This window comes from Dermacentor variabilis, chromosome 3 (assembly GCF_050947875.1).
Source record: "Dermacentor variabilis isolate Ectoservices chromosome 3, ASM5094787v1, whole genome shotgun sequence".
Lineage (NCBI taxonomy): Eukaryota > Metazoa > Arthropoda > Arachnida > Ixodida > Ixodidae > Dermacentor > Dermacentor variabilis.
In genome coordinates this window covers 61489330-61561034 of record NC_134570.1, presented here as the reverse complement: position 1 = coordinate 61561034, position 71705 = coordinate 61489330, and the positions used below count along the sequence as shown (strand labels likewise).

The window sequence follows — 71705 nt, the reverse complement described above, 5'->3', positions numbered from 1 at the left end:
TAATGGAAGACATGGGATCGTTCCCCACCTGCGGCCACTTGTCTTTTCATCCATTTTCATTTCCATTATATTTATCATTGCTTTAATTCAATTAGTAAGTACAAGTAATTCCCCCTACGTGGTCCTTGGTGTGTATTTTTTTTTGTTGGCTTCTTGTGATATGATCGATAAAAATCGGGCACCTCGGTTCCTTTTCTTCTTATATATATATATATATATATATATATATATATATATATATATATATATATATATATATATATATATATATATATGTTTTAGTTTTTTACCAAAACAGGAGAGGAGAGTGCTTCGCAGGAATATGAGGTTTGAAGTGATTAAGAATGGTAGAAGAATGAATACAGCTGAAGTCAACGTTTCTGCAAAGAAACTTATTCTGAGAAGTTCCCTTGTTGATACGTTGACTTCAGCGACATTCTTTGTTCTACTACTGCCCATGCATTTGTTTGGTTTATGACTCCTCTCCCCCCTCCCCGCTAAGGCGACTGAGCCACCCTTGTTATCGAAGCTCTTTGTTTCTCTCTGTCTCTCTCCCCCCTCTCTCTCATAGCTATTGAGCGCTACATGCGTGCCTTTACGGGAGCTTGTTAAATAGCGGACATCCGCCAGGAGGCTTACTCTTATGCTCCTATTCGGCCGGCCGGTCAGCCGAGCAGCCCCGGCGCCAAAGAAGCCACGTTGGCCTGGCCATTCTTCCCGAGGACGAACTAAACCGCCGGCGCTGCCTTCGTCTTTACGACCTCGCTTGCGTCGCGGCTCAACACCGGGGTCGATGTTGGCTACAAACGAGGGCGTCGTTTTTTACGCCGCCCTTCCTTTGACTCGCTGCGCTTTTGCACCGTTAAATCGGTGCAGCGCGACGAGCGTACAAGGAAGGAGCAATCCTAAAAGAAATCTGAGCACACCGCCAGCTGTTGCCCAGTGGCCACGGCGTTGCGTTGCTGGTCCCGAGGTCGCGGGCTCGATCCCGGCTTCGCCGGCTGCACGCAGGTGAGGGCGGAATTCGGAACCGTTAGTGCACCATGCATTGAGTGCGCATTAAATATACCAAGGTGCTCGATATTAATGCCGAGTGCCCCGCTACGGCGTGCCTCATGATAAGACCGTGCTTATGGCACGTAACACCCGAAAAATATTAAATAAATGCAAACCCAATAAGCGCTTGGAGATGGCATACCAACAGCGTGCTGGTCCCGTATGTAGAAGGAGCATGTAAACAGGCGCTAGCAAAATGGACCCAAAGAGTGCACTCAGGATCGTGGACACTCAGGCTCGAAAAAACCGTTGCGCGGAACAAGAGCGTCGTCGCTGCACCGCGAAACGTGGTGCAGACCGCGAATGTTTGTGTATGCATACAATTTTAACAATTAACTGAAGTAGGCACCGCCTTTTAATTCAATTAAAGTTTAACGCTTCTGCCACGATGCGGTGTGCCATGTGAGGCAACGATAATGCTCCACCCTCTCAGCGATTACGAAACAACGGCGCACAGCAACACCTCGAGCAAACACGTATCCCTGTGTGTTCTGTGGACTACGCGGACGAACAGCAGTGGTGCACGCAAGGCAACGTTTAACATCAGCTAACCGCTCTCGTATCGGACTAAACGCTGAAGAAATTACACATTTGCCGCCGACATCACCGCTAAGGTTATCGTCAATGAAAAGAAACAGCATACAAAGCTTCGCTTATATCGATTCCCACAGTGCGTAGGATCCGCATTATTTGCCAGCCTGTCTGAGGCACCTCATTCCTGGTTAGAACCTTTATTATACTTGTGTTGCTCCAAGTGTTAGCCCTCTTGTTGAATTCAATATTCAGTTCAATTTTTTTTTATGACATACTGAATCGGGGCAGCTACCATGCGCGACGGCTTCGCATTTGCCCGAACGTGGAAGACAAAAGCAGAAAAATAAGTCACGTTTACCACTGAGTGGTGCATACGGTCTTGCTTTGCTGTCTTTAAGATGTTTACGTTTGCTTTTCCCTAGCTTAAACAAACGCGAATGAAAATGTGCCACTTTATTTCAGGAACGCTGTTGCTTGTGCGCGCTACGTCCCCGTCGCTTTCTTTTCCTCGCTCAAGTCAGTTGTCCCCGAGCGCAGTAAAAACCATCTCGTACCGAAATTTTCCCATACCAGTCGAGAATAGAGTGGCACGTATGACGCGTTTATGTGCGGACATGTTATGCACAAAGACGTAGGCGGCAGCCTTTCATATCAAATGTAGGCAACTCCGACTGTGTTATGCTAAGTGTACTACATTCCACTTAAGAGGAAACCCCACACTGCACTTTAAAATATCATCGGCTGCGTTCAGGGTCTATAAAAGCACGAGCCTCGCTACGCTTGAGAACGTCCCTCCACTGGCAAGCGCTCACAAAATGGTACGCAGCGATGAGCCGGCACTCTTGACACCGGGAGCCTGTCTTACGTGCTCGTCGGCCTGAGCCTGAAACTCGCGGCTACAATTTACCGCCGCATCAGGCTACAGTTTTATCGTTTTATAACCTGTAGACAGTCATGTCTAGGCGCTACTAATAAGGCCTGTGCGGTGGGGGCATTGCATAAGAAGTAGGATTTGCGTGTACTATGGCCGGTAGACATTACGGCGACACATGTTCACTGTGCGTAAAGCGCTGTCAGACGCTCGGCGAGATTCGATGAAGGGATTTTCGCAATACGGCGGGGGTCACGTGGTGCCAGTCTACTATAAGGACGACCATGCTAACGACGGTCGAAGTGAGCTGTAACGACGGCATCCTACACTTACAGTTGTGCTTTCAGTTGCGCAGGAAGAACTGATGCCCAGTTTGCGAGGTTTTCCATCCATGAAGGCCCTTTGGCATTAGCCTCCCCCCCCATTCTTCATTAATAAATGTCCGCCGTCGCAATGGGCTGGCATCTGGCCTTGCAAGTTCTTTAGCAGAATATCTTTTTTTTTTGTGTATGAATAGAGAGATAACTACATGTTAACCTAAGGTTCTGCTATAGTTTTCTCTCTTACGTAAGTGCGCCCAAATGCAGCATTCCGTAAATATAAGGGTCAGCTTAACTGCGGTTGTCCCCTGTGGCTGTTTCACTGGGGCAATAAAACCTCTACGCAAAGCTTCGCCGGCGGGCGCCTTGGCCAGTATGAATATATGAAACGGCGTTCGTGGCGACAGTAATTCAATATGCGTCATCTGTTGGAACTCATGTGCCTAAGGGCACCATGATAATTTTTGATGTCGAGTATTCTTTCACCAACGATGCACAGTTTTCACGGAGACAGGGGAATGCGGCTTCGCGTCGGGGGGTGTACTTTTAACGCCTTCGCGGGAGCCTCGTTAACGGAGTCTACGCCCACGCGCGTGGCTTTAAGCTTGTCCTCCTCGCCCTTGCGTTTAACCTTTCGTTAGCTCTCTCTCTCTCTTCTTTCTGCCCTCGGCTCGGCAATGTTTTCGGAGAGGGTTCACAGTTTACGAGTGTGAGATAGAGACCAGGCCCCATGGGCGCCTGCGTATATACAAGCGTGCTCGGCGGGAAGCAGCACTAGTACAAGGGTAGTCACGTTCACTATTGGGACAAACACCTCATGAGCATTCGAGCGCTCATAACTGGTTAAGTCTGCCCGGCATGAGTATTTTCCAACAGATGCCCGCTTTGCAAATCACCCCGTCAACTTTACAAGCCACGCTTTCTTATCCTGTAATGTAGACCAGTACTCATCTTATCGTGAAACATTATCAGCGCCGACGTACACGAGACGCACGAACGGAACATGGCAGGTGTATTGGCGTCTCATCTTCCCTATAGCTCTGTTGGCGTGTTTGACAATGGAAGTTTCTCAATTCTACTTTCAGTGACAGTAAAAGTAATAAATATCTGAACGGGAGAATAGAGCGTTTCTATAAAGAATGGAAGACCATGTACACGCAATGCTCTCGAAGGAAGGTGATTGAGTATGAACCACGTGCGCGACCCAAGCTTCAGTGCAATGTGCACAACATTGCGGAGGAAGTCGACCACCTTTTCAAGGCCTCGAATAATTACGTCTCCAAAGGTGCGAATTGGGGAACGCTAATCGACTCCTCTAATTCGAGTTTATCGGCAAGCTTGAAATTGGTACGTGTGGGATGGTCACGTCACCGAGGCTATCGGCTGGAAAACAAACCTGTCAACCAAATCGGTATGGTCGCGACGATGGTGGTCTCGAGAAGCAGCTCGACCGCGATTTGTGTGACTGTCCTCTACATAATGTATAGATGCAAATAAAACTGCTGGTGACTGCGCTGGCTCGCGTTGATCACAGAGTACTGCCAAAACAAACCGTATTCAAATGCCGACCTCATAAGCCATCGTAGCAAAGGACGACAGGAAACTTCCTAAATTTTCACGGACAACAAACCTGTAAAGGCGGCTAACGCGTTATGAGGGCTGCCGTCTTGTATAGTGAGATCGTGACTGAGTGTGATTATGTGCTCGCTTCCTATTTCTCTCTCTAGTTCCTTCTTATCCTTCTAGTTCCCTTTCCCCAACCCATCCACATATATAGTACACTATCCGTGCTTTTACCTCGCCATCGAGTTAGTTAGCCATGCCTTCCGTTGCAACTCTCCTACCTCTTTCATCTCTCGCATCTTATTTTTTCTTCGACGAACTTGTAGATGGTCCAAATCTTTTTCTTCAACGGAGGGTTCAAGAAAAAGATTTAGTCCAGCTATAGACCATCCTATGCTAGAGACATGCACCATCGACTGAGACAATCACGGCTGTTTTACTCTTCCAATAACCATCTCCACCTCCTCCACATCATAAACATCATCATCCCGCGACCTACAGGACGGAATCTACACTTCTAAATTTATTTATTTTTTGGAATTGCCTAGCATAGGACATGTCAACCCCATACAACGCTTTCCCTTTCTCTTTCAATCTCTCTTTCTATACAGTGGACTGCATTTTTAACTCTTGCGACACTAAAAGGCAATTTATCGTGTACCCATAGCTTTTTTAAACTCAAATTTCACTACGATATGGTGTGCCTTAGGTACGCCTTCAATAATATCCCTGGCTTGTGTCAGCGTACCAGTAGCGACAGCCGGTTGCGCGATCCATAGATGGTTAGTAACACACAAAGGGCGTTCCGCCCATTGTATGTTACTAATTCTTCCAAGCAGCTTTCATTAACTCGCCGTCGCACCGAGGGCGACTTCTCCTGCTTGGCTTACCTGACCGTTGTTTAACTGCTGTGCACGGAGCTGTTGAGATGAACCAGAAAAGGCCTGGACTAACGCAGACAGTGGTGCAAAGTGTTTTCTTGAATGGCGCTGACAAAAAAAAACGCAATTAGACATCCTATCTTCTACTCTAGGCTTTTTAGATTTCCCTGACAGAAACGTACCTCCACGCGACGTCTAACAGGTGTCGGTCTTGGACATCAGCTTTCATACGTAGCAGAGACATTCATGGCTTACTGGGCGGTGTAAATAGGGCGCCTTTCAGGCGTAATGACTGGAGAAATTTCATTTTTTTTTCTGGCTAAATTAAAAGCAAACACGCCGAAATACATGGTGGTGAGCAACCAGACTGCGGTCGTAGCCACCACGCGGTGAACCGCCGCGCCAGGTCTCCCATAGGGGCCTGTGTGAAAACAGAGTATAGCCGCCTCCACCAGTGAAAACGCGCGGCGCTGTTGACGCCTCCTCATTCCAGCTAGCTAGCCTGGAAAGGCTGTGGACCTATTTGATTATCCAAGCCTGACAGTCCCGGACTGCTCGAGGTGGTGCCTTCAGCCAATGAGTGTTGTATGTGCAGCGTCTCGGGCAGTCGTGCACAGTCTGGGACGACAAATGGAAGCGCCCCAGTGAAGTCCAAGATGGCCGAGGCCCCGATTTGGAGGCCAAGGCATATAATATGGCTTTGTGGGACACAGCTGGCAGGGCACAATTAATATTCCCAGATAAGATAATTTTCAAGGGGATGATAGTGATCTAAAGGAAGGAAATGACACTTAAATCTGCAACCCCTCAGGAAGCACGGCGAAGCAATAATCTTTCGATTGCCGCCTTCCTCCTCACTGTCACGCCTGCTGAATATTTTGTCCTTTTTTGCCCATCTGTGATTGGTGCACTGCTGGCGCGTGATGTTCAGAAGGGCTAGCGTTGGTATTTGTTTTATTGTTGTTTTATGTGTTTTATTGGTATTTGTTGATTACGAGCAGTTTACTGCTCGTAATCATGAACCGACCAGCCCAAATGCGTACTCTTCACAATTGTGTTTAACACTTCCTTTTGATGCCGTAAGGCAAACTAACGCAGTAAAAGAAATGTGTAATTACATCTTCCCCCTGCGTGCTGGTCCTTGCGAGAGTATGTCGCTTGCAGCGTTTGATCCGCGTCTGCTTGCCGTCCTGTCGATACATGCTTCCAAGGTGCGTTGGTGCCAGACATCTTTTGTTGCTGTCAGAGCAGGCTACATAACAAAAAAAATGGTGGCGAGGGCTAAAGTCGCGACACCGTTCGTACGCGGCGAGAGACTATGACAGGAAGCGGCGCTGCTACCTTGGTCGTGGTGTAACTCTTGTGGGTGATATAGAAGCTTTAGGTTCGGCTCCCACGGACAAATTCTTTTCGTCTACTTTCATTTACCTTTTTTTCCCTGTTTTCAATGGTTCCTTTCAACCTAAGCGTCGTCGTCACAGAGCTATTGGTGGTGTATGACAGCGACCCAAGGCCATCGTCACTTGCGTGACAAGGAAAAGATAAAATAAAGAGAAAAGAGATAACGAATGATTGTGTATTTCCTTGTATTTCGCGTAAATGGCATATAAACAATTAGATGTTTAGTTACGTACGAACAAAACTCTATAACAACATAATTTGTGGCACAATAGCAGCTTCACTGGTCAACCACATTCACTAGGTGTAATTGCTGCTAAATTTTTTATTGTTTTGCCTGCGCTTTGTGCAGGTTCGTGAAGACGAGTTTAGTGTTGGACAGTAAGCTACGAGTCGTGTGCTGCACTTGGCTCACTGGGCTGTAGCCAGTCAGAGCAGACGGCGCGTCGTCTTCTGCATAAGCAGGCGCAAATCACCTGACTTCGCACCTTGCCTTACTTCGCTGTTACAGGCTGCGGATACGCTACTGCCTGAAACTAAAAACCAATATACGAGCTCCCTTTCAGCAACAAATCTGGACAAACTGCAGCTAAATATACATCGCGAATGTGCAGCACACGAAGACAACTTCTCTATGTATATAATACAGCTCGCAGTCTCAAAAACAGCCTGCACTATCTGTGAGTCTGCCCCACCTGCATCCTCTGGGATTGTACGCTACACAAACACGCGCCAGCACTTTGCTGCCTGCTTTGTGTCTTTGGGGGAACCATCACTGTCGTTGCCATATCGGCTCCGACAGTCGCATAAAAAATGGGGCCACGTGATTGCAACGCCAGCCTGTCTGTTTGTCGTCTGTCGCCTCCACTAATCGAAAACGCTGAGCAAAAAGTGTTGTTTTGATGCTACGCTGCAGCCATAAAGAATGGCTTCGAGTAGGTGGGCGCTGCTATACTTTGTGTCGAGTGCCTATACTACCCACACTTGATGTAGCCAGTTTAAATAATAAAAAATTATCTACTAATTGCAGTCGGTGACAGTCTAAGAATTACAACGGTGTCTACCTCGAACGCAAATTGCATTGATGCACCAGCCAATTAGATGCGCTTATTTTCCTGACGTCAAGCGGTTTTGCTTGTGTAAAACAACTATTTTCTCTGTACAAATCGGTCTTCTTTTCACTGGTTTTATTCAGTATGAAACCTGAACGTCTTGGGGAAACTTTACGCGTGATCTTGACATCCCCGCTCAGCCATAGCTAACTTTCTAGCTTGAAACAAGTAGTTTTTATCTTCCCAAGTTCCTAGCATATACATTAGCAGGGCAAAGTCATCAAGCTGGGAGTGGGCTCAAGCAGGCTCGGCTCTCTTTCAGAGGTGAAAGGCAGGCGCATTGCGTTCTTTGTGGAAGTGTAATTATATGGTTGTCACCGACGATAGTCTAGGAAATTCGCATGAAATAGTTACTGCTATATGGGAGTCCAGTCTCTGAGAAAATATTTTTGTACAAATAAACTTATCGTTTATGGCTCATTCCATCGGCAGAATTGAAGCGGAGAAAGGGAGGAGCAGAGCAGTAGTGCAGCGAGAGCGTGACTGACTTGCGCGCCCTTTGAAACGTTCCATGTGCTCCGAGAGCAAGCGAGAGGGCGAAGGTGTATCACGTGGCCAGATTGTTCACCTTCCCGTCGTGATTGTCACGTGAGCATCACTTCTCAGTCGCGATGAATTGCTGCCGCAAACTTAACTAAGACGGCTGAAACATAATCAAAACAAAAGGATGTGACGCGTTTGGGTCCCATGACTTCCTCCACGCACTCCGCTTTTCGCGTGGGAGCAGCTCGAACCATAGAGAGTGGCTCGATGGAACTCCTCTCGACTGCGTTTGGCATCGCTAAACTGCTCCTGTTTTGCCATTGGATCACAGCTCTCCTGCTCCCTGTTCGCTCATTGCAACGCAGCTATTCTTGACAGAGCACTTTGGGGACGCTTTTCAGTGCTCCTGTTCGCCTAATGGAATGTGCCATTAGTGCTTGCGGATGCAGGTCTTTGTCACGTTGTTACGGAGTGCTTAAATAGTCTAGAGTGTTGGAGCAGGTAAATTTTTGGAATCGAATAGAAATATTTGAGAAAAACAACCCTAATATCTTGCATCGAATACCGAATATTTATCATTCCTGGAGAAAGTGACATATAAAGGCCCTGTGAAGTTTCTTTGGCAACAAAATGCTTATGTTACCTTATGCATCTTATCCGTTAACAACTGTAGGTCAGGTCATCTGAGGAGCTTGTAAATAACAAAGAAATGGCGATCCTGTACAAGGCACCATGACGCGCGCTTAGTAATACAAAAGAACAGCACGCCATCAAATGCACGTAGCAGAGCACAGTGCGTGCTGGAAGCGCTAAACGACATACTGTATCACGGCACACTGGGGGCGCTCTAACGTAAAACTATTCCAAACTTTTCTATTCCAATCCTGCAATCAGGCCTCCGTGATTGGCGAAAAACTTTTGGACCACGCCCACTTCACCTGTCTGTCACGCGACGTCACGAAAACTGCGATAGCTCTCCATCTGATATGACGTGCACACACGTACTGATTATGCATTATTTGACCGAACAAAAGAGAAATTGTTATTTCTGGTTCGACGCCTTTTCGCAATTAGCCCTAGGCTATCGGTCAAATATTTTCGGGCTGCACCCACTTCACCTGCCTTTCGCGCGACGTTACAAAACCGCAAAAGCTCACCGCGTCAAAGTGACGTGTACGCGTTAAAGATGCATTAATATGCCGAACAAAACTGAATGTTCTGAATAGCCACAGGCTGCCCCGTTGCGAAAGGAATAAAAGATGGCTGCCGCCGATCCCTCAGGCACTGACTACTCGCACCTGCTGGAGAGCATGGTTTTATCTGCGTATAATAAAACTTTTTTGCGTGGCCGTGTAACGTTTTTGAGCACTTAAGGCACGTTTACGACCTTGTTCTGCCAACTCTTCTTTGCTGAGGATCTGTTTTAGCGTCATTCTTAAGCTTCCGTTGCATGCCGCGGCGATTTTCGAACAGCCACCGACGCCGGCATCGGTTATCCGGTTATCTTCATCGGGTTATCGATTTTCAGTGCAATGAGTCGGCCCCATCGCATCCCTCTTCATGGTCGCCTCTTGTCAACCAATTATATAAGATGTTTGGATCGGACTGCTGGTACGATCTGTTGGGAACTCGGCGCTGACGCCCGTGGTTGTACCTGGGTCGCAAGCCCCAAGGGTAGCGTTGGCCTGGCGGCCTGGGGTACAACTGGAAGCATCCGAAGGTCCCGGCAAAGCATGAGTCGACAGGTAACAACAAAACAACTTGTTTATTTTAACATCGCAAAGAGTTGGCGGTCAGGTTGACCGAAGTAGAGAGACGGGAGAGCACTTCACTCAACAGAAGAAATCGGAGCCCTCCCTTTTGCGTCCGGGGGCAGCTGTTTTTATACTCTCGCAGTTGAGGGCAAGAAGGAACCCCTCAAAAGACGAGCACGTGAATGTACAATGGGCTAATGGTGACGCACACTGTCGTAGCGATGCCGTAGCACCATGACGAGCACGATCTCGTAGCACCCTGTCGAGCACGATCTCGTAGCACCCTGTTGTAGCGCTGCCGGTCGGGCACAATGACTGTAATGAGAGGATGGTCCCTGCTTTGGCATCGCCTGTTTCGGGCACAATGACTGGAATGAGAGGATGGTCCCTGCTTTGGCATCGCCTGTTTCGGGCACAATGACTGGAATGAGAGGATGGTCCCTGCTTTGGCATCGCCTGTTTCGGGCACAATGACTGGAATGAGAGGATGATCTTTTGCGGTCGCATCGCCGCAGTCGCGCCTGCAAACACCTGCCGATGAGTGTTGCGGCGACGACGATCGGGCCAAAATGTCTGCCGCCCCGCCGCAGTCGCGCCGGCAAAACCACGTGTCGCAGGCGAAACGCAACAGACCGCCCCGCCGGGGGAAGGAGATCCCGATGGACAGGGGACTGCATCCGCTGTCCGGAGGGATGTCGCTCGATGATGCTCATAACCGAAGTCGGGCGTCCCTCGACGTTTCTTGAGCGCAGCGCACAGAGAAGGCCTCGTTCTCTTGTTCAGGTTCGCACGGGACACTGCAAAGTGACTTCGGGAGAGTTCACATTTTTGTTCTCGTTCCCGGTAAGCGTTAGAACTACGCTGAAACTCAACCGCTCAGTCAGCAAGCACGGCACAACCCTCACTAAGCCCTGCCAGGCTCTTTCCCCTTTTTATACCACTGCCTAGTTCCTTACAGTAGTCTAGCATCACTCAGAACGCGTCCACAAATTGAAAACTTGCACTAGAAAGCATATCATCACTTTGAAACACTAAACAAAAGCAATATGTTAAAAAAATCCTGCCTCAGGAAAAAAAAACATCAGTAACAAACAATTTTGAGGCTGATTCCTACGTTAGGGGCTTCGACTTAAGCCATCGGCGTTACCGTTGAGACTCCCCTTTTTGTAACGCACCTCAAAGGAATATTGTTGTAAAGCGAGGCTCCAGCGCAGGAGGCGGCCATTTTTGGGAGAGATGGTCTGCAGCCATTGGAGAGGGCAGTGATCCGTCTCAATGATAAACCTCGAGCCGGCTAGATAGCATGACAATTTCTGAACGGCCCACACGAGACACGCACACTCTTTCTCGGTGGCGCTATACGCCTGCTCACGACTGGTCAGCTTACGACTAGCATACAGGACGGGGTGTTCTACTTCTCCATTTTCCCGTTGGCACAGTACAACGCCCATGCCTCGCTCACTAGCATCGCACTGAACAATGAACCCTTTTGTATAGTCTGGCGATCGTAGCACAGGCTGGCTTGTTAGGGCACTCTTTAGGGCGCTAAAAGCTCTTTCCTTTGTCTCGTCCCAGACGACTGTTTGAGGCTCTGTCTTTCTTAGAGCATCCGTCAGGGGAGCCGCGATATCAGAGTACCTAGGGATGTACCTCTGATAGTAGCCGGCGACACCTAAGAACGACCGAATATCGGTCTTCGTGCGCGGTTGCGGAAAGTCTCGCACAGCGGCCACTTTTATTTCAGAGGGGCGGCGACGACCCTGACCAATCACGTGACCGAGGTAGACAACCTCGGCCTGTGCTAACTGGCACTTAGGAGCCTTGACTGTCAAGCCTGCTTCGCGCAGGCGGGTTAGCACTGCCCGCAAGTGTGTCATATGCTCAGACCAGGATGCGGAGAATATCGCTACGTCGTCTAGATACGGTAAAGCGAATTCTTGCTGTCCCCGCAACACTTTATCCATGAGACTTGAAAAACAGTATGGCGCGTTCTTCAAACCAAAACTCAACACTTTAGGACGGAATGTTCCCATTGGTGAAATGAACGCCGCATACCTACTAGCCTCTTCTGTAAGTGGAACCTGCCAATAACCCCTGACAAGATCTAGGGTGGAAATAAACTGAGCGCTACTAACTTTCTCAAGGCGCTCCTCGATGTTAGGGATCGGATAAATTTGATCCTTAGTGATGGAATTAAGCCTGCGGTAGTCGACGCAAGGACGAGGTTCCTTGCCCGGTACCTCAACTAAAATCAAAGGGGAGGTATAATCACTCTCACCTGCCTCAATAACACCGAGCTGTAGCATTTTCTTTACCTCAGCCTCCATAATATCGCTCTGGCGGGGTGACACCCGATACGCCTTGGATCGTACTGGCTCTGGGGAGGTAAGTTCTATATCATGAGTAAGTACAGAAGTCCTACCAGGCCTCTCAGAGAACAGACCTTGAAACTCTTGTAATAGCCGGTGTAGTTCGGTTTTCTGCTCGGGCGACAGCGGTGCTTTACTGATAAGGTCACTAATGACTTGACCGGTGTCTTCCCTGTTCGTCACTGAGCCTAGTCCCGGAAGCTCGACCGGAAGCTCTTCAGGAACGTTTACCATCATGCACACCACTGCTTCCCTTTGTCTATAAGGTTTGAGCAGATTACAGTGGTAAACTTGCTGTGCTTTCCGCTTTCCTGGCAGACTTACCACGTAGTTAACGTCCGACAGTTTCTGAACAATTCGCGCTGGGCCCTCCCACTGCACGTCTAGTTTGTTGTTTAGCGATGTGCGCAATATCATGACCTCATCGCCAACCTCAAAACGACGGGCCCTGGCTGTCCGATCATAATAAACCTTGGCCCTCTGCTGGGCCTTTGTCATTGCTTCACCTGACAACTCCTGTGCCCTTCTTAAGCGTTCGAGGAGCTTAAGCACGTACTCCACCACGACTGGGTCGTCGCCCCTACCTTCCCACGATTCTCGAAGCATGCGAAGCGGAGATCGAAGCGAGCGACCGTACACCAGTTCAGCTGGCGAAAACCCCGTAGCCGCATGCGGCGCGGTCCTTAAAGCAAACATCACCCCAGGCAGACACAGCTCCCAGTCAGTTCGATGTTCAAAACACAACGCTCTCAACACGCGCTTCATGACGGAGTGGAGCTTCTCAACGGAATTCGACTGTGGGTGGTACACTGAGCTGTGTAGCAGCTTTACCCCACACCTTTCGAGAAAAGTTGTCGTCAAAGCGCTAGTAAACACTGTGCCCTGATCTGATTGGATTTCCGCAGGGAAACCAACTCGCGCAAATATGGACAGTAGTGCATTAACTATCTCAACTGAGCTGAGTTCTTTAAGCGGCACTGCTTCAGGGAACTTTGTCGCTGGGCAGATCACAGTCAAAATGTGTCTGTACCCCGTGGCTGTTACCGGCAGAGGTCCCACTGTATCAATAACGAGCCGTCTAAAAGGCTCCGTAATGATAGGTACCAATTTCAACGGCGCCCTCGATTTGTCCCCTGGTTTGCCCACCCGCTGACAAGTGTCACATGTCCTCACGAAATGGTCTGCGTCCCGAAAACACCCTGGCCAATAGTACTCTTGCAAGAGACGGTCCTTAGTTTTCTTAACTCCTAGGTGTCCGGACCACGAACCCCCGTGTGACAAGCGCAACAGATCCTGACGATAGCATTGAGGCACGACCAGCTGATCGAACTCCACTCCTCTTCGGTCTAGATACTTCCGGTACAGGACTCCACCTCTTTCCACAAAACGCGCAGTTTTCCTGGCGATACCTTCTTTGACATTGCAGCGCACGTTTTCCAGGCTGCCATCCTTTTTTTGCTCGGCTATCAAAGCCGACCGGCTGACTTTTAGCAACCTATCAAGTCCGTCTGACGTAGGCGCGATGAGCAAATCAGTAGATAGCTCTTCTAACTTTCCCGAATCGGGATTTTCCTCTCCAGTATCTGGCGCCTTCAACGCTACAGACTCAATTTTATTCAGTTCGGGCGTGCTCTGAATATCAGCTTGCTGCGCCTCTGACCCTTTTTCGTTGTTTGATAACGTCGGCCCCGCAACTACCGCCTTTGCAGCGAGCTCCCGAACCTTCGATCTGGTTAAGGCCTGAACACTAGCTTCACCAAACAAAAGCCCCTTCTCGCGCAGGAGGTGATCGGACCTGTTTGAAAATAGGTACGGGTACTGGGGGGGCAGCATAGATGACACTGCCGCCTCCGTCTCAAGCGCTCCAAAAGGTCCTTCAATAAGCACTTTTGCTACCGGCAGACACACGCTATGAGCTTCCACGGCTTGCTTGATCCATGCGCACTCGCCCGTGAACATATGGGGTTCTACGTAAGACGGGTGAACTACATCCATCGTTGCTGCGGAATCGCGAAGCACTCGGCACTCTTTCCCGTTCACGAGGAGGTCTCGCATGTAAGGCTCGAGAAGCTTCATGTTCTCGTCAGTGCTGCCTATTGAAAAAAAAACAACTTTTGGTGTTGTTTCCGGACACTGCGCCGAAAAGTGACCCGGCTTCTGGCACGTATAACAAACGCGCGCTTGCCTCATCTCGAACCGCTTTCTGCGTTCGGCTTCGGCTGCCGCCGTCTCCTTAGGTTCGGTCGCACTGCTTCCACTCGCATCCGCACTACGCGTGTTCCCCTTTGCTCTCATGGGTGTGAACTTCGGCCTCTCAAACTTCGAGCCAAATTCACCCTTTTGACCGTCCTTAGCTCCGCGAGCCCGACGCGTCACAAACTCCTCGGCTAGCTCAGCGGCTTTAGCCACCGTACAAACGTCTGGCCTATCCAAGACCCAGTATCGCACGTTCTCCGGTAACCGACTATAAAACTGTTCTAGCCCGAAACACTGCAGAACTTTATCGTGGTCACCAAACGCTTTCTCTTCTTTGAGCCACTCCTGCATGTTCGACATAAGCCTATACGCAAACTCTGTATATGACTCACTTTTGCCTTTCTCATTTTCCCGAAACTTCCGACGGAACGCCTCCGCAGACAGCCGGTACTTTTTTAGCAGACTCGATTTTACTTTGTCGAAATCCTCTGCTTCCTCTCTATCCAAGCGAGCGACTACGTCGGCCGCCTCGCCGGGTAACAAAGTGAGCAAGCGCTGTGGCCACGTTTCCCGAGAGAACCCCTGCTTCTCGCACGTTCGCTCAAAGTTAACCAGGAACAAACCAATGTCCTCTCCAAGCTTAAACGGCCGCATCAGGTCAGTCATTTTGAACAATACTCGTTCTCCTGCACCGTGTGCCTGACTTCCATTACGAGCGCGTTCCATCTCTATCTCGAGACGCTTCATTTCCAAAGCGTGTTGACGGTCACGCTCTTCTTTTTTCTCTTGTTGCTCTCGCTCTTTCTGTTCTTTACGTTCGCGCTCTTCTTTTTCTTTTTGCTCTTTAAGTTCGCGCTCCTGTCTTTTTGCAGTCTCTCTCTCTTCAATGGTCTCAAGGCATTCCGACAGCTCGTCATCCTCAGCCTCTAACTCAAGAATAGCCTTTATCAGTTCTGGTTTTCTTAGTTTGTCTGAGACATCCAGACCCAACTCTCTTGCAAGCTCCAACAATTTCGGTTTGCGCAACGACTTCAAATCCATGGCTGCTCTGAATGCTGCTTTCTCTACTGCTTACTATTGTCTTGCCGCAAACTAACCCGGCAGCAACGACAACCACAATTACCAGCTCTGTTTCTGACACTAACAAAAGCCTGGCAAAGCTCAGAAGAAGAAAGTCCCGCACTCACCAAACCTCGCAGCCAAGAGTCCAGCGCAGTCGTTCCGCTGCAGGCAACCAGTCATCACACAGGGCTCGTTGCACTGCTCCCGGATCGTCGTTGAGCTGCTCAGCATACAGTCAACTGCATCTCTTCGCTGCTGGCCTCCGTTGTCGCGATCTCACCGCTGGCAGACAGTTGTTTGAAGTCGGAGGTGATCTCACCGCTGCCAACCAGATGTTTTGATCGCACCGCTGGTACGATCTGTTGGGAACTCGGCGCTGACGCCCGTGGTTGTACCTGGGTCGCAAGCCCCAAGGGTAGCGTTGGCCTGGCGGCCTGGGGTACAACTGGAAGCATCCGAAGGTCCCGGCAAAGCATGAGTCGACAGGTAACAACAAAACAACTTGTTTATTTTAACATCGCAAAGAGTTGGCGGTCAGGTTGACCGAAGTAGAGAGACGGGAGAGCACTTCACTCAACAGAAGAAATCGGAGCCCTCCCTTTTGCGTCCGGGGGCAGCTGTTTTTATACTCTCGCAGTTGAGGGCAAGAAGGAACCCCTCAAAAGACGAGCACGTGAATGTACAATGGGCTAATGGTGACGCACACTGTCGTAGCGATGCCGTAGCACCATGACGAGCACGATCTCGTAGCACCCTGTCGAGCACGATCTCGTAGCACCCTGTTGTAGCGCTGCCGGTCGGGCACAATGACTGTAATGAGAGGATGGTCCCTGCTTTGGCATCGCCTGTTTCGGGCACAATGACTGGAATGAGAGGATGGTCCCTGCTTTGGCATCGCCTGTTTCGGGCACAATGACTGGAATGAGAGGATGATCTTTTGCGGTCGCATCGCCGCAGTCGCGCCTGGAAACACCTGCCGATGAGTGTTGCGGCGACGACGATCGGGCCAAAATGTCTGCCGCCCCGCCGCAGTCGCGCCGGCAAAACCACGTGTCGCAGGCGAAACGCAACAAAGACAAGCCGCTCAGTGAAGGCAATGTTATTCGTTTTTCAAGCAAACCAAAGTGACCTCCTATGAACGAGGAGAACGTTTGCTTGGTCTGTTGAGACAACCCTGCTAGTGACCGCCCAATGCTTGCGTCGGCGGTTACGCAAATTTGACGTCAGGAGATTGGAATGAAAACATATTGGAATAGTTTTACGTTATAGCACCCTGGGTTAAAGCAATCCAAACAAGGTGATATTGGGTAACGAGTGAACTGCTTTTTCCAAATTCAGTAAGCAAATTCGTAGGCTGCTTAAGGTAGGAGATGCTTTACTTACTAACAGCAAACGATTGTGCAGAAGCAATCTGCTTTAAGCCTTCAAGAATTCAATTTCTGTTTATTATTCTTTAAATACAATGAATGGGTGAGAGACAATATACAGACGAGCGTCCCAAAGTCAAGGACTGCAATGGGACCCTTGCTTGATAATAATAATAGAGAGACGCTTGAAAAATGAGCAAGCTAGGTAAAAGAAACAAGCACCATCGCAAAAAATACAACATATCAAAAGTAAATAAACGAAAACAATTGTCAGTATGCAAGCCTACCCTCCCCCCCCCCCCTCATGTAATGCCGATATGGGCGCTGTGGGTACTAAGTAAAATAAAATAAAATAAATAAAACTGTCAATGCATACAAATGTCAAATGCAGTGTAATGAGCGATGTAAACTTATAGTTATACATGTAAAAAAAATTAAGGGCTTGACTAAATGCATGAAAGGATGAAGATTTAATGGTGTTGGGTAAACCATTCAACAGTTCTATAGCAGCGAATGATGTCATTTTTCCATAGTTAGAGTGAACCATAGGCAGTAGAAAATTGGAGGTACGTGCAAACCTGGTATTATTATTGTTGAGGTACCTGGAATCGGTTAATTCGTATGAGAGCTGTTTAGTAAGTCATTCATAAAGCATCATTATTAGATGATAGTTGAACAAGTCCGTTAGAAAAAGGATGATAACTTCACGAAGTAATAGATTAGCACTCGGGAAAATCCCGCTGTTGGTGATAATGCATGTCGCTTGGTTTTGTAAGTGCTGAATAGACGAGATATGACAGTAATATGCATTTTCCTAGGAAACAGTGCCGTAATTAGAGGGACAATCAATGAAACGAAAATATAATGCTTATAACGCGTCTTTGGAGAAATATGCTCTTGATTTGATTAATGATCGATCTAATACTGAAGGTACACTTTTGCTTAATGAAGGCAATGTGTTGAGAAAACTTGAGCTTAGAATCTCATTTGATGCCCAAAAATGACACACAGTCGGAGACGGGAATGTGGTGGCCTTCTAGAGTTATCTCAGGCACGCCGGGCAGTATTCTTTGGCTAGATCAGGAAATAATAAATTGAGTTTTGGTAGGATTTATAATTAAATGATTGGAAGAACACCATGCGAAGATATGTTTAAGCTCACTGTTTAGCTTAAGGATTAAGTTTGTGAAATATTTGTGACACAAGGAGATAGTAGTAGCGTCTGCGTATAGTACACAATGTGCAGATTTAAGACACGTATTATGATAAATGGAGAATAGTAACTGACCTAGTGTGGAGCCTTATGGTACACATTGAAAAACTTTAGTATCAGAATAAGCACCTCCAGAAATAACTGTTTGTTCTCTATCATGCAGGTAAGGTTTTAGGAGTTTTTGTACTGGATCGGTAATTCCCAGGGCTTCTAGCTTAGAAAAAAGTGCGTTATGAATTATCGTATCAAAACCTTTAGTGAAGCCCAAAGATACCGAACCAATGAAATTAGTTACCCGCATCAATAAAGTGATGATTGTTGTCGATTAGGGCTATTAACGCTAGATTAGTCGAACTGCCAGCGCAAAAACCAAATTGAGGCGATTGCAACAAATTAAAATGTTTAAGTAAATATCTGGGTGCTTACAAAATAACTTCTCAACAACTTTACTAATCGTCGATAGAATAGAAATATGACGATAGTTAGCACCTCCGTTTTATCACCTTTCTTAGGTACAGGAATAACCTTAGCCTTTTTAAACAAAGTGGGGAAAATACCCCATTTAAAAATATTATTAATTATAATACAAAGTGTATCAGAAATAAGCGGTGCAACAAGTTTTAGATGAAATACAGATGTGTTATCCAAGTCAGGGCTAGTATTTTTCAGAGCTAACAACAAGAACGTACCTCATCTTGATTTACGGAAAAGAGAAATGAAGAATGATTGCAGCGATAAATGGGATAAGTAGCGGTCATATGACGACTGCTGTATATGTTATAGAAATAGCCACTGAAAATATTTGCTGTGCTAGAAGAATCACAGTTTTATTGCTGTAATTTATTTTGTCGGCAGTATTACCGGACTTAGGTAAATTCATGAACGCATTAAGAAGTTGCCACTGTTTTTGGGGGTTGTTCTTGTGTTTAGCAAATTCATGTTCGTAATATTGTCCTTTAGACTTCTTGAGCAAGTTATTTAGAACGTTACAGCAATTTTCATAACGTCCCGCTAAGCTTACATTAAAAGGCTTCTTTTTAGTCTTTTTGTATAGGTTTTCTTTTTTTTCTCATACCCAAGGACTACTGGAAAGCTTAATATGTTTCATGCATCTGACGGTAGCTGTGTTAGCGGGAACGGCTTCTAGAAAGATGGAACAAAAATATTGAAGAGCTTGATTGGGATCATGCAGGGAGTTAATTACAGACCACTCTGTATTTGTTATAGTGTTAACAAAGCTTTCTGGGTCAAAAGCAGAGGAAAAGTAGCGAGGCTCGGACTGATGTATTTCGGCTTGAAAGGAGACGATTATTGGTAAATGGTCTGTGACCTGACTATCTGTGACACTAGAGTTTGGAGTTGGCGCGATGTTAGTCAGAGCATGGTCAAGAAACGTGTTGGTATACCATGAGTAGAACACCTAGTAGTAGAAGTAATTAATGATTCCAGTCCGAAACCAGCAAAACAGTCTGTATACGCTGTTACACTACCGGTATCGACGTAAAGTAAGTTAATGTTAATATCCCCGACAATTAGGACTTGTCTATATTCAAGAATTTTCTTTTCCAACACGATGGAGAGTTCACCCAGAAAATCAGAAATAGATGAAAAAGGTGGGCAGTAGACACAACCAAGAATAAAACTGTTACGATTATGAGAGTTCAACTGTAAGTCAGTTTCAATCTATACCGATTGACAGCAATTTACATTAAGAAGAAGATCAAGCCTACGCTTATACTTACTATAAACAAATATAGCGGAGCCACCTTATCGATCTGGAATACGGCGGCGTTATTCTACTGGGTATGGACAGAAACCGTATAAATTACTATCCTTATTATCATGCCGTGTTTCCGAAACACAAATAAATGAAAACAAATGACTAAGTTAGTCAGTGAATGCTGCTATGGTATCGTGGTTCTTGCGCCAACTTCGCGCATCGATATGAAGAATAGAGATATTAGAAGATGTATAAGCAATAGTTTGACTTTGGCCGGTGATAGCAAAGAGATGATAAAAAGTATTCGGGGACGTGTGTGCAATGAATCCACAGGACAAGAAATGGAGCAATAAGCTACGCCTACGCGAAGATGTGAAAATCAACCTCCGAGTTTATTCGGAAGACCTTGCTATCGGCTGATTTCCGGGCTTTAATGTGACAGGCTTAGGTCAATAAAAAAATGCCCTTCGTTCTCTTCTTCTTTTAGTGCAAGAGCATTACTGAATAAACATTTGTTGGCGACTGTGAGATGTTCATTGATGTAAACGGAATTATCTGTAATACCAGACAATCCAATCTGGCAGCATCACAGATGAGGTTTACGACCCTTGCGAAGAAACTTATTCTTCTTATCACGTGAACAAAAACGAACAGTGACGTTCTGGTCCAACGTCTTGCTGGCCCCACAATTAACTATGCCAATGTCCATAGAAGAAATTGAGCCCTCAATTACACCGGCAACCTCCTTCAGTATCGCAGAGCATTCCTCTCCCTGTCATGATGGAATGACTTTAATTTCGATGTTATTCATCCTACTGTACTGTTCCATGTCGGCGATTCTCTTTGTTAACGCTTGATTATGAGAAGTTAACGCTTTGTTAGTAGACACCAGTTCATTAAATGTCGCTTTGATGGCGTCATACTGTTCGCTCATGAAACGCACGCTTTCAGCTAGAGAAGCAAGGTAGCCAATTTCCTGATCCCCAAGCCTCTTCTCATTTGTGACAGCCAGACTGTCGACAAATGAATCGAGCTTATTGTTTAGCAGTGGTTCCAGATGCTCAATTTTTTAGCGAGTTCAATGTTGGTGGGCATCGTGGAATAGAAACCAAAAACTAGAGGCACACTTGTGAGCAGCAGCCACAATGATAGCATAGGACGCAGTGAAAAGTATAAAAACTAACCTGCAGCAGAAATAGCAGATGCTTAGAGTGCGTCCTTTTTTGATTGCAGCTGCTGCTCAGAAGTGAATAAACTCGGCGACTGAGGAGCTGGTGTGTTTGCGCAGCACACGTGGTTATCTTGCAGCAGAACCATTCAAAAGAAACCTATTTGTATGAATATTTGACTCCGCAGACAACAGAAACATTTGTTGTCTATTATTCGAACGAGTACTGAACTACTTCGAATGGTGAATACAAATCCAATGACAAATAATATTTCTGACAAGCGTTCACGCACAGCCTTGTTCATAATGCGCACTTGGGATTGCTTAAGCGCATTGACTACGCACATTGTTTGTGCACTCGCTCGTCGTCGTCGTTGTCAATGGGATTAAATCATCTTAAATAATGTTCAAATCGTATTTAAGGCTTCAAATATTCGCTCTCTCCTACTGTATTCCTTTAGCTGTTGCTCTTTCAACGGAGCTTCAGTGCTGCTTATAACGCATCAGACGTACATCTTCGTGGCCGTGTACATCACATCGAGCGCATTGAGGAATTGCTTGTGTTGTGGCATTGGTTAATTGTCCGCCAAGTAACAAAGTTTATAGCAAAGCTATCTCTGTCTCCCTCCACGACGTATGAGGCGTCATGTGCATCGACGAGTAAGCTGGGTCGATTCCGGGGAGAGTGTAACAGTAAACTAGGCCGATCCCTGGGATAATGTCATCAAAACGGAGGCGGGCAACGGAGATTAATAAAAAATTGATTTGCTGCACCAATCCCCCCACCAGTGTACGATTTGCATCCAGGAAAAAATATTTATATGGTCCCTAACGGGTGCGCTGATCTTTGAGGCAGTCCAGTCGTACGCGTGGGTAACCACAACATGTTAGAGTCGGTCACATGTCTAGCATGTGAGCCTAGCTTTTCTTTTTTCTTCTTCTAGTATCTCCTCGAGCGTGGTCATGCTTTTTCCGGAGAGGCATGCGAGGCGGTTGTACATGAGGGGGGATACCGGAAGGCGATGCGTTCATGGGCTCATTGAAGAGTGTTGGAGGGGAAATGGACTATGCCGAAGATATGGAAAGTAAAGGGACAGGAGGGAATGGGGGAGAGTCGCGGAGAGTTTAGTTGTAACGAAGAGGAGGCTAGAGGAGGATTTGCACGGTGCATACCGAACTTAACGTCAAAGCAGACAGTTAAAGCCACGGACGCCGTGCCGAAAATGGCTCTGACAATGGAGTGGTTGTCGTCTCCCGGCGTGGACGTTTTGAAATTTCGCACAGCTCTCGCTACTGCTGCGAGGCCTGCCGCTCTTGCGTAGCGAAGGCTCGTTGGAAAATTGGGTAACTTGCAGCCATGGTCGTGGAATGTGCAGGAGAGGACGCTGGGCGGCTTGTTTGGTGCGCCACCGATGACCTGAAATGCAGCTACAATGCGCCCGAAAAGCCCTCGCTTCCGTTGTATGCCACAATACGCCAGCTAGAGCCCAGCAAACAAAGACACCACGGTCAGCATAGAGGAAATTACTTTGTACTTGGTTAACTGAATTAAGGAAATGATCAATTATTGGAAATGAAAGTCGATGAAGAAAACTTGCCGCAGATGGGATACGAGCCCACGTGGTCGCATTACGCGTGCGATGCTCTTGCCGACTGGGCTACAGCGGCGCGGTTTTCCCATCCAGTTTCTGCAGCATTTATGTTTTATCAACTAGAACTAACCTAGGGATTGTTACCAGTCCCAAGCCTTGGCGACGGATGTGGAACATCCTTTCTGCCGAAGGCATACCGTGTGTGGGAACCTTTTCGTTGAAGGCCTCACACAAACCTACACATGCTACATGAAGGCATCAGTGCTGCCGGATTCAAGGGCACTGTCATCATCAATGCTACCGGTATCTTTCTTTATTGGCTTCTATTAAAAATCGGGCCCCTCGATTTATTCTCATTACATGCCTCATCTAAGTGGCATCCGTAACCACCGATGGCCCTTAAAGCGCCGACCGCCGTGTGGGCCGAGTGTCGCGATTGAATCGCTGAGCACTGTGCATCATTAGGGGCTGCGCGCTTTCTCGAACGTACAGTTAACCACAGCACAGGCAGTTGCTTCCGAATAAAGGACTTTCTATCACTCCGTTAGCTTTAGAAAGGGCGTTTTACTTAAGATGATGCGCCTATCATCCGAGTGAGTCATAGTTTCTCATGCGGCTCATCGGCTTCATCGTAGCAGTATTGGAGCAGCGTACTGTGTGTCGTTTTACGCTGCAGCGTACGTTTAGGCTCACTGGCTCAAAAAAAAAACAAAAAAAATTACCGACGATTACGTTACTTCCTAATGCGAAATTTGAGCGCAGCAAATAAGCTGTTTCACCTTTTCGATAGATTGAGGCAAAGAAATCGAGCAACACATGTATGCGCTATCACAGAATTTTTTTTTATTTTTCACACGTATTCCCTTAACAAAGACTCCACTAACAGTTCTTGACAGTCATGAAGGAAGCTTTGTGGTCGGAGAAATAGACTGATATATGTTCGACTTGGTACACCAATGCTTGATTCTCAAAGACGAGATCTATACAAGTGCCTCGCGAGGTTGTCACAGCCGTGGGACGCGTTACGAGTGAGAGAAACGGGATGTTCTCCCGCATAAGTGTTAGGAAATTGCTGTTTGTCTTTATGTCAAGCCGCCACCGATCTGGCTCTCTGATTGCCACCGCACAGGGCGAACGGCAGCGGCAATTTCGGCTCGGGCGGTGCACATATACAGATCCGCCGCCACCGATCTGGCTCTCTGATTGCCACCGCACAGGGGTTGCATTGGAGGAGGAGCGAAGAAAGGAATTAAGTTCGAGCCGGCGCTTTGACAACCGGAGACTCGCAGGAAGAGGGGGGAGGGGGGCGGCGTGTACACCCAGCGGCAAACGATGGGGGCAGAAGCGCGCGCAGCAAGCGGACAACACGATAAAGGGAGGAGGGAAGAGATAGCAGCGACTGACTGATGCCGCTGACGCCGATAGTGAGTCAACCCCAGCTGCGGAGTTGGTTTCAGGGACAACGAATAACCGGCGCGTCGGCAACTGAAGAGCACCCTATCCGCCACACAAGAACAGGGGGGGGGGACCCTTTCCTCCTCTTTCTGCATGGCGGCGACGGTGTTCTATGCAGTCACGTTATCTTGACTCTCTAGCGGCGTCAGCGGCATCCAGCGGTATCAGTCGGTCGCTGCTAGCGCTGGGGGGATGAAAGGGGGGCGGAGCTGGTTACGAGGCCGACGACGACGCGAAACCCAGGAACGGACGCCAAAGAGCTGCGCTCTAAAAAGTACGGCCTAGTGCGCGCTGTGCAGCACGTTTCACCGTGGTCACCTGCGCTGCCCCGCTGACGCCTGCCTCAAGTACAGATTGCGGAACCGGAATTAGTTGAACACACTGCATTCCTTCATCCACGTCTATTACACTATCAACGGATGTGTAACCTGACACACGATAAGCGGTCACAGAGTGGTTCTGGAAAATGCATGCTATAAGAAAACAGCAGTCGTTTCGAGGGTGCTCTTCCTACAGACTAGCGGGGCAATTAAGCCACATAACTTTTCGGCGTCCGATGTTACGCGCTGCCTATAGTTGCCTCCTCCGGATGATTGAAGAGGCGTTAGGACATCCGCCTGCAAACGACGCAGGTGAACCTGAAAATGCGTGGTTCTCGGCATGTACACAAGCACAACAGTAAAACGGGCACGACAGTCTTGTAGACCGAAACGAATTCATCGTCGACGTCCTGGCGCGCTGCGTCAAGCGAAAGCACTGCGTGTAGTTCAAGCCGGTTCAACGCACATCAATGATATAAAGTCTAAAGGTCACTTCCACCAAATCCCATAAATATCAGCGGGCTAAGAAGCTCATAACGATTTACGGAAACAAAGCGACAGCTATACACGTTGTCTTACAAAGAGTAAAAAAATGAAACCGAATGGGAGAACAAGAGGGATGTTAAAAAAAATGCTGCCGGTCTATGTCTGGGCACGTCAGCAGCGTTATGTCGATCAGGCAAAGAACTTGCACTTGGTGCGCGGATTCATGTTTGAACCGAGGGGGCAGGAGAACGCTTTCGCAAACAGGGGGAAATTTCGCACGGCCTTGTTGCAGTCGGCTCTGGCAGTGCTGACTAGGTGCTTCCGGCGACACGTCATAAAACAAAGGGTTAGGAAGAACGCCCTCTCTTCCGTGATGTTCTCGGAGATTCTAAACCGACGTCGATCTCTCGTCAGCGCCTCTTGAAGCGCGGAGTAAGCGACTTGCAAAGCTGGAACTTCCGGAAAGACGCTCACGTTCTCTCCTCCAACGCGGCACGAGTCGCGGATCTCGAACTTCTCCATAGATGCCTCGGAGAGTATGGTATCCACGGCGCTGCCGTTCGGATGCCAGCGCAAACCGTCGATGTCCAGCGACTTGACGATTTCTAACGTCATCAAGAAGCCGATGCCACCGTACAGCATGCCTTTTGTGCCGTTGCTGTAGTACAGCGGCTTGGCAACGGCACCGGTGGCGATTAGTACGCTGTTCGCGATAGCTTCGTATGTCAGGTACGGTTCCGCGGCATTCATCGGCCGATCCGCGAATCGGTGGTACAACACGTCCTGCTTCGCTTCGCGCAGTTTCCTTCGGGTCTCGGTCCAGTAAGCGGTGAACGAACCCTGGTCCTCCGGAAAGTCGCCGTAGATGGTTTCCAATATTTTAGACTTCAAAAGTGCCTTGCTAGGCCAGATGCCCATTTTAACGGCCCCTAGCTTTTCTGCGGCCACAGATTTGCTCTCCGAGTCCAGCCAGCTCGACTTAATGACCAAATGCCTGGCTGCCGCGGTTATTGAGTCGAAGGTGGCGTCAATCGAAGCCTTGTCTAAGTTTGAAATTCTCGAGACAAAGTACATCACGGAAAGTAACAGACTGTAGGACACTTCCACGTTGAAGCCGCAGAATTGGCTGCGAGCTGCTTCGGCAGCTTCGTAGTTTACGTAGCGATCGACGAGCACGCTGACATTCACGACTGCAGCATACCGCTGTACGAAAAGCCAAGAAAGATGTCGCAGAAGTCGTTGGTCGTCGTACTTGGCAAAAAGCTCGCCTACGGTTTTCATGTACGTCACGTCGGTTAGGTACACCTCGGTGGTCAACGTCGGACGCAGCGGGAGGCTTCGCCTCAGCGCCCTCAGCCAGCTCGAGCAGGAAATGGAGGGGGTGTAGTTGTCGAATTCCTCGAGCGATATGAGCGCCGACGCCTTAGGCGGCCTCGATACAGCTCCGAAGAGCTTCCACAATACGTCGTGCTCCATCGTGGCCGTCTCGTTGATGAACTCTTCGTTCCAAGGGCCCACGTCGCCGCCTCCGATGGCTCGAAACACGTTTCTGTAGTGACGGACGGGAGAGACGCTCCTGAAGACGCGTTCGTGCTGCTCCAACATGCCCGGCAGGTGGCGACTAGGCGAAAAGACCAGTCGCCAGTCGCTGCGATTTGTCGATTCCGAAATCGCCACCGAGAACCAGGAGGGAGCCTCGTAATAAAAAAAAATTGGAGGACGCTTAAGCTTCGCCTTCAAGAGTGGAACGCGACAGCGTTCCCGTCGACCCGCCAATGGGTGTAAGACAATGGGCTACGGCGCAGCGACTACGCGTCCCGCATCGGACGCGGTGAGCGTCGAGCAACGCAGCGTTCGGCGCGACAACGAAATGTGCGGCTGAGCAAGCGACGCACGCCTGAGCCTTAGAAACAGCTCGTTTCTAAGGCAACACCGCGTTCACTAGAGGCGCTTTTGCACCGCTTTGAAGCATCGAACTCGTGGCTCAGTGGTAACGTCTCCGTCTCACACTCCGGAGACCCTGGTTCGATTCCCACCCAGCCCATCTTGGAAGTTGCTTTTTATTTATGAAGTGCCTGCCGTGATTTATCGCTCACGGCCAACGCCGCGGACGCCGACGCCGACACCGACGCCGACGACACCGGCTTTTCTGCGACACGAGCTCCTTAACGGGACCAAACTACATTGAAGGACGAAGCCAAGTGGATGCGCCATCGCGCTCCGCTCAGTCTGGGTGGGGAGCTTGCTGTCTTTCGACCCGGATGATCATCGCTTTTTTCCGCTGTTCCTTGGTCTTCTACCCGAGCGCGAGAAGAGGCTCTCGCAGCACAAGATGGTTTTCGCCTCGCCCGGAGAACGCCCGCCGCGCGTTCGCCACCGTCGCCACGCCAGTTTGAGCCTGGTGACATGCGGCCCCGCGTCCCTCGACGAACTCCGGGCAAGGGAGAACCTGGAACTCCGTGCCACTCGCATGCTGGGTGAGTGGCTCAGCCACCGGGCCACCTCCGTCGATCTGGCTGTGGTCCCCCCCCAGCCTGCGGATACCCCAGGAGACGCCACGACGCCGGCAGCCGCCGAGGAAGCCTCGGAACCCCTCGAGGACGGTTCCCCAGCACATGAGGAGCACCATGCTTCAATTCCGCTCCCTATCTCTGACGACGAGGACATGGACTTGTCCAGTTCCAGAAAACGTGCTCGCGAAACGGAGAGCGACGACGAGGAGGCGGCCGTGCGTCGCAAGCAGCCGTCGAGCGCTGCCCCTAGCTCGGAGCAGCACGCCGCAGCCAGCGACCCCATGGAGCAAGCCCCTCCGGTAAGGGCGACAGCCACCTCCTTCGCGTCTCCTCCGAGCGAGGACGCGCCTGGCACCACCCCCGAAGCGCCGTCTGCTCCCTATGGCGGCGCGTCCCCCGCAGCGTCGTCTGCCAGCAGTCCGGCTGCACACAGGAACGCTACCGACGCGATGGAGCTGGCAAAGGAGACAACCACTGTTTTGTCGCCGCAGGGCCCCGAGCACCCCGCGGCTCGGTTCTTGAAGGACCCGCCACGCCTGACTGCTCCGCGGCTGAAGCCAAAAGGGAAGAAGAAGAAGAAGCAGAAGCAGAGAAAGGAGCCTGCCGATGTCTCGCCTTCCTCTCCCGAGGCAACGGACGACTCGCGGCGTCAGCCTGCTACCCCGGCCACCCCTAGCACGCCTGTAGCGGCAGTGCAGAGGGAGACACCTCCTGCCCGTGAGCCAACGCCAGACGGCTTCACTCTGGTGCAGTCGAAGGGGGACAGGCGGCGTGCACGGGCCCTGGAGAATGCTGCGCTCCCGGTGGACCCTGCGGTCATCGGCACGGTGCTCTTCCGACCCTCGGCGCCCGGCGGAGCTTTCAGGGGAGCACCACGCCTCGCACTCGCGGCGGCCCTCTCATCGCGGGCCGGTGTTGCAGCGGTGCGAGTCAACCACAAGCGCAACATTGTGGCCGCCGACACGACCACTCGGGCATGCCTTGAGGAGTTGCTGGTAGTCACCGAGCTCCATGGCATTCCGGTGACGGCTCGCCTGCCGGCTGAGCGTGGAAAGAGCACCGGCTACATACACGGGATGGACGGGATGCCTGCTGACAAGGACCTGCTGGAGGCCATCGAGTCTTCCGTTCCAGTCCTCACAGCAACAAAGGACGGCAGCACGGTAACCATACGGTTCGCGGGGCCGGTCCCCCCTGAACAAGTGAGCATCTTCAAGCTTCGGTTCAGGGTAAAGCCGGCAAGGCCTCGCCCACTACAGTGCCGGCAATGCGGCCGTTTCGGCCACGTGGTGGAGAGCTGCAAGTGGCCGACAGGCTGCATTTCCTGTGGCAGGAGTCACCCTGAAAGCTCCCCTTGCCAGACAGTCCGCTGTGTGAACTGCGGTGGCGCCCACACCGCGGACACTCCGGCCTGTCCCAAGTGGCAGGAGGAACGACGGGTGGCCACCATCATGGCGTCCTCCACCACTGCACTGTCCCGGCGTGCTGTGCGGGCAGCGGTCCGCGAGGAGAGCCAGTTGGAGCAGGCCACTACACCCTCGTCGCGCTCCTATGCAAACGCAGTCAAGGGCATCGCTGATTTTCCAAGGCGTCCGGTACCAGCCCCACGCAGCTCCCAACGCCCGGTGTCGCAGGCCACTGCTGTCCTCTCGACCACACCCCCTACCACCCCCCTGGTGCAGTCAACTGTGGAACAGCTGGTGGCAAACCTGCTGCTGACTATGCAGGCAGTCAGCACCATGCTTCCTGCTGACCACCCTTTCCACACCATCTGCCTACAGGCAGTGGCACTCCAGAACCAGACCACCCAACATGGCTGATTCCTCTGCTACAAGGAAGGGCTGCCGTCGTCCAAGTGTTCTCCAGTGGAACGTCAACTCACTGCGGCGGCGACATGCGGACTTCTCGCTACATCTCCTGCAGAGTGAATACGATGTGCTTGCTCTGCAGGAGGTGTACATTGCTGCAGAGAAGCTGCGACTGCCAGGCTACGTGGGCTACAGTTCTCGCACTTCCTGCTCACAGGAATCATGCCAGGCCGCCCCCTGCCTCGATGACACACATCAGCAGGGAGCCCCTCGCTGCGCAGTATACGTGAGGCGAGAGCTACCCCAGGCGGAGATACAAGTGGCTGACCTGACTGGCGGGCCGTTTGAGTGCTGTGCAGTGCGCGTACGCATCGGGGGCGTGGACACTTCTATCGCCTGTGTGTATGTCCGACCCTGCCAGCCTTGGGACCCCTCCTGCCTGCTGCGTTTGGCTAGACACCTTGGCAAAGACTTCGTCCTCTGTGGCGACTTCAATGCCCACCACACAGCCTGGGGTGGCCGGAACTGCTGTCCTCGTGGCAAGGCACTACGCGATGCTGCTGACCAACTCGGCCTGCAGATTCTAAACACTGGCGCCCCCACTTTCATCCGGCGCGGAGCTCATCCAACACAGACGGCAATCGACCTGAGCCTGACCACAGAGGACTGCCGGTTCAGCTGGGAGACGCTTCCTGACACCTGGGGTTCCGATCATCTGCCCCTGCTCCTGACTCCTTTTGGAGGCAAGTCCCCCAGGAGCAGAGAGTGCCTCACAGTCAACTGGAAGGCCTTCCGTGAGCTCTGCCGGCAGGCGGACAACGACGGGGATCTGTTGCAGATGATCGTGGAGTGCGCCAATGCCGCTACCATACGCTCTACTGTCCCAGAGGGCAAACCAGTTCCGGATATACGCCATCTAGAACTGCGAGCTGCTCGGCGCCGTGTGGAACGCAGGGCCCGGCGCACCATGCTTCCGGAACAATGGACGGCCTACCGCCGCGTGGATGCTGTCTGCCGCCGCCACGCCCGACGACGCAGACGGCAAAGCTGGGAGAGCCTCTGCTCCACCATCAGTCGCAATCCAGATGGTGCTCGAGCTTGGCGCCTGTTAAGGTCACTGATGGATGCTCCAAGCGCGCAACGCCAGTCCTTAACCGTGGCCGTCCTCATGGGCATCAGCGAACGGGCCCTGGTCGAGCGTCTAGCCGACCGGTTTGCTGAGAGGTCTCCAGTCCCGCAGATCCTGCCCTCGACGGTCGCCACAAGACGCTGCCTCCCTCCCTGCCACCATCCAGAGTGGGTGGCAACACAGATCTCCGCCCTATGCAGCGAGCCTCTCCGCATGCACGAGCTCCAGTCGGCGCTAGCTCTCACACGACGACGGAGTGCTCCGGGAGCCGACGGCATAACCTGTCAGATGCTGCGTAACCTTGCAGAGCCACAACGGGTACGACTCCTGGAGCATTTCAACTCCTACTGGAGCACCGGGATCTTGCCTGAGAGCTGGCTGACGGCTGTGGTGGTGCCTATGCTGAAGCGACGGAAGCCTGCGACTTCGCTCTCCTCCTACAGGCCTGTCTCCCTTACCTCTGCAGCATGCAAACTGATGGAGAAGATGGCCCTATCACGGCTCGAATGGATAGCTGCCCAGCAGAAGTACTTTGCAGAACAGCAGTCTGGCTTCAGGCAAAAGCGCTCAACGGCGGACTCCATCGCAGATGTGGTAGCCACCCTGGAGGATGCCAGGGGTAGTGGGGACGTCGCCATGCTGCTGCTCCTGGACGTCCAGAGTGCCTTTGACCGGCTGCCGCACGAGGTGATCGAGGCTGCACTGGACTGTTTAGGTGTCACCGGATGTCTCCGGGGTTTCATCTCTGCCTTCCTGGTGGGCCGGAGTTTTCGTGTACGGGTAGGCAAGGTGCTCAGCGATCCCAGAGACATCACCTCCGGTGTCCCGCAGGGATCAGTGCTGAGCCCTTTCCTCTTCAACCTGGCACTGGCAGGACTCGCAGCAGCACTACCGGCTGACAGCCGCTACCCAGTCTGCTGCGCTATCTACGCAGATGATGTGGCGCTGTGGATACGAGGACCCAGGAGAAGCATCGCTGCCATCCGGGGCTCTCTACAGAGGGCATCAGAAGCGGTCATTTCCTTCCTCGGTGGCATTGGCCTCTCCGTGTCCCCGGCAAAAACAGAGGCACTACTGGTACACCCGCTAGCCTCCGCACGCCTCCACGTGAAACAGCTGCGCATTGCAAACACCACCGTCCCATGGAAGCGGCAGGTCACGTATTTAGGCCTAACCATTGATCATCGGCTCTCCTGGATTCCTGCTGTCAAGGCTGTCACCTCCAAAGTCCGAAGAGTCCAGGGGGCAGTGAGCAAGATGCAGCAGCGTGGTCGGGGCTGCACCGTCAAGTGGGCGCTGCGGATGAACCAAGCGGCGGCCACATCCATCCTGCTATATGCCCTGCCGCTGGTTCTACTATCTCCAGCCAGGAAGCAACAACTCGAGAGACTGCACAGGAGCGCAGTTAGGAGCATCCTCGGTCTCCCCAAGCACTCTCGAATTGCTGCCACACTGGCCGAGGCTGGCGAATGGCCACTGTCGCTGCACATGCTCCAACGTGCCCTTGGGCACATTGACCGTCTGCACCGTGCTCCAGATGGTGGGGCTCTGCTCTGCCGACTGCGGAGCCAGCCACTATCTCGCATGGGGGCCCTCTGTCAGCTCTACGAAGAGCTGATTGTACAACGACCAGTGCCCATGGTCACACCTCCGCCACACGAGAAGCCTCCAGAGGTGCACCTATCCCTGAATGGAGCATCAAAGCGCCGGACGCCAGCAGCAGCACTACAACAGGCAGCTACTGGCAAACTCCTGGAAGAGCTGGACGGCAGGCTGCTCGTGTACACGGATGGCTCCGTGCTCTCCAACGGCTCCGCAGCGGCGGCATGTACCATCCCATCTGAGGGCAGGAGCAGGCAGTGCCGACTTCCTTTTCGCGCGAGCTCTACAGCAGCTGAGCTGGCGGGACTCCACCTAGCTGCAGACCTCCTGGCTGAGGATCCCCCGACAAAACCAGTGGCGGTACTAAGTGACTCGCGACCGGCTCTCCAGGCACTCTCCGATCACCGCCGACACGGAGTCACTGAGACCCTCCTGAGAGCAAAAATCTCGGCCCTCTCTGCAGTGGGGGTAGCCATCTCCTTCCACTGGCTGCCTTCCCACGTAGGGATCGCTGGAAACGAGGAGGCGGATGTCCTTGCTAAGGCCGCCCACCACCCGACCGTTCCACTCACCAGAGCAGTCGCAGCATCGGACTTCTCCAGGCAGCGACTCAAACAGCTGCTCACATCCAGCCATCCAGATAGTAGGGTAGCTACCAACCGCGCCCCAAAACTCCTCCCTGAGAACGGCCTCTCGCGACGGGACCGTTCTACACTCCTTCGTCTGCGCACGGGCTCCGTGTGGACGGCAGCTAGGCTCCATGCCAAGGGACGCATCGCCTCGCCGGCCTGCAGAAGGTGCGGTGACGCCGAGACCCTTGAGCACCTACTCTGTACCTGTCCTGCATTAGCCCAGGAACGCGCTCCAGTCACTGCCACCTACCGACGGTATGGACTTCCGGCTACGTCAGAGACACACCTGCTCTTCCCGGCCCGCTACCACCTCCCGGCTCTGGCAAGCCTGCTTGAATATGTTTACACAAACGGGCTTCTAGATCGCCAATAGACTTCGGCCTCACACGGCCTCTGCCCGAGCGCCGGCCATCGCCCCTCGATGATGCTGACGTCTGCTGCCTGAAGCCTACTCTCCCTCTCCCCCTCTACCCTCTCATCTTTCTTTCCCCGCCCCCATTCCCCATTACGCTGCGCCGTGCTCCCATATGGGCTGCAGAACTGAGCGTATTTTCCCTCTCCTCAAATCACGAAGAAGAAGAAGAGCTCCTTAACGCTATCGCGTTAAAAGCGTGCGACACGAACACGGAGAGGGCGTCCGCGCCCTTCGGCGGCTCGTCGGGCCAACTTAGCCCCGCCTCGTTCACGAAACGCAGGAACTCGACCGGGTCGGAGTCGAGCCGCGAAACGCCTTCCGAACAGGACTCGTACATCTCGAGCGGCTTGCGACCGAATGGCACCGCGGCAGAACCGACGTGTAGCATTTTTCCGAGTCCGCTGTACCAGCTGTAGATTGCGGCGTCCATGGCGGACGCGTCGTGGTTGTCGCTGGAAAGGAAGCCGGCGCGCGACGGGGAGGAGCAGACGTACGCTGCGAAGTCTTCGCACGGATCCACGCTCGAGGTGGCGATGATGTTGGCGAGAAGATCGGCGTGTCGAACGCAGTCTTCCGTTCGGCACATTGGGTCCCGGCTGTGCGCCTTTAAGCGATGCTCCCACAGGAGGAGCAGGACGACGACGAACGACACCCAGAACAGGCCGAACCCTGCGGCGATGACCACTGTTTTGTTCCAAGTGACTCCGACCGAAGGATCTGCGACGACAGCGTCGGGAAGCTGTCTCTGAAAGAAGAGCGACGTGAAATACGTACAGGGGCTTGAATAAAAAGATACGTCGTTGTCTCGTTTGTGTGTATGATGCGCAAAGGATCGAGTTAGTGCATTATAAGTAGACAGTCCCTTTTTCGTAAACTGAACGAACGGTGCAAACGAAGCATATAAAGGAACTCACTGGCCTTCCACTCTGTGAAGAAGGATGACCAGCGAAGCTGTGTATGAGGGTCCCTTAATGGCGAACTGCACCTATACCGTGGATTGGCCTGGAGTTTCACTATCTTCGGGATCGGCCCACGTATTTCACGCCTGCTTCACATTCGCCGCAGGTCGGCCCGGCATTGCGCTATCTTGGGGATTTTTTTCTACACGCGGACACGATAAGGCGGAAAGTAGGCCTTAACAGCTTCGCTGTAGAAGTTGCAAAAAAGTATGCATGTCAATAGTATTATGGAACCAACACAGGCATGTATAGGCTCCCTAAGTATTACGTTTTAGTTATATGCGGTTTTAGCAAGCGACCCCTATGCTGACCATACCGACAGACGCTTTGCGTCGAAACATATAAGTACAGACATATCTGCCTTCCTTTTCGATTTGGTATTGCTACGTCTCATCACGGCCAAAGGCCACAGGCAACACAGCCAAAGGTAGGGGTTGCCACGAGGTAACGCCCACCCATCCATCAGCGCCTACCAAGAAGTCAAAGCAGCGTTGACATCGACTGCTGACGGGTCCATAAAAGGCAACACCACTACCTGACAGCCTGAACTAATGCTGAAGAGGGCCAACCTCAAATGCTACCGAAGAACGGCGCCAACCTTGGATTCGCAGGTTGCTATTCTGCCACAAATCCCATACCGTCGGAGAGGGGGATGCTAGGGGATGGGGTGCTACGGAGCGTTGCGATAGCATGGGCGTGGTATCGCAAATGATTCCACGATTGTGTTTGGCGGTGATACAGTCATCAGATGCCGTAGTCGAGTCGCCTAGGGAAGACGACGGTATTAAAAGCGAAGACCTATCGTGCAGTGGGGGGGGGGGGGGGGGGCGACGTGTCCTGATCTGAACTCGAACGTTAAAGTTGTTCCTGCAGGGAGTGGACATCCGTAACTGAAGCCGTGTGACTAATGCCAAATAAACTTTTTCCTTCATTCCTACTACCGGACGTATTCGTCGGTGGGCTTGGCGGATTCCTTGCCCCAACACCAATCCAATCCGCAGCAGTAATTTAAAGGCCCAAGAAGGAATATTAAAAACTGTTTTTCTTCAATTTTTATATTATTGTTGTTGATAATGCAAATTAGGTATGAAGATGAAATTTTCAGACTAGCCAGAGCAAGGTCCATGGCTTTTCGAGATATGTTATGTTAGAAATCTCTATGGCTTTGGCTCCATTGACGTACGAGCCCGGACGTCGGGCGAAATTATGCTATATACAGGGCTTAGTAATAAGTATCCATTCTTTAACCACGTTTTTAATATGCGAGAAGGCATGAATTATGCATCTGCTTGTGTTCACCCGTGTTATCGCTACGGTAGTTGGTGAGCCAGGATAATGCGCAGCCGCCAAACGCTGAAGTGCCTAGACCTAGTTTCGCTAAAAAGGCGGAAGGAACATCGATTATTGCGATAGCAAATTAGTATGCAGCTAATGAAGTAAGGGTATTAGCTTCATTGGCCGTTTAAATCTGTAAACGTTCACTTATTAACTAAATTAACAAGCATGGTGTCAGCAGGCACACCAAGCATACACTCATCACACTCGCTAACTGTGGGCGCGCAATCAAAACTCTGGCCTGAGGACGCGCGGCAAAAGCAGCGAGCGACGTGACCTTCGTGCTGTCTATCGCTTCGACGCAAAGTGAGCAGCGAGAACATAACTCGCACAAAAGTATGAGCTGTCGGCACACCTACACCCTGCAGATGGCTTTCAAAGAAGGGCGCGCTCGGCCGGGGAATACCAAATTGCAGCCAAAGTATAATGCCGCCCCCAACCTTCCCTCCCAGTGGGACTATGCGCGCGATAGAAGACAGTGGGCTGCCTTCCCGCTTTCTTTCCTTGCGCGCACAAGCTTGAGCCGCGGTCGTCTACGGTCGTTGGCGCCCCTCGGGCGCGGCCGCGCGAACCGTACTTGCTCGTGAAGTACAATGCCACCCCCACGCTCTCCCCTTCCCCGGCCTTCTCGCGCGACGGAAGAAGGCGCCTTTCCTCCCCGCTTTCCTTGCTTGCGCGCGCCTGATTAAGCCGCCATAATAGACTCCCCTCGCGCGCTTTCACTCTCACATGCAGCATACGGCGCGCGGCGACACTGTTATCGCCCTTGGACTTTATACGGAACATCACGGCGACGGCAAAAGTGCGCCTGGAGTGTCGGTATGATCGCGTCCTATCACTTCATTTCCTTAAAGGCCCCTCTTGGGCGTATTACATAAGCGGTGTGTTTACAATAGAGCCACATTACGTCACTCGGAAAGAAAATTGGTTATATCAATAAAAAATGTTCCTGAACAGGTTATTGCTGCAATTTGGTGCGAAAGGCGGTTCCATTCTATGCTGCGCGCGGAGAAAATGAAGAGGAAAATGTAATGGTACAGAGATGTGGGCTTTACACTTGAAGTTCTTGGCCGACGCTATGCGGGCAGGGGGTGCGATGTAGGGTGGATGACCGACATAACTAAGCGGTCTTCTCAGAGCCCATGTCGTCAGCTGCAATTTGCCAGTACCCGGAACGAAGGTCTATCGAAGACAAATATATTGCGCCATATAAACCATCGAGGGAGTCATCTATCCGCGGCAGCGAATACACGCCTTTCTTTCTTTTTTTGTTACTCTTTTCAGATGATGACAGTCGACACAGAAGCGCCAGCTGTCATCATTTTGTCTGAAGAGCACGACCCTCGAAGCCCAAGGGTTACAAGAAGACTCAGTGATATCTCGGACAAGTATCTTGTCGACTTCCTTCTGTATGACTTGACGCTGAGTAGGGGAGAGGCGGCAGGCCCGCCGGGGGCGGGGGAGGGGGTGAATCGGGCTGGCGTTGCCGGTGTGCGTCCGATGTTTCACAACCATCGTTTGATCCAGTGGCCGGTCATCGAGGTTGAAAATGTCCCAGTACGAGGCGAGAAGGCAACGAAGTGCGTCCGCACGGTGGGCCGCAAGGTCAGGAGCGATCATAACCGTTAAAGGCTCTAATACTCGGGTTTTAGGGCAGAAATATGGTACAGTCGCAAGCCGGTGCCAAGGTTGCTAGAGATATTGCCTGAGGTAGCACATGAGGGCATATAGGCCGAAATTCACCACAGGAAGACAGGTGGCATTGTCTTTTTTACGGAAGACAGTGTGTGGGAATGCGACGTTCTGCGACAGGCCGACGGTGGTGTTGGGCGACAGGATGTAACCGTCGTCGGCAACACGTGAATGGAGTGAAACGGCGATACAGGTCACGGCGCGGGTAGGTAGGCGAACGTAATCGGCGGAATGCTCCTTCCCGAGTGCTCCAGTGCAGCACCTAAACCTTCGGATTCCTCAGAACACTAGTACGTAGCACGAGCGTCTCGAGTAGCTATAAAGCCCCGTTCATACTGGCGGGGCTCGGTCGGATCGCGCGACGTCGCTCGCGACGAAATGATTGCCGCCGGTCCACTTTCGTAAAATGCGCTCTGCACGCACGGAAGCTCGTAAGCTAACTTTTCCTAGATTTGTTTTAAATTCATCGTTAGCGCAAAAGTATTCAGTCTATGTGGGCAAACAAAAATTGATGCGGATTTCACGCAGTTTGGGATTCGGGAAGCCGAGCTTTCGTGAACCAGGGAGGTAAAAATCGCGTGTTCTGACTGGCTTGCGACACACGGGCTATGTTTTTATGGCGAAGCTGTTGATGGTTAGGGTTCCATGCATTTTTGTTTTGCGTGTGCAAAAACCTTATGCGGATGCCACAGATAATGCAATACCTGACCGACCCGCGGCGGAGGTGAAGCAGGCTTGAAGCACTTCGCCCACTTGCACAAGTAAGTTTTATAACTTGCGTCCAAATAGAACCCGTATCAGATATTAAGCTGATAAGAACAGATACTACACTTTGACCCGCGTCGGCCATGCCTACGTTCACCCCACCCTCTCTTTGTCAGCGTTCCAAGTGCTTGCGTATCCGAACTGTGAAAATGGTTACACCCTTAAGGGTGTTTTCTTGTCGCAGTGGTAACACCGTTACCGTTAAGGCCTTACAAAATCTTATAGAAACCAACAACGTAGCTCCAACTAGACGGGCAATAACAAAAGACGTAGTTGAAAACTATGTATACATAATCACTCTGACAGCCTTGGGCGCACAAAAACATCTGACGAGAGAATTTCTCAGGCAGAGATATGAAATTGTCCTGTCGGATATTTTTGAGAGCACCAAGGCTGTCAGAACGAATACACAGTTTTCAACTACATCTTTTGTCACCGTATGTCTAGTTAGAGCTCCATTGTCGTCCTGTAAATTTTTTTGGAAGGCCCTAACGGTAAGGGTGTTATCAGTACGACAATAAAACTTTTAAGTGTGTAAACATTTTTACAGTGAATAGTTTCATTTCCTTCAGCTCTCGCGTGGTGGCGGTCCCGTTGAAACGACACGCGTGTCTGGTTTCTTCTGGCACCTCGGGTTGGCGGTCCCGTCGTTCACGCGAATGTGTATAAAGATAACGGTAAATGAGTTCGTACCTTTGTTCAAAATTCTGCGTCGCGTGCCAAACATCTTTGCTGCCGATATACCTTCCCAGAGTGGAATGGCTCTTGGTTTCGTTTTTTTTTTTTTTTTCGGTGACGAAAATCGGTCTCGGATCGATCGGCGCTACGAGGGCATTTATAAGTCGCGCGACGTCGATTTCCCAGTCGCTGCCAAGGTCAGCGGCCGCAGAATCGGCGTTGCGAGACCGAAGAATGTCCTGCCAATGTGAACGCGTCCCCGTACAGTTGGCGTTCCACGGTGAACCAATCTTGGCTGCGCGAGGACGCGCGCGAAAATCGGCGCCTTTTGTATCGGGCGTGAAAGTTCGAACAGCAACTGCCGACCACGCAAACGAGCACGAAAGGTAAAATCTATTCGCTTAAAAAACAAGAAGTCAAATTACAGTTCTTGCTATATACTTGTATACTCACGACGTCTCGATCACCATCCAGTTGGCAAAAGCTCAGCGAACGGTTGTCTTCCCTTCCGGCGATACGGCTTTCGGCATTCTTCGGATGAGTCGAGGCGCCCGTCGACATCAGAGTAGGAGTGTACGGCACCTGCAGATTGCTCAGAGCACCACCGGATTCTGTGCCCACACCGTAGGGTGACTGTCCCGTCAACGGAGGCATTGCTGACGGTACTGACGAGCCGCCTGGCGTTTCGGGGCCTCGAAGTCTTGGAAAGAGCCACGACGGCATCGTTATTCTTGCGGGCCGTGACGCGGTCGCGCTGAACGACTGACGTATCGGGTACGGCGCCGTGGCTGAATCCTTAGAGGCAACACCGTAACTGCGTGGTTCCATCCACGGCGAAGCTGACCACATGCCGAAGAGCTCGGGCGCGCTTCCGCGGGATCCGATCACCAGGGTCGTCTCGTCCATCTTGGTGCTTGGGGACAGGTCAAATAGGCTCCCTCCCCAGACAAGGGAGGAGGATCGGAGGCTCCATGGGTGAGCACCGGGCGGCGCCGTGGCGCCGAAGGAGGGTTCTGACTGCAGGCACTCTGGCTTTGCTGTGGGCCGCGGGTCAACAAGTTCTCGGGCCGAAGCAGCGCTCTTGCTCTCCGTGGCGCTCTTTTGTTGCAACGACGACGAGACGTTGACGGCGGTAACGTCTGCCTCTTCTTTTGGCATCAACCAGACGGGCTCACAAGCCGCGGTTCTGACCGATTCGCTTCCGGAGGCGGACGGTGTCCAGTCGGTTGTTTTAGGCAACACGCTGACGACCGGCGTCAGTGTCGCGCTCGATGACACCGACGCCGTCGACGACTGCTGCGAAAGCGTGGTGGACTCCTGCGCCAAGCAGCTCGGGTGAGACACTTGATCGTCGCGTTTGAGCCGGCGTTTCTTCCTCTTTTTCTTCTTTTTGCTCCCGTCTTGGCTTTGATCGGAACGCGGAGGAATCGTCGAGGCATCCCTGCGAATGGAATGCCAGCAGAGAAGATTAGTGGCGCGTCACATGGCCAAGGATGAGCAGCCCTGGAGAGGCTTAGACAGACGATTTCAAAAATCGTTCATACTGTTATGGGTGTTCCTGTTAGCCTACTGAAGGCTGCCGACGCGTTACAAATTTCAGGAACAAATTTCAGTCCACTGCAAACACGGCCCACCAGCCTTGTTTGTGGGCGCAAGCGGCGCTTACGCCAATATTTCCACCCGAGGCGTATGCATTTTGGCTTCACGTGGGGCCATGGCGGGCCACTATGGATATTCATGGGAAAATGAACACGGCGTTGAAGCTTCATCATGCACCGACTTACTGTTCGTTTACTTTTTATTTACTCAGAAAACAGCTATTGATGGTGATTTCAGGAAAAGCCGCGTTCATCGCGCTCGCCGTTCTCAGCAGGAAAATAATGTTACGACACCATAAAGAAAGCTGCATATATATCGCAAAACTTGGCTGTAGATCTTAAGTCTCGCAAGGTCGCAGTCACACTACTCCGTGCACCATCCTAGACGCATCTAAAACAGCCAGCCTCGAACATACTAACAGCACAAACACAGACATTACTGAAGCCACACCATTCCCGATTATACTAAAATGGACCTAGGCTACCAAACCTGTAAAGACTGCGCACCGCGGTGCTTAGCCCTTCATCAAGTACACCTATCGGGAGTGCTCCGTGACGTGCCCTTTTAAATACACAACATGTTCCATAGTACCAGCGAAGAAGCGTCCCGGCAACTGGGAGGAGTGGTCCATTCCACCACGAACCTTCGACAAACAACGGTGGCCAATGTGCTGAGCCAGCACACTGTGCTGTACCAGGAGTCCCTGAGTCTACCCAAGAGGCCAAGAGTGGGGCCTCCGACGCGGTCGGAGTCCAGCTCAACGACTACTCGGACGAAGAGTTGTTAATAAAGCTTTCTCTCTCCCTGACGCCTGCTGCCACCCTCGCTCCTCTTTAATGCCGAGCGGCGAAGAACACGCTGTTTCCGAACAAGTCGGCGCGGTTGCTGATCGCAGCGTTAGGTAACTGTGTTGCAGGGAATTATATCGCAACTCCGTGAGGTTTCTTCCGATGCAGTGGCAGCTGCATCAACGCGCATATCTGCATCAAAGCGCCACTGTTTCTAAATCACCCCACATATACTAAAGATTAGTACTTTATGTGTGACCACTGTGACGCCTGCTCGGACCTCACCGATTATTTTTTTTGTCACATTCACCTATACCAACCAGTTCCCACGGTAACTAATTGGACATGGCGTTCCGCTTGAGTTTGATGTCGCTTGTTCGATCACTGACAATGGCGGAGATCTCGAATGGTGCGGATTAAACAAAAAAAAAGAGAAAGAAGGCTGCTAGTGCACTGAAAGTCAGTCGTATATGCAACCCGCTCATATTACCTGTCAGATGCGAGTCACTAGCCTGGCGACTAAGCTGAAGAGCACTGCAAGTAATACAGAGTTTTAACAGCGGACCTGTTCTAAGTGGACCCTGCGCCGTACGTTGTCCGGTGTAACGCGGGGGGGGGGGGGTCAATACGCGCCAGAGCGCACGCCAGGGGAGGGGGAGAAGAGGGGTATAGGAACAGGTGTTGCGCCGGCGCGCGCCGTTTCGCCCCATGGAGTCCGCTGGGCGCGAGCGGCAGCGCCGACGGTGCGCAAATCCCAAGCTTTGAGAGCGAGAAGCCCAAGCAAAGCACAAGCGGAGCAATGCCGCTACCACCGAGGATCGAGGTCGGAACGCACAAGCCAAGCGCCAGTGGAGGCAAGCCAACCCCCACTTTCAAGAGCAGGCAACCCAAGACAAGCGCCAGCAAAGGCAAGCTAACCCCCAACTTAGAGAATAGGAGGCCGAGCAGAGACGTTCACGCAGAGAGATTCCTCTCACCGAGGGTGCCGATGGATGGTCCAAGAGACAAATCCTCGACCGTGAGTGCCGCCACAGTTTCAAGGTGTCTGATAGACTGCGATCTAATTTATCACAGCCTTGCGCAACTGAAGAGTGCGCAATCCTGAACCGAAGCTCGAATGTAGCAAAACGACGACAACAAGACAGAATACTTTTATGAAAATCGGGCTAAACACGATTTCAAACTTGAGAAAACAACCACCAACATTGCTGTTTTGGCAGCTTTGATTGCGCGGAACTGTCTTTAGTTTTCAGATTAGGAGACCCAAGAAGCCTGTTTTCTGCTTCCATGCGCAAGATGCTTGCGTGCCATCAAAACCCAAGTAGCTTCGGATATTTGCGTTTGCAAGCCGCTTTGTTCCCCTAATCTGAGTCCCTCAAATAATACTGTTTAGTTTGCGCGCAGCTCTTTGTGATTTTCGCTTGCCACCCCGGAGAGACTGCATTATTAGTTCCAAATCGTTTGTCACTGGACATAAAGTGCTCAGACGCCATCAAAGACGACTTCGAGAGCCAAATGCAGAATCATCACTGTTCTTTCGTCTACTTTAGAGCAAAAGCTCTAATCCTCTAGGTACGACTCCCAAGGTCAATCTCGGCGAGCGTTTGACCTTGGGAGCGTTTGACCGTGTGACGGCGTGCGTTTGGGCACGTGTGAGAGGGACACACGTCGCGTGATCCGTTGCGGAGAGGCGTCTCAGCTGCGCTCGCTCGAGCCTCGCCGTTGTGTGCCACTGACTAGGCGAGGGTTTAAAGGGCTAAATATAGCCTAACGTAGCGTGAGAACGCGCACACTTTACGTCACGTTGGCAAGAGAAGCGTCGACATTTCGACCGATGGTTCGACGCACTGGTGCACCCTACGTAACCGGGCGCTGTCAACGCGCTCCGATTCTCGCCAACGCGCTGATAACGTCGTACTCTAAACACACCTTAAGCTTGGTCGCTCAGTCTGGCCATGGATGAAGCACGCGCCGGTGGGAGCGCGTATACTCTTCGCCGCAGGCACCAGGCTGAGTCTGAGCCTCTTGCCGACACAGAACGCCGGAACGAAGCACTAAAGAAGCGTTTCTGACTATGCTTAACAGAGGTTTCGCTCGTATAACTAGGCCCAAGCGATGTTGAACCCCAGGCACATTTTTCTTTTGCTGAAATGAGCCTGCGACATCCAGTCTACAGATTGCGTCACACGTAGAAACCTCACCTGGAATCGGGAAGCTTCTTCTGGTCAGTCGCCATGGAAAGAATTTCACCTCGGGACGATTCCGCGGAGCCCTCCTCGCGATCCGTGTCTACTTCTTCTTCTTCTTCTTCCACTTTTTCGTTCAGAGATCGATGCTCGTGAACACTTCGTAGTTCTTCGTTTTCGAGACGGCAGCTCGGTGGGCCCCCTGCGTCGTGGTAGAAAACAATCATTCAAATTAGGCTTACGCTGGTTATTAGACAACAAGAGACAATAAAAGTACTTAGAGCAGTACAGGAGAAAATGCTCAGGTACCCACTGTGCTTCGATTCGCAAAGGCCCTTATTAGGTTTTGTGTAGCCGACTTCTTCCATCTCCATCTGTGTTACCGTCTGTGTTACCATCTATGTTACCATCTGTGTTTTTCCATCTGTGTTACCGACTTCTTGGGGGTGGTCGTAAACTTTATTGAAAAGGGGAAGGGGAAGCGGGGGGGTGGCTGAGAGATCGGGCTCAAGTAAAGCCCTGGGCCTGCTTGGCCTTCTCCGCCCAGTTCACATGTTCAAGCTGTCGGTCGACGTCCCCGTAACTGAGCCAGGCTGTCCAGTCAGTTTCGCTGCTGACGGGGGGATGAGAAAACGGGAGCGAGATGCATTCCCACATTAAGTGTGTGAGTGTCCCAGTTTGTGAACAGAGCCTACATAGCTCGCTTCCCTTGCCCCCTGTGATTTTGGTAATGTAAGTTGGGTGTGGGTATGTGTTCGTCTGGAGTCGCCTAAACGCGACCGCCTGCATTTTATCGAGTTGCTTGGCCGGTGGTGGGAGCGCGCGACGCCTCAAGCGATACCCATGGGCTATTTTTTGATAAGTCTCGCAGGGTTCCTCGTGTCTCTCCTCCTCGTTCACACCGTCGGCATCCGCGGATGAGGCTCGGCGCGCGAGATCTCGAGCCAAACTGTGAGCCGACGCGTTGCCGGGCACAGTCGCTGAGCGGGGGTCCACACGACGGTTTTCAAGCCACTTAGGGGGCGCAGCGGGTGGACATGGTACGCCTGTTTATCCTGTTATCCGTCGCTCAACGCTCCTCCCTCAATGCATGCTTCGGTTCGATTCTGTACACTTCACTTCTTTCACCCCATTATAAGTTGCTTTTGATTCCGACATCTTCAACTCCCTGTGACCGGCTCATTCGATCTCTTCGAGCTCCTTCGTCTTGTTCTACTTGTCTATTCGGGCACTTAAACAGTGGCACATACCCACTCTTGTCTTGGGCATTTGCCAAGAATGTTCTCGTATCACAGTCGCACACGGGCCTATAGTTTCCCATGACTTATGGCTGAAGTTGTCGTATACTGTCGGCTGTGCAGAGGCAGCCGGCATCTGAAACGCTGGAAGAATGTTGCAAAGAAAACTTCGCTCTAAAATTAAGAAGGCACGCAACAGCTCGACCATTCCGCAGCGCACGCCTTGAAAACAGAATAGAGCACAGCACAGCGGACCGAGGCCCATGATACCGCGATGCGAAGCTGGGCCCAAGGCCACGCGATTGTCGCTGTACTCGTGGGCCGCCCGTGGGATCGATACCGGACCGAGGACCTCCTGCATTCCTTTAACGCCGAGACCAGCGCGATAGAATGCAGCCATACGAAGCAATAACGGTGCCAAAGGGAGGCCGTTGGCGCGTCGAGATGGCCTCTTTTCGTTTGGCAAGCCCTGGTTCACACGAAAGAGTGCCGGATCTGGCCAATGAAACCTGCGACGTCGGTTGCTTCGCCATCATATTGAACTCGGCTGATATTATAGACTTCCCTCGACACCCGTGTTCCACTTTTATATGATATCGTCGCTTGTTATCAGTTGGGGGAAAAAACATAAGTTCCAGGGGTGCGCGAATATTCGGCACTTTGAGTACAAATTCAATAGTCTTTGGCTAATCGATTCATATTCGATTTGAGAATTTACCAGAAGTTGTCGAATTTTCTTTTTCTTGTTAGAATACGAAGCGTGTACCAACCCTTACTTGAGTCTCTGGCGAGACAGACCGATGCAAAGAATAACTCTTTCTTTTGATTCTGCAGGACGGCAGCGGAGGAGACTGGAATTAGACGCCAGTTACCCACAGCAACCAAGTTGTCTATCATCTTAGAAGTTACTGGGTTGTCTGGCCCTTGGCGTGATGCCCGCGTGCATCAAATAATGTAAGCGTTTTTTTATGCACTGGCCTCCAGGAAAACTTTTCGGGGTGCGCAAACATTCTAAATATCGAATATGAATCGCATAGCCTTTGCGCTTCGATTCGTATACGACCGGAAAATTCGCCCACTGAAACTGTCGAATATTCGAAGCTTTTCGAATACTCTATTAGGGCTGCCGCGTGTCAGCCGCTCCTGGAACGCGACTTCCTTCCCTGAAACGCTGCTATCTGCAGACGACGAGAGGTGGCGACACAAGTTTGTGCTGGCTCCGTCGCGGCAGCAGCTCGCATCCCTATAAGCGCAGGCAAATTTGCACTTTCTTTCGCTCTCAAAAACCAGGCAATGAACTGTGCCGAGTGTTATACTAAACAAAGTCGACCCCGAAATGCGATCGTTCTGCAAAATTTGAGCAAGGACAGTGCAGCGGTGAGCGCAAAACCTTTTTTTCGAACACGCGCAGCGAAATCTTCGGGACACTGTCAATCAATCAATCAATCAATCAATCAATCAATCAATCAATCAATCAATCAATCAATCAATCAATCAATCAATCAATCAATCAATCAATCAATCAATCAACCAACCAATCAATCAATCAATCAATCAATCAATCAAAGCTTTATTGCAGTTTGCATTACAGTGTGCTGCAGTACAAACTGGGGGTAATAGAGAAAAAAAGTCTATGCGACCACTTGACAAAGCTCTCGAACCCATTTAAGAACATTGACAGTTACAACAGGAGAAAAAAAAAATGAAAAAGCTCAGCAATATTAAAGTACAATATGCGTTGTGCAATGAAGTTACCTCGGACATTGTGAGTACAAGACTTACGTAGATCTTTATACAAAGATATATGGGACTACAAGACTTACGTAGATCGTTATACAAAGATATATGGAACTTCAAATGTAATTATACGTACCATGTAGGGAATACTCGCATATTAAATAAATAGTATGAAATATATTTGGATTAACGTGATACAGTGTAAAATTACAATAATAAAGGAAAAGTAAAATGCTTTAGAATATAAGGTCAACAAGAGCTAAGTCACAAATAATAATAATAATATTTGGGGTTTTACGTGCCAAAACCACTTTCTGATTATGAGACACGCCGTAGTGGAGGACTCCGGAAATTTTGACCACCTGGGGTTCTTTAACGTGCACCTAAATCTAAGCACACGGGTGTTTTCGCATTTCGCCCCCATGGAAATGCGGCCGCCGTGGCCGGGATTCGATCCCGCGACCTCGTGCTCAGCAGCCCAACACCATAGCCACTGAGCAACCACGGCGGGTTAAGTCACAAATGAATCTCGAATAGCTGGAAATGACGTATAGCAGTCAGGCAATATGTACAACATTGTGAAACCATAGTCAGTTCTACTTCGAGGTAATGTATAAGTATGCCGTGGGTATAGGTATCAGGTACTATTAAATAATATTGGTATTATTATTATTATTATTATTATTATTATTATTATTATTATTATTATTATTATTATTATTATTATTATTATTATTATTATTATTAAAGTAAACAGACAACGAATACATCGTTTGACTGTGGAGTGATTTATTCTTACTTTTTTACTAAGTAGTGACGTGTGCAAGTACCGCCGCATGGCAGACGGGAATTCCACAATATTTACAATTTCACGGTGAACTACATGATTACGAAAAGTAAATGAAACTCGGCACAATGATAGAGTCGTCTTAGCGGCTAATTCTCATATAATTGGTTTTGGGGTAGTTTAGATAAAACACGAGTTACAGCCGTCTCCTGTAACCATACTCCTTCCGTAGAGGGCCATGTATTGACAGCTGACGGAAATTCTGTAACGTTTACAACTTCCCTGTGAGAGCGAACTAATTATGGTAAGCAAATGAAACTCGCCGTAATGATGGAGTCGTCTTACCGGCCAATTTCAGTGTAAGCTTTTCCAGTAAATATAGATTATATTGAGAGCTACAGAGTATTCGCGAGAAACTGGAAACAAAAACGGCAGGGGGCGTCTGACACGGACGCCTGAGGAGAAGGCTCGAGTTTTGTGTCGGCAACACTGACACGATCCTGGGGGGGAAGTGGCCCTTAACAGCTTCGTTGAAAAAGAATAGCGCAATAAGAAAATCAACACGGGTTACAAGTACAACGAAGGCAATTATTCAATGAATACATACATGCAGGAAATGTTTAGTACATTAAGCGAAGGTAAAATATCTAACGCGAGCACAAATCACAAGGTCGACGCCATTAAGAATAAAGCAATGCATAAAGCTAAGAGTCATCGTTCTGACGGTAATAGGGCAACATAAGATAAGAATATGAACCAAGAGTTAAAAACATATTCTCTCATTTGTGTTCTCACGTATGTAGCGACGCCAACGTCTCTCTGTCAGAAAACAGGTTGCCATACGCCTGTGCCTTAGAAGAACTTCAGTTCGGCAGTTTGTTTGTTTTGGAAGCATAGCGTCTGTTGTACGCAGAAACTTCAAGATGCGACTTACATTCTTCCCGCATTTGGGAACGTGTTCATTTCTCTTTTTTTATTAATGACATTTTCGTGATGACAGTACATAACTGGAAACAGTTGTTTCCCATTTACAATTTCCTCAGTTGATTGTGTGACAATTTGCAAATGACATATTTGTATAAGTGTGACATATAAAGTAAGAAAAACCACTCTTCTTTTCACCACATGCTCCCCAAACAAACTTACTCCGTTTAGAAATGAGGAAACATTCGATATTCCATCTGATATTCAAGAGTCGATTTTCTCAAATATAGTTATTCGATTCTTAATGAGAGCAGCATTTCGGGAAAGTTGGTAATCTATTGCTCAAATAATATCGCGCAACAAAAAAAAAAAAAAAAAAGAAACGACACGGATGTAAAAGAAGACGACACACCAAGCGCAAACTTTCAACTAAGTTTATTGTACCACTGGATCGATTTCATACATGTGAAGTAGTGTAGACTGCGCATGCGCTTACATGAAGATGAACTGCGCATTCATGTAACATAGTTACGAGTCATGTGATGCCGCCTCCAAGAAACTTAGTTCTTTTTTTCTGTGAGAGCCATAGAAGGGAAGCTAACACACTTTTCACCCAATTTCGCGATCAACTGCGCTTCAGATATTTCACGGATGAGCTGCGTGCTGCCACGGCAAACAATCGTGCATTGGTCCTCAAGAGGTTTGCATCCGTGATCGCGACAATGAATCGCCAAGAAACCACCCGAGCCATTTTTTACATTGTTGCTGTGTTCACGGAGCCGATTATTGAGGCAACGCCCAGTTTGTTCGATATACTGCTTCCCACTTGAAGGCGGGAGGTTGTAAACCACCCGGTGGACACAAACGACAAACATTTTGCGGTGATGCTTTCTGCACTTATCGGAAGGGACGGCAGTTGGATCCGTTAACCTGCCAACCTGCAGCTGACAGTTGGGCCCTCTGCCTGTCAGCAACCTTTTGTCGTTAAGAGCACAGATACTGTGATTAATTTTTTGAAATCATATTCTGACCATGGTCTTCAGGCGTTTTCTATCGATGTAAAGGATCTTTACTATTCTTTCCCGCATAGAAGCGTACTGTCCTGTGTTAAGCAATGTATTGATGAGCATGGTGCTGTTTCCTTCCAGAATGAGGTCGGCATGACTTCCAGTCAGTTTTTAGAACTTGTAAAGCTTTATCCTAATACCACCTTCATGACTTGGGGTAACCATTGTTTTTTGCAGAAGAGTGGAATTTGTATTGGCTCTTGCATTGTTCCCATTCTTAGTGACTTGTTTTTGTCCTCTTTAGACCGTGACATTTCATTACAAATGCAAGGCACTGCAGTTCCTAAAATATTGAGATACGTTGATGAGTTTTTAATTTTCATTGACTGCTCTTCTAATGCCTTCATTCTGAAAACTAACAACGTGTCAAAAACTTTTCAGAAGTGTTTGGTTCCCTTTCAAACTACTTATAACATGCCGGCAGATAGGTCTCTTCGTTTCCTTGATCTTCGCCTGAGCTTTCAGGACAGCCACACGTGTTGGTCGTATGAGTCGTGAGCCATGAAGCCACTTCTGCCGTATACGTCCGCACATTCTAAGCTTGTTAAGCGGGCCATTATCAGCTTGTGATTCAAGAATACCTTTAGCAAGTCTTGCTGTCATGTAGTGGACGTAAGCTTTGAAAAGTAAAATCGACGTTTGTGCTTGGCTGGATTTTCTAGGGTGGTGCAAATGTCTGTCGTGGAACGCATTTTAAGAGAAGCGCGATCCAGCAACCAGAAGTCAGGTGCCGATGCCCCTCCCAGCATACGACGTAAAGTAAGTGTTATACCTTACATGCACGGGATATCCCAAACTTGAAAAAGATGGCCCGAAGGGCGAATGTAAGAGTTGTTTTTCGGATCCCAACAAGCTCGGCAAGCTTTGCAGTTTGACGGATCCAACTGCCGTTCCTTCCGATAAGTGCAGAAAGCATCACCGCAAAAAGTTTGTCGTGTGTGTCCACCGGGTCGTTTACAACCTCCCGCTTTCGAGTGGGAAGCAGTATATATCGAACAAACTGGGCGTTGCCTCAATAATCGGCTCCGCGAACACAGCAACAATCTAAAAAATGGCTCCGGTGGTTTCTTGACGATTCATTGTCGCGATCATGAATGCAAACCTCTTGAGGACCAATGCACGATTGTTTCCCGTGGCAGCATGCAGCTCATCCGTGAAATATCTGAAGCGCAGATGATCGCGAAATTGGGTGATAAGTGTGTTAGCTTCCCTTCTCTGGCTCTCACAGAGAAAAGTACTAAGTTTCTTGGAGGCGGCATCACATGACTCGTAACTATGTTACATGAATGCGCAGTTCATTTTCATGTAAGCGCATGCGCAGTCTACACTACTTCACATGTATGAAATCGATTCAGTGGTACAATAAACTTAGTTGAAAGTTTTCGCTTGGTGTGTGGTCTTCTCTTACGTCCGTGTCGTTTTTTTTTGTTGCGCAATATCATTTGAGTTATTCGATTCAATTAAAAAAATCATTATTCGAACACCACTAAAGATAACGTAATACACTGAGAGCGTAGCAAGGAAACCACGTTGAAAAAAATAATCATTTTGCAGCGAGTGCAACCACGTTGAAACAGCCATTTTGCAGCGACTGCACAAGCATCCCCATAACCGTGTTCAAAAAGGGGAGGCTCCCACAGAAACACCGCGAATGGAAAAAAATTCCGTTCAAATACAGGTGGAACAGCCTCTCCTTATAAAATATTTTTGTTTCTAAAATGATTTCAAGTTTCCTACTTTGTGGTGCTTTTATATGCCTATTTAATGTTTATCATGAGCAACAACTCACCCGACAACGTACAACACCCAACAGCGAATTGTGACAATACGTATAAATAACCTGTCGTCTACAGTCCTGGCTAAAGTGGCAAATTCTGCGTTTCTTTCTTTCTTCGTTTCTTTTTTTTCTTTCGTTCCGATGGCCTTTTTTTCTTTATTTATTTCAGGAGGGGAAGGTGTGGCGGATGGCGGAAGAGGTAAAGGTTAGGTCAATTTTTCGAGTACAAATAACGTAAGCACGGAAAGCGTTTCTGGGTTAGTACGGTAGTGAGACACAGCTGGCCGCGAACTGATAACAGAACCGTTAAACTTCTGTTTTTTTTTTCCTTTAGCTTTCTTTGTTGCTTACTTCCTGGCCTTTCTGCTTGCCATATATAGTCGGTTTTTACACTCGCTCCAGAACCACTTACTAGACGTAAGGAGAGTAGCGGAAATAGGTATTGTAAGCTTAGGACGGTCAAAAAAAAAAAAAAACATAGGAGGTGTGCGGTGAAGGAAATAAGGAAGTTTAAAAAATATTTAGGTTACGGTTGGAGTTTCTTCCCCGTATGTGTTTGAATGCGGAAGATTTCAGTTATGTACAGGTTAACTTTAAAAAAATAAAGAAATGCAGGTAGCTCGGCATCGTACAGGAATTGGAGTAATGTTTCTTAGAATGGGTATTGCACCTGACTTTGTGGTTGTAGTTTACTGGTACATCCCGCTTCAAATCCCGTGTGTTTCAGTTATAACTTTCATTCAATGTTTTCGTTAGCACGACCATGTCCAGCTTTTCTAGACACGCACCAACTAGCGCCCCAAGCGGCCCCGGCACGAAGCTAGCCCGTTTTCAATGGAACGAGCGGGTTTTTCGCGAATACCGAAAGCTGCACGTCGATTATTGAGAAAGGCAGCTGACAGGCATGTTCTGGAAGACAATCCACACGAGCCAAATGCAGTAATTACGCTGTGGCAACCAAGAATTCTGTTCCCAAAGCGGTTAAAGATTATGCAATGGAAGCCAACGGAAACGACGAAAATTTGTACTCGATTTTCGAGAGATAAGCGGTAGCTGCGAAAAAACTACAGCGTCTATCTTAAAAGTAACTGCAGCGTACGTAGTCCGGAGACAGCTTTCGATTGATGCCTATACTGACTCTCTACACATGGCGTAACACCGTTCACAAAAGCGATTTCTGACACAAAGTCGTGCAAGTTCACGTGGCTTCTACACTCTACACTCTTAGAAAAATTTACACCCTTTGGGGTTTATCTTGTCCCACAACAATAATCGCCATCTGTCTTGCCCGCGTTTCCTTTCTTTAACGCGGCGAGCCCGGTACTTCCCAGTCACGAACGGCGTGCGCGTTATCAGTGTGACGTCGCATTCTCGACAGGAAAGTAGCGAGCGCCGAGTTTCAAGAAAGGAAACGCAAGCAAGGCAGATGACGATTATTGTTGTGGGACAAATATACACCCCAAAGGGTGCAACCGTTTTAAGGGTGTATAAGAAAAGCTTACACCCTTTGAAGTGTATATTTGCCAGACAACGATAATCGTCACCTCTCTTGCCCGTATTTCCTTTCTTGAAAACGCTGCGCTTGTTACTTTCCTGTCGGGAAGGCTATGTCATGCTGATAACGCGCATGCCGTTCGTTACTGGAAAGTACCGGGCTCGCCGCGTTAAAGAAAGCAATTGTGGACAAGACAGATGACAATTATTGTTGTGTGGCAAATATTGGGGGCGAGCTCCACCACTCGAAAAGCTGGCGCCACCGTCGCCATGACGTGGCATGAGGGAGCGCGTGGACACAGCGGCCGCGTCGGCTGCTTCGGAAGCGCCGAAACGAGCTGAAAACGAAAGTTTATTGTTCCACCTGCGCTGTGGATCTGATTAAGTGGTGATGCTTTACCGCTTGACAACATTTGAAAGTACTCTAATAAGTAGTGGCTGCCTTTGGAGGCGTGCAGCATGGCAGGCCACTGTTCGGTGCCGCAGTGCCGGACGTACGCAACGGAGCCCGATGTTAGCCTTATTCGCACGTAGCCGCCGGGCAAGGAGCTGCGTGAAGCTTGGCTCGCGAAACTTATACCGGCAGACAGCCATCGCCTACAACTCCGGTATGCAGCAAGCAAAGACGTGAGGAAGATTTCTGCTACAGCGCTGGGACTGCGATGTTCGGTTAGTAGCAGAAAACGCGCACTGAGACGCTCGCCCGCGCCCGCTGCCCGGCTAATGTAATGACGGTTTTGGTCTATGAACTTGCTGATGCTAGATACTGGCAAGTTGACTGGAACGGAAAGGGAGCGGTAAGACGCACATTAAAAAAAAAAAGGCACGGCATATGGGCATGTTTGTGTTATGAATTAATGCACTGGATTACGAAAAAAAAAAGCAGAGGGAAATCGCACGCTGAGAAGACCGAGAAACATACACTGTGATGCAACTTGATAAATAATATTGAAATGTCCAAGAATTTAAAAGACAAAAAAAGATTGAATCGTGACGACGGCACATATACAGTCGCCGAAGGCGTCGAAATCTGTATAACGAAATTATTTTTGAACAGTTCTGATAGCGTCCACGCAACAATGATTGCCAGTTTACTGTCAAATGCTCATATGCTGCGGCCTAAAGCTCACGGCACGGTGCGAAAACCCGCTCACAGCGAAAGCAAAACATTGTGCGCGGACATGCATGCAGACGCGCAGTCGGTCGCTGCGAACCCCTGCGATCGCTGCATTGAGGCTTCATTCTTTTATGCTCCATTTGGTTATACAGACAGTCCGTTATAAGAACATATTTCTCATAGCTTGCGCTCAGCGTCTGCCTACATTTAATGCAAGAAGCCGGTTCGGGAGACTCCATCGCTGCGACCGCGTGCAGTGGCTTTTACTGTACGTATTCGGTAAAGAGCGTCTGTAAGCGATTCTGTTCTTCCAGTTTGCCCAAGATTATTATATCGACAGTCAAAAACTTCCCTCGTTTTGAGAGTACCTACATTAATGTTTAGGAGGGCTGACGCGCGGTGTTCTTATTGAGCGTTGTAAGCGAAACCTATTAGGAGCGCGCCGCGTGATCCCTCATACTACGCAAGGGACGCGCTTCCGACAGATGGCGACTCCGTAACTCCTCGCCCCCAATACACCCCAAAGGGTGCAACTGTTTTTAGAGTGTATAAAAACCCGAGCGGGTATCACTTGCGGCAACGTCAGAAGCCGTCGCCGAGTCGTTCAACCGCTAGCACCTATCGTTCCGCGTCATGCTGCCATCGGTTGGATGCCGTGATACCAATTTCTTTTGTAACGCTGCCTAGGACTGAGTTCGGCAGTCTTTCACCACATGGCCGAAAGACAAAACTGACGATTTGGTTTCAGTTTTGGTTTCTTCAGTAGGGCTCTTCAAATACTATGTTTTCTATTTTTACTTCCTGTAACGTAGGAATGCGTTCACATTTCCATCATCCCGATTGCATCCCGATTACATTTCTGAGCGTTGCTGGCATCAGGCTGGATTTCCTGGCGTCATTAAGAATAAAAAGTCGGGAGGCGCTTAAGCTTTGCCTTTAAGAGTGGAACGCGATAACATTCAAAGATCCCTGACTGCTTCTCACGCTTCCCGGCCGCTGCAGCTTATGTAACTGTAATGCTTACCGGAAACGCTGGCGGCGAACGCTATGCACGAAGGTGAGCGGTCTGGTAGAAACGCGGCCTCTTGTGTGTGCCGATCCCGGAGGAAGTGCACAGCCGCGCCCAGAAAATTGCATCATTTTCAAGTTTCTGACGTTGTTTGGCACTTTTAATATTTCAGTTTTAAAATACTTAACATAAAATGCATGCGCTATTGGTATTTTGTTTCATGGCATTTGTTTGTGCGCTGTCAGTCTAAAAATTCCGTGCAATAACTTTGTCAGGACTGTAAGACATGCAAGGTATGAGCAACTATAGTGATGGGATGTTGTGGCGACGTAACACGCACATACCGCATGTCATCTAGCAATGCATGGCCTATACATATGCCTAAACGTGAGCGAAAATTTTTGCTCGTTGACAACGCCACCGACGCCGACACGAGATTTTCTAAGACACGGGGCACTTAACTGGGGCACTTAACTGGAATTGGATATATTCTTCAGTACTTTGAAACAGATGGAGCAGCGCCGACATGTACGTTAGAATGAAAGGTACTAACGTATTAGGATGAGTGTTTGCGGCATATATTTTGGCTGTCTAGTGTTAAGACCTAAAAAAGTAAATACCGTAATTTTGTGACGCTTATTGCTGACGTATGTAAAGTCACGTGAAATATGAGCTCCGACACAGCGTCCGTGAGGGAATTAGCCCCTAGACTACAGGGCTATACATTGACGCGCGAAATAGTGGTTTAATAACTACCAGTAATCTGAAAGTGTTTAGCTCTGAAACGTTTGGTATGTCTGCGCCGCTTTGCAGTCTTGGTGAACCCTTTTACCACGCGCAGTATACTTCAGCTGATATTGAAGCAACAGTATATTATTATTTTTTTTTACGGGTGAGCTTCCTTTAGCGTCTCACCCCTGTTCCAAAGTTATCGCTTAGCTCAAGACGCACCTGCATGTATTTCAAGTATCCAGAATGTCGTCACGTGTTCAATAGCGAAAGAGAGTTATCTCATCAGATTGCGCGCATGAAGCGAATACTGGCGTATACATTTTCGATCACATTTCTGCTTCCGCGATGACGCTGCAATGTACGACCATTCAAATCTGATGAACCGATGCCTTGATTCGTAGATCAGATTCAGAGGAAGCCCTGTTTTGCGCGCAGCCATCGCTGTGCTTTGAGAGTTATTTTCTATAGCGAGGCTATAGACGGATAATGTCACCATAAACAGGACCGCGCTCCTATCCCGGTGCTCAGCGGAAATGTACATCGACAGCATGTCAACTAGCGTGTAATTGATACTTCATTAAGGTCGTTGCGCGTTTGTATTGTGTCTGGCAGGAGCGAGTACTGTAAAAGACGACACTGGAGAGAAGGAAAGTACTTGAGTCCGCGGAAAGTACTTGAGGATAGCCACATTCAAGGTTGACGCCGTGTTGAAGAAAGCCTGCGACTTCAGTTGCTGAGATCGCCAGAAAGGCTTGAGTGGTAGCATACCGTTCGGCGTATTTGGTAACCACACCGATAGACAAACACTTTGAGGATGTAAACAGAGGAGAGGGACCTAGTAAGTTGGCCGGCCTTTTCGAGCTCTGGCATAGTTTGAAAAATGAATGTGGCGAAGTATGACGCACAAAATAGTATATGCCAACCCAACTGAATCAGCGTGGTCATACTTGCACGACACGCAATGGTGACCTGCCACCAGGACATCATGAAGTTGCAACGATGACAGTTTTTATTGGGCGCTTGAGAATAAAAACGAGCACATTAGAGACGTACGATGGAGGTTTGTACGGTACAAGAGCACATCGCTCCCCCCCCCCCCCCCAAAAAAAAATAAAGGCACGAAAATAAGCTTGCGAAAGGGTGCATCATAAGAGCAGGTACTACTGCGCTTGTTGATCTTGTTCAGGATGACGTCAGCGTTTCAGTCAGCGTTCATTTCTGAGAAAATGAGTTAAAGTTACGTTTATTTGCATCAGAATGGCGGGCGTAATCAGGCAAACATCGACAGCATTTCATTAGAAGGTGCCTGACTACTCTGTGGAGATAACGTACGACAACGACAACAAACAGCACAGAAAGCTTCGCATACATCGATTCGCACATGCGTGGGATCCGCATATATTTTTGGACTGTTAATTTATATGCTTAAGAATGGCGCTCATTATTGCAATATTTGCATTCACAGTGAGCAAAAGCAGCTGTCGTTTCCACAGTAAAATTGGTTTAAACGGGTTTAATCCCATAGACATTATACCCTTACCAACTTCCGTGGTATTGTAGTCGTCAAAATAGAATAGAAGTGACAGGGAAATCAGGAGGTTGATGAACGGCAAGAAAGCAGAAGCTTGCACACGATCTCAGGGAAATGAAATGATTTTTTTAGCAACGTGGTCAGGGGCCATGCAATGGTTTCAACGTCTATTAAAGATCCTCCAAAATATGAACAGGGGATGACAATAATGCGGGCATTTCGGGAAAGGCGAAAACGCTGGAAATCCCAGGACCAGCATTAGCCTAAATATAAATGATGACTTAAAAATAAGAAACCATAACGTTGATAGGGCGGCCAAATTTTGGCACGAATAAATTGGCTGTTGAAGCGGTTCAGCTGCAACGCAATGCTGCGAAATAAGACGATAATGTCGGCAAGTGTTGGTGATAGGTCAAGTACGTAGGTCCCGCGGCCGACGCCAGCACCCGACATCTATCAGGCGACTGCATATATAATAAAGATGCCTGGTCGTCAGTCATTGCAGGGTTATTCGGGTCGGAAATATTGGACGCGGACTCCATCACATTATATACAGTGCACTCTGTGGTATCATTCTTCGACGGCTTGGACCGATTCTCGCGCATTGAGGATGGGAACAAATTGTCTCCCGTGCCGGCTGTCCCCTTTCTCGAACTGCAACGTTCCTTGCCCACCGTAGTTGCTTAGCTTTTATTGGGTTCGGCTGCTAATCACGAGGTCTCGGGATTGAATCCCAGCCACGGCAGCCGTAATTCGATGGGCGTGAAATGCGAAAACATCCGTGTACTTAGGGTTAGGCGCACGTTAAAGAACCCCAAGTGGTCTAAATTAGTCCCGAATCCCCCACTACGGCGTGCCTCATAATGAGATCGTGGTTTTGGCAAGTAAAACCCCATAATGTGGTATGTAACATTCGTTAAGGATGGCATTGGCATTCACACAACTATTGAATACAAGTAAGTGTCAGGAGTTGTGCGCGAGGTCTTTGAGTATGTCGGTAGCCTTTCTGGCGTTCGATACCTGCTATGTCTACATTACGGCTCTATTATAAAGGAGGAACGGCAACATGGTAGACAATATGGAGAACATAGAAATGCCGCATATATTACTGCACAATAGTCTTAAATAGCGGTCTTCCTTCCCGCATGTGGTTAACCGTCATAGGAGGCTACTTTGGAGACTAACCGCGAGTACTGTATATGTCATACCCAAGGGTGTACCATGGCCTGGTGGCGAGTAAATGTGACGTAATATTCCGAGCAGCTTCGGCCATAGCATGGTAACGGACGACGGCACAGAGACAGTTTGCTCAATTCTTGTGTCGTGACTTTTGCGTCAAGGTGCAAAACCAACATATCTATGTATGTGTCTTAATAGTTATGCACCTCTCGATTTGCAGCTGCGGTGGTAGCCCGTGAATGTGGATAGCAAAGTCGCTAGCGAAGTAATTGGGGGCACCTTAACGAAATCGATAGGTGAAAAGCAACACGAGCGGTACGTGATGCGTACGCAGCCGCTGCGTACGCACGCATCCGATTCTCGCGTGCGTACGTATAGGGAGCCTTGCGTGCCGCTCTCGTGGTTCTCGTTTGTTCGGGAGAGCGCGAGACAAAAGCGTTTCCGAAAATGGCAGCGTCAAAGCGAACGCGCAGAAGCCATTCCCAGATACCGCACGGTGGGAACGCATAGCAAAAATAGGAACTTTGCTTTTGAGAAAGGTGCTCAGCGTGTGCTCGTTGCGCGAGAGACTCGAACTTCCTTTGGCGCAGTTGGTCGCAAATGACCGTGCCAGCCTCAGAAAGCGAGTACTCGGTTTTTATTTTTCTCGGTATGATTTATGCATTTCATCCGTATTCAAAGCAGAGCCTCCTAAAGGCCTAAATAGGAGTTCGACAAACCGGGAACGCGCCCACGCGTTACATCACGTTAGCGAGATCAACAGCGTCTAGTTCGACCGATGGTACGGCACTGGCGGACGCGGCCAATGCGCTCCGACGCGCCCGGCGTCTAACGCTCGCCCTCTTACGTAGTACGTAGGCATTTCGCAGTACCAAAAGCCCTAACGCGACACGTGCTCCTACGTTCCGTAAAGCACTTGCGTGCTGCGTATACGTATCGTCATGACGCAGTACTAAAACTGTCTAATGTGTGCCGAATGAAGAAAGGCTGCCGTGGAGTGCTTCGAGCGGTTATTCTAGCTTGTTTACTCCGTAGCATCAAAAAGACAAAAAGAGAAAGGAAAAGAAAAAAAAAGAAAGGAAAAGAACCGTATCAAAACCCAGAATCAATCATAGCTCGTCGCGACTAAACGCTCTTAGGATGATGAGTCATTTCCAGGCGGCGAGCGGCTATGCTTTATCAAGAACACTGATAACGCCGGCCGGACATGCATTGTGGCGCAGTTCAATGCGCAGGGATACCTTTTAATTATTAACGCGATAGCGTTAAGGAGCTCGTGTCGCAGAAAAGCCGGTGTCGTCGGCGTCCGCGGCGTTGGCCGTGAGCGATAAATCACGGGAGGCACTTCATAAATAAAAATTGGAGGACGCTTAAGCTTCGCCTTCAAGAGTGGAACGCGACAGCGTTCCCGTCGACCCGCCAAGGGGTATTGGGCTACGGCGCAGCGACTACGCGCCCCGCAACGGACGCGGTGAGCGTCGAGCAACGCAGCGTTCGGCGCGACAACGAAATGTGCGCCTCAGCAAGCGACGCACGCCTGAGCCTTAGAAACGGCTCGTTTCTAAGGTAACACCGCGTTCACTAGAGGCGCTTTTGTACCGCTTTGAAACATCGAACTCGTGGGCTCAGTGGTAACGTCTCCGTCTCACACTCCGGAGACCCTGGTTCGATTCCCACCCAGCCCATCTTGGAAGTTGCTTTTTATTTATGAAGTGCCTGCCGTGATTTATCGCTCACGGCCAACGCCGCGGACGCCCACGCCGACGACACCGGCTTTTCTGCGACACGAGCTCCTTAACGCTATCGCGTTAAAAAGCAACTTCCAAGATGGGCTGGGTGGGAATCGAACCACGGTCTCCGGAGTATGAGACGGAGACGTTACCACTGAGCCACCAGTTCTTTTTTTTTTTAGATGCTTCAAAGGGGTACAAAAGCGCCTCTAGTGAACGCGGTGTTGCCTTAGAAACTAGCTGTTTTAAGGCTCAGGCGTGCGTCGCTTGCTCAGGCGCACATTTCGTTGTCGCGCCGAACGCTGCGTTGCTCGGCGCTCACCGCGTCCGATGCGGGGCGCGTAGTCGCTGCGCCGTAGCCCATTGTCTTACACCCCTTGGCGGGTCGACGGGAACGCTGTCGCGTTCCACTCTTGAAGGCGAAGCTTAAGCGTCCTCCAATTTTTTTATTTCTTTTGTTGACGTCCTCACGCGTCACTGCGGGAAGTTTGAAAAGTTTAAGGTCAGTACGCCACGTGGTGGCACTCACGCGAACTAAACCCTCGCGTCCTAAAAAGCTGGATACGAAGTCGAGAACAATCTTGGCTGGCTGTTCACCATATATATGATTTTGTTACTGAAAATGCGTTCCAGTTATCATTTTCCTATTCTGTGCCGTCGCAGTAAAAATACGATTCCGCTATGTATTGCTTGATACGCCGGTTCTAATATGATCACGGGGCGTATACGACATTGATCGGCTCTTTGGAGCGAAACCACATGGGCGACGCCGACTCGTAGTTGATGACATACTGCGACGAAATATAGTTGACACGTCCCTCTAGAGCAAGTCGACAATTACAACAGGGTGAGCTACCCGCACGCTTAACAAAAAGGCACTGGTGCGTTTTAGTGATTTTTTTTTATACTTGCTAGAGTTCTAAAATTTCGTTAATGTTAGAGCCGGCCGCAACAGTTTCGGGGCCATGTCTGTACTGCTTTCGTAAACCAATTTGGGACTGGAATAGGCACTGAGGCAATGGCACGAGGAAGGTTTGGCTGATTCACTGACCGAGACAAAATTTACTGCTGATGCGTGCAGTGGCCCACCGGCGGGAGGGATGAACGCCAACGTCCGAATAGCCGCTTCTATACTGTCCGTGCATTCAGTGCGACACGTGTGTTGCAGAGGCGAGAAGGAAGAGGAGGAAGGCAGGTGCCATGAAGTCGACGGAGAGCCGGAGCATCGAGGATTCCGTGCTGGCGTCGTCGCGCCGCTAGCGGCTGCGCTACTGGTACGGCGGCGTCGGGGTGATGCTCATCGTGTTCGTCCTCGTGCTCACTCCGTCCGCCATGATCCGAGCAGGTGCCATGCACGTGGCGCGCATGTGAATGGCGCCGCACCCCGTGCCATGCGTGGCCCCATGACGTCACGCCGTATACCGACGCCACCCGATGCTGTGACGGAAACGGCGCATAGTGAGACTTCGAGTCGTGTCGATCGTGTCGCACCAAAACATCTGCCAGCGACGCAGACGGAAAATCCTTCATCGTTGTTGAAAGAGAGCCTCGGCGTGCCCTATATCGGAAGCGACACCCGAGCGACGTGGCGGTCATGGCGTCTGTGGACTGAACATGTTGCCGCGCTTTGTGTGGTGCGATGAGAGGCGCGTTGACGTGTGCGTTGTTTCGTAGCGGCCGGCCGAAGAAGCAGTCTTCGCGAGACATTCAGTTCACGACAGCGCTTGCCACGCTTTATAAGAGCTTAAGTGCACGATAAAGCCTTGCCAACCTATACCGCTGTTCACCATGCAGGGTAACGGCTGTTTTTCTTTCATTTTCATGTTAAAGAGCGAAGAAAAATGACTAGAATTTGTTACTAGAGCCGACGTCACCTCGTGTGTGAGCGAGAGTGTCATGGTTAGGGACGCGGGCGGTGCATGTGCAAGGGGTCACTTGAAGTGAAAGGTGTCAATGTACTTGGATTCATGCTGGTCCATTAATTGCCCATATATACGATCTCGACCGGGTGAGGTGGGTCTTCACCGCAAGAATCAGGAAACAACGAGGAAGCAGGGCATCTTGATGATGAAAAAGAAAAGTAAAACAGAATGTATTCACTTCATTGGCACCTGGTTGTGACCCTTATTCGGATGTCGAGCGGTTCTGCTTAACATGGGAGTTAAGACGGCCTTGCTACCCCTTGCTGTCTTGTGGTCGTGGATGTCTTGAACAGCCTGTGGAAGTATTAGTGCTTTCGTCAGGTTCTGCCGTCGACGACCTCCTGCATTTCGGTTTGTCTTCCCTTCGTCCTTTCCTTTGTGTAAGCTCGGGGAATAAAAGGGGTGACGCTTTGGGCTTGGGATCTGTAGGTCCGACGATCGTAACCTGGTCCGAGCATCTTTATTTTTACGAGTATATCTTTCTTCTCTTTATTATTGCACTAAAACGCTCGCTGTTGCTTTCTTTGTTCAAAAAGATATATATATATATATATATATACGGTGTCCAGGCACCGCGTATTTAACGCGCTACAGCTGTTTTTCGCACCAGTAGCCAGCGCCTCCCAGTACGCTGCGCCTGCCCAGCGCCGCAGCGTCCATTGCGCGGCACTGGGCCCATAATCCGGCGCTGCATTGGACACTGGATACTGGGTACTGGGTTTTGCGATAGGGAGACGTACTCATATATCTGACGGCGAAGCATCTGCAAGGAGATATACGTGGGTTTTCCCCCACGCCGGAAGAGACAGACCGGGGCAATCTTGAGAAAAGCCGCAGCGCGTGCTTCTTTCGCGCGCCTGGCGAATTGATAAGCACCGAGGGCACGAGGGCGCATTCACCAGTTCCCTGCAGTACAGCATAACGCTAACTTTCTAAGCTCTAAGCTAAGCGTCCCAGCTTTCGGCGAATCGGGAAAGAGAACTGCGGCTGCGTTTTTTCGAATGAACGAAAGAAATTCATCCCATTGCGCGCTGTTAATACGTCTGTGATCATTTCCGTCAGCCAGATCCGCGCACTGGAGATGTATTAACGGTTGACAACGGGCGAGCCTTACACACACTAATTGTCGGACTCGTAGATTTCACTGAGCTGCACGCATTAGGTGACGTGGAGAATGAGGGGTGACTAGTGGTCGCGGCTGTCCTTCGACACTTATATAAACCGACGCGAGGTCGCTAAGCAGCGATTGCACAGCTGGCGTTGTCGTCGCTCGGGAGTCCCGCCGTTCCTCGTACAGACAATTCCCCTCGGCAACATGGTTGGCGCGCTCGCACTGTGCTTCGCGGTCGCTCTGCTGGTGGGCGCATGCGCAGCACCTACCGACGAAGCGAGCGCTCCCCGCGCACGGTTACCTGACGACACCGAGAGGCTTGCCGTAGAAATTGGTGAGTAATTAGGCCGTAATTATATTATGGTGTTCAACATCCCGAAAGGGCACGCACTCTGTCTTGTGAAAGAAGCCGTTTGTGAAGCGCTCAGGGTTCACTTACCTAGGCTTCTCTTTACCTGCGCCTCAATTTATCTACTCATGCGTTACTGCACCCTACCCCCCTCTCCCCCCTCTCCCATCGAAACGCTGCCGCAGCGGCCTGGAAACCAAATCTCCGACCTTGTTCGCTTGTGTAAATCTCCCAAAAGGAGGAGGCGCGTCGTATCCGTCACATATACGAAAAAGAAAACAGCAGGGCTCGATTTCACGACAGCCGTGTCGTATGGTTCTCAACCCACTCTGTAATTTCTTTGCGTTCAATTAATTTGCGATAGGTCGCCCGGCTTTCAGATCAACCTCGACTCCAGGCGGCGCCTTAGAACGAAGGCTCCTTTTCTCATCGCTTCAAGTTGGTCCTAATGCATGCTTGCGATAACTGGTGTTATCACAGATAGCATCTGCGGATGCGTAACGTTTTGTCTCAACCTTCACTGCTTTAGTCGATCTATACTGGAATGCTATTAACTTTGCTCGGGAACAGCCTGTATTCTACAACAGAATATCCTAGACCAGATGCCACCTCTAGGCACACTTCTCAACATGCCATTTCATTTGTGCGTTCCTGACACGGAGCCCCGTGATTTGTATCTTCTGTTATTTTACGTTATTCTTCTAACACAGCATCTAATTCAAATTTCAGCGCAAGTATGTTGGGAAGAGGCGCGGAGGATTGCAGAAGAGACCTCGACAGTAAGTGCAATATACCCGGAAAAGATTGTTTGTCTGTCTGTGCTTGGTCAGTCGGTCGGTCGGTCGGTCGGTCGGTCGGTCGGTTGTAGAACACCGCGTCCTTGCGTGCCGTATACAGTACCTGTTCTTGAAGCTATAGTCAAGCCAGTGCGAGGTACTGTTGAATTACGACGTGATAGAGCTTCATAGCTGCCTTTACAGATGTCCCGCGAGGTCTCATATCATTCCACTACACTGGTGCAACTGACAATCAGAACTTTCAAAAAAAAAAAAAGAATGAATCGACAGCATCGAATTGTGTGCTTCAGTGCATGAATCGACGTTGTGTTAACAAACTAACTGGAACGTCAATGCATTTCTCCGCAAAGTTCGGGAATTTATGTCTCGAAACTGGTGTCATATTGAAAATTCGTTCCAAGTGGATCCGCTTAGCGAACTCCATGGCTAGAATTTGTAAATTGCAATATGGGCCACAATGTAATTAGTTAAAAGCCTAATTGGTGAATTATTATTAATCGGTTGATATTACATCTAAATTTCTTGTGCAAGTATTGTCCGCCCCTTCGACTAGACCAGCTCATGAACTAGAATTGTCATATCTGCCGCAGGCAACTTTTAAAGATTTTTGAAAGTGTTCGCTGAAACACCCTGCGTATGAGAAGGAAGCATACTTGCCTGCTTGTGAGTGCTGCTGCATGCTCCGTTGCCGACGCATCCTTAGCAGTGCAGGCCGTCTCTCCGCCTGAAAAAGATTGCGCAGTGGTAGCAAAACCGGCTTTACTTATGTAGGGGGTGGCTTCAAGTCCAATAAAGAAAGGTAATGCAATATACAGCCATGCAGGTGTATTAATTGGTAGGTACCATGAAGCAAATATAGATATCTATGCTTCCCTTCCCAAAATATAAAGACTACTGGGCAATGCCCAAGAAGCCATACGGCCTTTCAATGGCGAAAACATCGAGAGAGACGGTCACGATTCTGCATGGCCAAGCTTCATGCATGCGCCTAGCTTCTGCGCAAACGATACAACGTGAGAACATGTTATTAGTAACGGAAAAATGACGGATCTCTAATCATCCTCTAAAATCTGTCTAGCGCACTGATGAACTACGTACGCTTCCCTTGCCTCTCTGCAGGTCCTCTATGGGCGCCGCCGTGCAGGGATCAAGCGGAATGGATTTAGAGTCAGTATTTTATATATTTGTGTGTTCATGGCTGCAGTAGGTGATCCTCGTCCGTTTTATATATATATATATATATATATATATATATAATATTTCGGAACAGCGAACGCGCCTTGTGCGGGGTATATATCTTACCACTGCATGCAGAGTGTGAGTGACAGCACACTGAAGAAGCTTCCACGTATACGAACCCCATGGTGTAGAAACAAAATAATATGCTTTGATTAGTATAGAACATCTTCGAAGATGTAAAAACGTAACCTGCTCGCGAACACCGACTTTTCGATTACCGTATACTAACCTTTCTTGTTCATTTTTCAGGAGTGTGCTATTCGCGAACTGGCGTCCAGGTTACTTTGAAAACTTTCACCGCTGCTACAAGACAACCACTTTCGTGCGGGCACTTGTGCCAATTTTTTGTCAATAAATCCTCTTATTTACTCATTCACTGGCTGCGTCATCAAATGTCATAGAGAGAAAGAGAGAGAGAGAGATGGGGAGACGCTGGCCTTAACAAAGAAGCCGGGAATGTTTTTTGCCTTGCTAACGGCCTGACATGCCACGCACGCACACACAACAAGGAGCTCCAGCCACAACAGTGCCATTTTTTTTTTCATTTCACCAGTGATGCAAAAGAATTTGGAGGGCGCTTAAGCTTCCCCTTCAAGAGCGGAAGGCGCTAGAATTCAATGATCCCTGACTGCTTCTCGCGCTTCCCGGCAACACCAGTGTATGTAACCCTAATGTTTACCGGGAGACGCTGGCAGCGAACACTATGCACGAAGGCGAGCTTTCTGGTAGAAACGCGGCCTCTTGCGTGGGCTGATGCCGGAGGTAGCCAGTGTCGAGCAGCGCCTGAAAAAAAAAAACTTCATATTCAGGTTTCTGTTACGGTTTCGCACTTTTTACTGTTTCGGTCTTCGAAGACGCACGCGCTGTCAGTGTATTGTTTCATGACGTTTGTTTTTGGGAATTCATCTTCAAAATTCCGAGGAACAACTTCGTCAAGAATGGGAGACAAAGTATGAAAAGCTTTAGTGATAGAATGGCGTGGCAATATAAACCGCATATACCGCATGTCATATCGCAAGGCATGGCATATACATATACCTAAATACGGGAATTTTCCCTCACGGGGACGCCGGCGCCGGACGCCTAGGCCTGATTTCAAAGGCGAGAGCCTCCGCACTATCCTTTTAAATAAACATCTTCGGTGTGTTTCGGAGTGTGATGAAAACAAAAGGTAAAATATAAACTGACATCTCTCAGTGCTGTCTAGCGTTGTTCCAGGTTTTACTGTAACAGGCGGGCAAGTCAATCATCGTTTGTTTAGAAAAGACCAGAAGTAGTAATTTCGACTACAAAGGCTCTCTTCGGAAAGTGCCTGTAACCACCGTTACAATATTTCAAATACGTTGACCGCACTTCTCCACTAAGGAACGACCACACGAGTGCGTTTGCCGTTAGAGTTCTTCAATTAAACCCACAGTGAAATTATGGAAACATTTCGGGAATAGAAGGAATTTGCCCTGCCTGAGTAGCCGATTGAGTTGGACCCATTCCCTCGGCATTTCGGAAAATGCCGAGGGAATGCCTCGCCATTCTTGATGTGTTCGTGCACAATGCCCCATTGTCATTAGGGCCCACTTTCATGCACACATGAGGCCAGCGTAGGTTCATCTAGTTTTCATCGGGCATCACGCGTTTGAATCGCGTGAAGTAGACCAGGGCCACGAGATTATAGAATTCTCGCATAGTTAAGACATCAGACGGGTGGTGCTGTTGCTGTCACGGGTTTACTGGAAGAAGTATTGCGGATATAGTTTACTGAGGTATCGTTCATCTCTACGATAAAGGTCTTCACAGGCAGTTAAAAAAAGCAGGTTATACGTAGCGTTCTTTCAACCAGAGACCTTGGCCAGTTTACAGTTAAACACATGCGCAAGCTGCAATTGTTCGGGGCAACCACAGACTGTTACGTTTCGCCTACGACGCGCGGTAAAGCCGGCGCGGATGCAACGGACGCCGGGGCTTCGTTCAAAGCGGCAGACATTTTGGCCCGTTCGGCGCCGCCGCTACGCCTCCCCGCCAAGCGCGTCCAGGCCTGTTCTAATGCCACGTGTCTTCATGTGCGTGTGTGTGTGTATGTGCATGTTGGTGCCCACGCTTGTCGGAGCGCGGCAGCCGGGGAGAGGAGCTCCCCCCAACTGTGAAGCGACGGGGTCTGACCGGCGCCGACACGACGTATGAGCCACCTTCTGTTCCCATTGTGCCCCAGCGGCGCCGGCACGACGGCTGCTCCACCTTCTCATCCCATTGTGCCCGAGCGGCACAGTCACGTGCTCGTCTATAGAGGGGTTCCTTCTTGCCCTCAACTGCGAGAGTATAAAAGCAGCTGCCCCCGGACGCCGAGAGAGGCTCCGATTTCTTCTGTTGAGTAACGTGCTCTCCCGTCTCTCTACTTCGGTCGACCTGACCGCCAACTCTATGCGATGTTAGAATAAACAAGTTGTTTTGTTGTTACCTGTCGACTCATGCTTTGCCGGGACCTTCGGATGCTTCCAGTTGTGCCCCAGGCCGCCAGGCCAACGCTACCCTTGGGGCTTGCGACCCAGGTGCAACAACCGGCGTCAGCGCCGAGTTCCCAACAACTCGTGCCAGCGGTGCGATTCCAACAACTGTCTGCCAGCGGTGAGATCGCGACAACGGAGGCCAGCAGCGAAGATATGCAGTTGACTGTATGCTGAGCAGCACAACGACCATCCGGGAGCAGTGCAACGAGCCCTGTGTGATGACTGGTTGCCTGCAGCGGAACGACTGCGCTGAATTCTTGGCTGCGAGGTTTGGTGAGTGCGGGACTTTCTTCTTCTGAGCTTTGCCAGGCTTTTGTTAGTGTCAGAAACAGAGCTGGTAATTGTGGTTGTCGTTGCTGCCGGGTTAGTTTGCGGCAAGACAATAGTAGGCAGTAGAGAAAGCAGCATTCAGAGCAGCCATGGATTTGAAGACGTTGCGCAAACCGAAATTGTTGGAGCTTGCAAGAGAGTTGGGTCTGAATGTCTCGGACAAACTCAGAAAACCAGAACTGCTAAGGGCTATTCTTGAGTTAGAAGCTGAGGATGACGAGCTGTCGGAATGCCTTGAGACCATTGAGGAGAGGGAGACTGCAAAAAGACAGGAGCGCGAACTTAAAGAACAGAAAGAAAAAGAAGAGCGTGAACGTAAAGAACAGAAAGAGCGAGAGCAACAAGAGCGCGACCGTCAACACGCTTTGGAAATGAAGCGTCTTGAGGTAGAGATGGAACGCGCTCGTAATGGAAGTCAGGCACACGGTGCAGGAGAACGCGTATTGTTCAAAATGACTGACCTGATGCGGCCGTTTAAGCTTGGAGAGGACATTGGTTTGTTCCTGGTTAACTTTGAGCGAACGTGCGAGAAGCAGGGGTTCTCTCGGGAAACGTGGCCACAGCGCTTGCTCACTTTGTTACCCGGCGAGGCGGCCGACGTAGTCGCTCGCTTGAATAGAGAGGAGGCAGAGGATTTCGACAAAGTGAAATCGAGTCTGCTAAAGAAGTACAGGCTGTCAGCGGAGGCGTTCCGTCGGAAGTTTCGAGAAAATGAGAAAGGCAGAAGTGAGTCATACACAGAGTTTGCGTACAGGCTTATGTCAAACATGCAGGAGTGGCTGAAAGAAGAGAAAGCGTTTGGTGACCACGATAAAGTTCTGCAGTGCTTCGGGCTGGAACAGTTTTATAGTCGGTTACCTGAGAACGTGCGGTACTGGGTCTTGGATAGGCCAGACGTTAGTACGGTGGCTAGAGCCGCTGAGCTAGCCGAGGAGTTTGTGACGCGTCGGGCTCGCGGAGCTAAGGACGGTCAAAAGGGTGAATTTGGCTCCAAGTTTGAGAGGCCGAAGTTCACACCCATGAGAGCAAGGGGCGACACACGTAGTGCGGATGCGAGTGAAAGCAGTGCGACCGAACGTAAGGAGACGGCGGCAGCCGAAGCCGAACGCAGAAAGCGGTTCAAGACGAGGCAAGCGCGCGTTTGTTATACGTGCCAGAAGCCGGGTCACTTTTCGGCGCAGTGTCCGGAAACAAAACCAAAAGTTGTGTTTTTGTCAATATGCAGCACTGACGAGAACATGAAGCTTCTCGAGCCTTACATGCGAGACCTCCTCGTGAACGGGAAAGAGTGCCGAGTGCTTCGCGATTCCGCAGCTACAATGGATGTAGTTCACCCCTCTTACGTAGAACCCCATATGTTCACGGGCGAGTGCGCATGGATCAAGCAAGCCGTGGAAGCTCATAGCGTGTGTCTGCCGGTAGCAAAAGTGCTTATTGAAGGACCTTTCGGAGCGCTTGAGACGGAGGCGGCAGTGTCAACTATGCTGCCCCCCCAGTACCCGTACCTATTTTCGAACAGGTCCGATCACCTCCTGCGCGAGAAGGGGCTTTTGTTTGGTGAGGCTAGCGTTCAGGCCTTAACCAGATCGAAGGTTCGGGAGCTCGCTGCAAAGGCGGTAGTTGCGGGGCCGACGTTATCGAACAATGAGAAAGGGTCAGAGGCGCAGCAAGCTGATATTCAGAGCACGCCCGAACTGAATAAACTTGAGTCTGTAACGTTAAAGGCACCAGATACCGGAGAGGAAATTGCCGATGCGGGAAAGTTAGAAGAGCTATCTGCAGATTTGCTCATCGCGCCTACGTCAGACGGACTTGATAGGTTGCTAAAAGTCAGCCGGTCGGCTTTGATAGCCGAGCAAAAAAAGGATGGCAGCCTAGAAAACATACGCTGCATTGTCAAGGAAGGTATCGCCAGGAAAAATGCGCGTTTTGTGGAAAGAGGTGGAGTCCTGTACCGGAAGTATCTAGACCGCAGAGGAGTGGAGTTCGATCAGCTGATCGTGCCTCAATGCTATCGTCAGGATCTGTTGCGCTTGTCGCACGGGGGTTCGTGGTCCGGACACCTAGGAGGTAAGAAAACTAAGGACCGTCTCTTGCAAGAGTACTATTGGCCAGGGTGTTTTCGGGACGCAGACAATTTCGTGAGGACATGTGACACCTGTCAGCGGGTGGGCAAACCAGGGGACAAATCGAGGGCGCCGTTGAGATTGGTACCTATCATTACGGAGCCTTTTAGACGGCTCGTTATTGATACAGTGGGACCTCTGCCGGTAACAGCCACGGGGTACAGACACATTTTGACTGTGATCTGCCCAGCGACAAAGTTCCCTGAAGCAGTGCCGCTTAAAGAACTCAGCTCAGTTGAGATAGTCAATGCACTACTGTCCATATTTGCGCGAGTTGGTTTTCCTGCGGAAATCCAATCAGATCAGGGCACAGTGTTTACTAGCGCTTTGACGACAACTTTTCTCGAAAGGTGTGGGGTAAAGCTGTTACACAGCTCAGTGTACCACCCACAGTCGAATTCCGTTGAGAAGCTGCACTCCGTCATTGTGATGTGTGGTGCGCGACACGGTGCGGTGTTCGGGACCGTCGAGAGCAGCCGACGCATAGTGCACGCGCGCCGAGCTGGAAGGGGGAAAAACGACGACGCCGAAGAGCGCCCGGCACGTGAACGCGCGGCGCAGGAAAAACAACAAAAGAAAAAGCTACCAATGAGAAAAAACCACGGGGCGTCGGGCAGCCAATCAGTAAATGCCAAATCGGCCAGACCACGACAAAAAGCGTGGTGCGCTGGCAGAACGGGGGCGACACGCAAGAGGACACGCAGGGAGACGCCGGGGAGACGCCAGGATCGTCCCAGGAAACGACGGCAGGAGGAGGTCAACCACCGGAGCGGGCGTTGAAGACGGGCCGTCGGGTTCCGGACCCGAGCCCACCAGGACTTCACCCGACCGGGGCCTCCTGCCAACCTGTTCCTGTGCGTCGCCCGTCTAACTGAGCGTGCCGCCAGCTCCTCAAGGCCGGTGAGCTTCTGCGCCAGTGGGCAGGACGAGAACAGTCGAGCTACGGGCCCGAGTTCTACGCCAGCTGCCCGGCCAGAACGCCGCCCCGTCTGCCGTGCCGCCTGCTGCCCGAGGCCGGCGTTCGAGCTTCCGTGCCCGTGGGCGAGAGGGGAGCAGTCGGGCTACGGGCCCGAGCTCTCTGCCCGGCCAGAACGCCGCCGCCGTCCACTCCTGCCACCCAGCCGCCAGCGTTACCTCGCCTCGCCAGAGCTGGCGCGCTCCCGGCGCCCGATCGGTCAACCTACGCCGCAACCTTTGGTGAGGCCGGCGCCACTCCTTCTGCCAGCTTGACGCCGCGTTGCCGTGTCGAGACTGCGACGCGTCCCCGCCCTCGTGGCAAGCCCGAACTCGCACCCTCGTTAACCTCGTGCAAGCCCTATAAGAGCGTTCCTTACCGCAATGTTTTCTTGTGTGTATTTTAAGCATGTTTTCTGTTTCTTTTTATTTGCTTTATGCTTCTTTTGTGTGTGATTAAAAGTCTTTGTGTGTACGTCCAAACCAACGGCTTCGTCCTCAATTGGGTTCTCGGAGGCTCCGCCTAAGAGAACCGCTAAAACATTGAGAACACGAACCTTTGCCCATAAGTGGGTCATCACAGTCATGAAGCGCGTGTTGAGAGCATTGTGTTTTGAACATCAAACTGACTGGGAGCTGTGTCTGCCTGGGGTGATGTTTGCATTAAGGACCGCGCCGCATGCGGCTACGGGGTTTTCGCCAGCTGAGCTGGTGTACGGTCGCTCGCTGCGATCTCCGCTTCGCATGCTTCGAGAATCGTGGGAAGGCAGGGGCGACGACCCAGTCGTGGTGGAGTACGTTCTTAAGCTCCTCGAACGCTTAAGAAGGGCACAGGAGTTGTCAGGTGAAGCAATGGCAAAGGCCCAGCAGAGGGCCAAGGTTTATTATGATCGGAGCGCCAGGGCCCGTCGTTTTGAGGTGGGCGATGAGGTCATGATATTGCGCACATCGCTAAACAACAAACTAGACGTGCAGTGGGAGGGCCCAGCACGAATTGTTCAAAAACTGTCGGACGTTAACTACGTGGTGAGTC

The 71705-nt window shown here is 50.1% G+C and overlaps 2 protein-coding genes and 1 pseudogene across 2 annotated transcripts; all 3 read right to left on the bottom strand.

The window, feature by feature from the left end:
- Nucleotides 1-25109: 25109 nt before the first annotated feature.
- Nucleotides 25110-26525, bottom strand: LOC142574541 (neprilysin-1-like). The gene has a single exon (XM_075683597.1). It carries the CDS (start codon nucleotides 26523-26525, stop codon nucleotides 25110-25112), a length of 1416 nt encoding a protein of 471 aa, XP_075539712.1.
- Nucleotides 26526-33170: 6645 nt separating this feature from the next.
- LOC142574540 (uncharacterized) lies at nucleotides 33171-44342 on the bottom strand. The gene is made up of 4 exons (XM_075683596.1): nucleotides 44276-44342; nucleotides 43037-43223; nucleotides 38902-39889; nucleotides 33171-33764 (listed from the first exon to the last, which is right to left on the bottom strand). The coding sequence occupies exons 1-4, from the start codon at nucleotides 44340-44342 to the stop codon at nucleotides 33171-33173; spliced, it is 1836 nt and encodes a 611-aa protein (XP_075539711.1).
- LOC142576941 (U2 spliceosomal RNA) lies at nucleotides 37676-37855 on the bottom strand (annotated as a pseudogene).
- Nucleotides 44343-71705: the final 27363 nt, after the last annotated feature.

Excerpts from the sequence above, each read along its gene's own strand:
- LOC142574541 (XM_075683597.1), bottom strand. The coding sequence starts at position 26,525 with ATGTTGGAGCAGCACGAACGCGTCTTCAGGAGCGTCTCTCCCGTCCGT.
- LOC142574540 (XM_075683596.1), bottom strand. The coding sequence starts at position 44,342 with ATGGGAAACTATAGGCCCGTGTGCGACTGTGATACGAGAACATTCTTG. Across the intron at positions 43,224-44,275 it reads GGCAAATGCCCAAGACAAGA|GGGGCCCACCGAGCTGCCGT; the intron begins GTGGGTATGTGC and ends ACCACGACGCAG. Across the intron at positions 33,765-38,901 it reads TGGATGGTGATCGAGACGTC|AGACAGCTTCCCGACGCTGT; the intron begins GTGAGTATACAA and ends CTCTTCTTTCAG.